General features: G+C 32.2%; 4 protein-coding genes across 7 annotated transcripts; 2 read left to right on the forward strand and 2 right to left on the reverse strand.

Annotated features, from left to right (window-relative positions):
- Positions 1 to 11,435: 11,435 nt before the first annotated feature.
- Positions 11,436 to 13,296, forward strand: LOC115703562 (uncharacterized). The gene is made up of 2 exons (XM_030630790.2): positions 11,436 to 12,439; positions 12,550 to 13,296. Exons 1-2 carry the CDS (start codon positions 11,514 to 11,516, stop codon positions 13,187 to 13,189), a joined length of 1,566 nt encoding a protein of 521 aa, XP_030486650.2. The 5' UTR covers positions 11,436 to 11,513; the 3' UTR covers positions 13,190 to 13,296.
- A 2,439-nt stretch (positions 13,297 to 15,735) lies between these two features.
- On the reverse strand, positions 15,736 to 16,719 carry LOC115704215 (uncharacterized mitochondrial protein AtMg00810-like). The gene has a single exon (XM_030631431.2). The coding sequence runs from the start codon at positions 16,717 to 16,719 to the stop codon at positions 15,736 to 15,738; it is 984 nt and encodes a 327-aa protein (XP_030487291.2).
- A 17,849-nt stretch (positions 16,720 to 34,568) lies between these two features.
- LOC115705379 (uncharacterized) lies at positions 34,569 to 38,346 on the forward strand. The gene is made up of 9 exons (XM_030632710.2): positions 34,569 to 34,748; positions 35,316 to 35,525; positions 35,922 to 35,986; positions 36,514 to 36,567; positions 36,884 to 37,144; positions 37,228 to 37,290; positions 37,510 to 37,578; positions 37,672 to 37,717; positions 37,998 to 38,346. The coding sequence occupies exons 1-9, from the start codon at positions 34,715 to 34,717 to the stop codon at positions 38,057 to 38,059; spliced, it is 864 nt and encodes a 287-aa protein (XP_030488570.2). The 5' UTR covers positions 34,569 to 34,714; the 3' UTR covers positions 38,060 to 38,346.
- Positions 38,092 to 44,304, reverse strand: LOC115705377 (uncharacterized). 4 transcript variants are annotated; one of them, XM_030632706.2, is made up of 14 exons: positions 44,067 to 44,301; positions 43,908 to 43,954; positions 43,202 to 43,380; positions 42,911 to 43,092; positions 41,971 to 42,784; positions 41,833 to 41,907; positions 41,335 to 41,390; positions 41,163 to 41,240; positions 40,486 to 40,810; positions 40,194 to 40,393; positions 39,729 to 39,805; positions 39,471 to 39,572; positions 39,142 to 39,328; positions 38,092 to 39,054 (listed from the first exon to the last, which is right to left on the reverse strand). In XM_030632706.2, the coding sequence occupies exons 3-14, from the start codon at positions 43,377 to 43,379 to the stop codon at positions 38,965 to 38,967; spliced, it is 2,364 nt and encodes a 787-aa protein (XP_030488566.2). In that variant the 5' UTR covers position 43,380; positions 43,908 to 43,954; positions 44,067 to 44,301; the 3' UTR covers positions 38,092 to 38,964. The 4 variants fall into 4 exon arrangements, with proteins under 4 accessions (XP_030488566.2, XP_030488569.2, XP_060964610.1 ...); XM_030632709.2 differs by lacking the exon at positions 41,833 to 41,907 and having other exon boundaries at positions 43,202 to 43,954; positions 44,067 to 44,300; XM_061108627.1 differs by lacking the exons at positions 43,908 to 43,954; positions 44,067 to 44,301 and having other exon boundaries at positions 42,911 to 43,060; positions 43,202 to 43,340.
- Positions 44,305 to 72,089: the final 27,785 nt, after the last annotated feature.

Genomic DNA, 72,089 nt, shown 5'->3' on the forward strand with positions numbered 1-72,089 from the left:
TTGTAGGCGTAAAATGGTGACTTTTCAGCCGGAAGGTGAAGATCCATTTGTTTATGTTGGATCGGTTCAGGGGTCTCGGATCCCGGTTATTTCTGTGTTGAGAGCTAGGGATTTACTATGCAATGGTTGTGTAGGATTTCTAGCGGTAGTATTTGACTCCAGCAGACCCGAAACATTTGGGCCTGAGGTAGTTCGGGTAGTGAAAGATTTTCTTGATGTGTTTCTCGAGGAGTTGCCGGGATTGCCGCCACAACGAGAGATTGATTTTGTTATTGATTTGGCACCTGGAGTCGAACCTGTTTCTAAAGCTCCATATAGGATGGCTCCAGCAGAACTCAAGGAGCTTAAGTTGCAACTTCAGGGGATGTTGGACATTGGGTTTATTCGACCCAGTGTATCGCCCTGGGGAGCTCCGGTTCTCTTTGTGAAAAAGAAAGATGGTTCCCTCAGAATGTGCATTGATTATCGGGAACTTAATAAGCTGACGATTAAGAATAAGTACCCGTTGCCCAGAATCGACGATTTGTTCGATCAGCTTCAGGGAAAGACTGTGTTTTCAAAGATTTATTTACGGTCGGGTTATCACCAACTCAGAATTCGGGAGGAGGACATACCGAAGACTGCTTTTAGAACCAGATATGGGCACTATGAGTTTCTGGTAATGTCATTCGGATTGACTAATGCTCCTGCGGCCTTTATGGATCTTATGAATAGAGTATTCAAGGATTTCCTCGATAACTGCGTTATAGTGTTTATCGATGACATTCTTGTATACTCTCGGTCAGATGAGGAGCACGAGCATCATCTTCGAATGGTGTTACAGCGACTTAGGGATCACAAGTTGTATGCCAAGTTCAAAAAGTGTGAATTCTGGTTGTCCGAGGTATCCTTTCTGGGTCATATTGTGGGAAAGAATGGAATTATGGTTGATCCAAACAAGGTGGAATCAGTGAAGAATTGGCCGAGGCCTAAGTCTGTGACAGAAATTCGAAGTTTTCTCGGGTTAGCAGGGTATTATCGACGTTTCGTCGAAGGATTTTCTAAACTTTCTATGCCCTTAACCGAATTGACTAAGAAAAATCAGAGATTCGTGTGGTCAGATAAGTGTGAATCAAGCTTTCAGGAGTTGAAGCAGCGTTTGATAACAGCTCCGGTGTTAGCTTTGCCATCAGATCAAGAGAAATTTGTTGTGTATTGTGATGCATCCAGACAGGGTCTGGGATGTGTTCTGATGCAAGCTGACAGAGTTATAGCCTATGCCTCTCGTCAACTGAAGGATTATGAGCAGCGTTATCCAACTCATGATTTAGAGCTCGCTGCTGTGGTTTTCGCTTTAAAGATATGGCGACATTATCTTTACGGTGAAAAGTGTGAAATTTATACTGATCATAAAAGTCTTAAATACTTTTTCACCCAAAAAGATTTGAATATGAGGCAGAGAAGATGGTTGGAGTTGGTTAAGGACTACGATTGTGAAATACTGTATCACCCCGGGAAAGCCAATGTCGTGGCCGATGCTCTAAGCAGAAAAGGTCCCGGTCAAGTGTGTACTACGGTTATGATAGCTCCTCAACTAGCCTCGGAAATGGTTAGTGCAGGAATTGAGTTCGTGGTCGGGAAATTACATAATTTAACACTCCAATCTGATCTGTTGGAGAGAATCAGAAAGGCACAATTGGAAGATCCCGAGCTAGTTAAAGTTCGAGATGAAGTGATAGCTGGTCGGCCTAAAGGTTTTACAGTCTCGAGCAGTGGAATGTTGCTATATAAAGCTCGAGTTTGTGTTCCTAGTGTGGATGAGCTTAAGAAAGAGATACTTAATGAAGCTCACACCACACCTTATTCGTTGCATCCGGGAACCACCAAGATGTATCAGGATTTGAAACCCTACTTCTGGTGGTATGGGATGAAAAGAGATGTGGTGGACTACGTGTCCAAGTGTTTAACTTGCCAGCAGATTAAGGCTGAACATCAGAGGCCGGCAGGGTTATTACAGCCTTTAGTCCTTCCAGAATGGAAGTGGGAGGACATCACAATGGACTTCGTTAATTGTTTGCCTAGAACTACAGGAATGTATGATTCTGTTTGGGTCATCGTGGACAGATTCACAAAGTCAGCTCACTTCTTACCAGTGAAAATTACATATTCAGTGGATCAATATGCTGAATTATATGTGAAGGAGATAGTTCGTCTCCATGGAGCCCCTAAATCTATTGTGTCAGACAGGGATCCAAAGTTCACATCGAAGTTTTGGGTGAGTCTCCAGAAGGCTATGGGTACCAAGTTAAAGTTTAGTACAGCCTTTCACCCTCGGTAGCGATGGTCAATCAGAAAGAACTATCCAGATTTTAGAAGACCTGTTGCGAGCCTGTGTCATGGACTTTGAGGGTTCATGGATTAAGTACTTGCCTCTAATTGAATTCTCCTACAACAACAGCTACCAAAGTACAATAGGGATGGCTCCCTATGAGATGTTATATGGTAGAAAATGTCGTTCTCCTATTCATTGGGACGAGACAGAGAAAGGAAGTACACAGGTCCAGAATTAGTACAGAGAACCAATGAAGCTATTGATAAGATCAAGGCTCGGATGCTTGCTTCTCAAAGCAGGCAGAAAAGTTATGCTGATCCGAAGCGCAGAGATGTTACATTTCAGGCAGGGGAACATGTTTTCCTGCGGGTTTCACCAATGAAGGGTATTAGACGCTTCGGGAAGAAGGGTAAGTTAAGCCCTAGGTTCATTGGGCCATTTCAGATACTTGAGAAGGTCGGGCAGGTAGCGTATCGGCTAGCCTTACCACCAGCATTGTCAGCTGTTCATGACGTATTTCACATTTCTATGTTAAGGAAATACGTGTCAGACCCGACTCATGTCTTGAGTTATGAAGCCCTTGAACTTCAACCAGATTTATCCTATGAAGAGCAACCTGTTCAGATTTTGGATAGAAAAGAAAAAGTTCTTCGGAACAAAACTATTGCTCTGGTTAAGGTTCTCTGGAGGAATAGTAAGGTGGAAGAAGCCACCTGGGAGTTGGAGTCAGATATGAGGACTCAACATCCAGAGCTATTCAGGTTAGATTTCGGGGACGAAATCCTATTAACGGGGGGATAATTGTAATGACCGCTCTAGTTTATGGATTAGTAAAGGCAATTAGCACTAATTTTTAGTACTTTATTATTATTTGTGAATTAAATTTAAATGTGGACCCCAATATTTAGAAATAAATATTAGAGTTATAATTTCTCAATTTCGGAGATTTTATTAAACTCTAGGGGTATTATCTAGCTTATATGTGCAATATGTTATTTTTGTAATTTTTGTTTGGCGACAACGGAAAATGCGATGGATGGCTAGATTGATCACATGGGTAAGTTTAGAACCTTATTTCATAGTGGGAAATATTTTAGAGAAAATATTTTATCGGGATTGAGCGGGGTTATGGAATTGACCATTTTACCCCTAGCTTTTGAAAATACCTAAGTTTGATTTAAAGGGCATTTTAGTCTTTTAAGGGGGGATTAGGTGGCTGATTGTGAGGATGACACCTAGTCATTATTTTGGCAGCAAAGATTGAATTAATCCTTTTCTAAGTTAGGAAAGTCAAAATAAAGGAAATTAGCAAAATTGGCAAAACTTGGTTGAGAAGCTTTTCTTCTCTCTCTCTCTTCGAAGGCAGCAAGAGCAAGGGGAAGGGCTGAGATTTCTTTGGATTTTTCAGCAAGGGTTCAATCTATTGGAAGTGAGGTAAAGCCCTAGCCTATTGGTTATTGTTTTTCAAGCTTTTAAAGTTAGGTTGAAATGGTGATTTTGAGTTTTAGGAGCTGTTAGGGTTAGGGTTATTTGGAGTTCGAATTTTATGATTAGTTTGAGTTGTTTTGCAATCCTAGCAGCTGGTTTTGAGGTTGGTTGTAAGTTTTGTGCAAATTCTAAGCTTTGAGTTCAAGCTTTAAGCTTTAATGGCAAGTTGATATTTATTGTGTTTTTCTGTGAAATACTGGCTGGGATTTATTGTGTATGCATTGTTTAGGAGCTCTGGAAAGTTTGGTATCATTTGGTGGAAAATTGAGCAAAAAGGAAGTGTTTTGGGATTATCGGTGCAAACCTGCAAACCGTTTGCCATGCCCCAAAAACCGGTTTGCGGTTTGGCGGTGATTCCCGAACACTTTGTTTTCTCAATTTTTGTCCATTTCAGTACCTCGGTTGGGTGTTTTCCCATTTCCAGAGTTAGAATAACCCCTTTAGAGTATTGCAGAACCTAGGGTTTTGGTTTTGGGTTTCCCGGGATTAGGGTTTTAATCATGTGACTTACCCGGTTTCAATATGTGATTAGGGCATCCATCTAGCACAGAAATTCCGTTCAGGTCGGCTAGCACACTTGAATTCGGAAAACAGGTAAGAACTGTGTATAATGTATGATGTGATTATCTGAATGTATGTATGTGTTAATATGTATACATGCTTATTTATTGCGATTCATACACTACCAACACTTGTACGGTTGTGGTACGGAGTGCATTGGTAAGGTGTGTGATGTTTGGTAGTACATCATAGTGTTACCAGCACTTGTACGGGAAGGTACAAGGTGTTTGTGGTACAACACTAGATAGTACTCAGGGTGCGGTCATACCTTACCTATACTAATACGAAGGTATAATGAGTGTATGTGGTACATGGTACATGGTCGTGTCCCAGTTAGAACGTTCATACTCATCTGTTAAGCTCTGTAAATAGGTGTATGGGCGCCTATTTACAGGTCGAAAATTATATGATATGTTATATGCATTTCTTACTGAGTCTGTTGACTCACAGTTTCTGCTTCCATGTGTAGGTAAAGGAAAGGCGAAGGCTGAACAGGAGTGATCCTGAGCTCGGGTGAGATTGTACATGTCAAGCAGCGCGACCTGGAGTGTTCGGTCTCGGGACATCTGGGAGTTGTATTTTGAAAGTCGCTGTGCGACCTGTAAATCTGTATATTTTGGAATGTATATTTAAAAAGTAAAGTTTGTAAAGTTTTAAAAATCGGGATCCCGACACTTGTAAATATTTCATTAAATTACAAAGTTTAATGTTTAATGCAAAAGTTTTAATTTGACACGTTTTTCGAGAAATTTCTTTGATTAGCAAAGATTGCACAATTATTGAAAAAGCACTGTAGCGTGCCTTAGCATTAGGGCGTTACAACGCATATGATTATATACCCGAAATTCTATCCCTAAATGATATAAATCCTCAATCTTAGATATCTCCTACTTGTATAGGCAAATCATAGAGTTAGATTAGTAGTGGTGGTCCAAGAAAGAATTATTAATTATACAGTTATACTTTCACAAGTGTTTAATAACCATTTTCTTTCAATGGATTCAAACTGTATGAGTTTAGTATTCTGTGACCAGAATCCACTTGCACTATTCTAAGAACTCTTTGATGTAACTAAACTTAAGTCATCAAAAGATACAACCACATATTTTATAAATCTATGGCATTTGTATCTTGTTCATAGTGGTTTTGACAAGATCATTCTCTGCAAAGAGTTAATATGCCTATATCCAATGAAAGTAAGTTCATCTCATTCGCAGATGGATGTACATTCAGGGGTGGATATAAGTTTTCGTTGTATTCTTAAAACGATCACTCTAGATTTTACCATATGCAAAAGAAATTTGAAATGTTTGAAAAATTTCATGAATTTCTAGCAATGGTAAGTGGTTAAAGATCTTGAGAACTGATAGGGGTGGAGAAAAAGTTAGTAGATATGCAGTTCAAAGATCATTAATTTGATTTTGAATAATATCCAAACTTACCTCCCTAGAAATTCGAGTTGCAAATTGATGATTAGTTACTAGTCGTTGCCTAAATCCTTCTATGGTAATAAAATTTCAGAATGATGTAATGGTTGTATACTTAAAGTAAATCATTACTAGATTCATGGATGACCTAATCGAAATCTTAAGAAAAGCTAGAACTGCTAACCCTGGTTTGCATGTTTGTTAGCTATTCTAAGTGATTAGGGGTGGAGCATCCCATAATCATTAGACAAGAAAGTGTTTGTTTAAACAAATACTGCTTTTCTAAGAAAATGACTAAGTCTGAAAATAAAGTAGCAAATAAAGGAGATATTTTTTCTTGATTCCATAAGTGTTCTATCAACTTATTAGTTACAAGATGATCCCACTACCTCTGTTGTCTTAACACAACTGAAGAGGTCTATACCATTTAGTTTTCTTTGACATAGTTCACGGTACCTTGTTGTAGTGGGAGAGTTTCTAGGAACTCACCTTGTTATAACTTGGAAGACACTAGTGATTAAAATCCATTGTGAGTTTAAACAAGTAATGGATTGTCAAGATAAGAAACTAAGAAGAAAGCCAATAGAACTATGGTTTGATCCATTCACATGGAGTAACCTAAAGTTTTCTATTACAAGGACATGATAGGAAATTTTCGTTCATAAGTCTATTCAATGGACTTAACAAAAATTCCTGTTCCTAGTATTATAGGTATGAGTTTATCTAAACCTATGGCTTGTGGTATACCTGGTAATTACTTACTCTAATGCAAGCATGAGATGCTGATGCATTTTCTTTCCAATGGCAATCTATAGAAGCTTCACAACTTCTTAGATATAGATTTTATTTATCTAAGGAAAAGTCTCAACTATTCCAGAGAAGATAAAGCCATGAAAGAATTTCTTAAATCAACAGTGAGAGGTCTCAGATATGCTTTAGTATGCCTTAGACCAGACACCTACTGTTGAGTGGGAGTAATGAGTAAGTATCAGATTAATCTAGGAGAGGAACATTGGAAGACAATCAAGTAAATTTTTAAGATTAAGAAGAGGAACTATATGTTAGTCAATAAGGGTGGTTTTGAAACTCTTAGACTACACCACATCAGATTTCAAGACTTGCCTTTGTGCTAGAAAGTCTGCTGATGAGATGGTGATTACTTTGGGGGTGGAGTAGTGATGTTGGAGAAGTGTAACAACCTATCTGAAATCACTTGGTCTACCAGAAAGAGACTGAATGTTAAAAGTTGCAGGAAAGATACTTTTCAGTCTAAGGAAAGTTCTATACATTTGTGGCAGTGTTCCAACTTGCCTTAACTACTAGGGTTACTTCCTGTGTAACAAAAGAGTAGTTGCCCAAAAGTATAGAATCCAGTATCCCAAACAAAAAAGTAGACATATAGAGAGGAATTTCACATTATCAAGGATTTTGTGATTAAGGAAGAGTAATGGTGGAGAAGAGGTTGTGTTTAATTCAACCTGTCAGATCCCATTACGAGGAGTATACTACTATTACACTTGATTGGTATATCAAGGTGTTAATGATTATTTGAAATGCACTTTTTGTTTTATATTAGTGCAAGTGGGAGTTTGTTGGGTTTTATGCCCTAAATAAAACTCATTTCATATAATCAGATTTACTTATTAATAAAGATCAGAAATAACATTTTATGTTGCATGGTTCACATGATTTATTTCATGATTATATGTGTATATAATGTATGAATTCTTTTTAAGTCCAGAACATATGAGTTTGTTAAAGATTATAGTGTTGTCAGCACAGTGGAATATAATCTTTATTATATGTTCAAAAGTTGATTCCCTGATTTGTCAGAACACTGGATTTAGACTGACATGGTATAATCAGCGATAGGTATTCTTACAGCTTGGAAAAGTGTTATGTCCTTTCCAGGACATTGGCAAAGTTTACCAGTATCGGATGTATGGAGTATACATTGGAATGGACCGATATTGAACTTTGAATTAGATTTTGAAACTTACCGTAAATATCTATTCAATTCAATATCACATGTTGATCCTAGATCACATGATCGAAATCCTGATATGGTTAGGCTCAATTTCAAGAGTGTTACTCGTGTTCTTTGATTTGTTAGTTAAGCCTAGTTTTGTATCAGGGTGATACGTACATTTTGGGAACACGGTAGTACAATTGAGTGGGGGAGCGCTAACATAAATATGGAATCTATAGCTTCTATTTGGCAAATAGAAGTAAAGGATGATTTCCTTCGAGCTTAACCAAACGAAGATAAATGGTGGAGATCTCATTTCACTTAGGTGAAATATCATTTATACAGGGTTAAGTGTTTTAAGGATAAAATACATTGTAGGGTGTTACGGTAATTTAATCCTGTACAGTGTAAATCATCTATATAGAGGATCATTGATCACATTAGGGTTATAACAATGGATAACTAATGACGGGTCTATATCGTGGAACATATAGAGCGTTTCTATATGACTGAGAGTGCAATTCCAAGTTCTAAGTGTGGATTCAATGAGGAATTAATAAGTTAGGGTATTTACTTGGTAAATTCGGTTCGACTTATTGGAAGCTCGGTTATATAGACCCATGGTCCCCATACTAGTTGAGGCCATACTGCTTGTAAGACTCAGTTAATTGATTTTAATTAATCAATTATAATTCTAAAAGTTAGACTATGTCTACTTTATGAATTCTCACAGTTTAAGGATGAAATCGTAAAGAAAAGGGTTTCTAGGTTTAATTATTAATTAAGAGACTTTGTATGTCTAATTAATAATTATTTTAAATGACAGTATTATTTAATAATCTATTTTAGTTATTAAATAATTAGTTTTGGCATTTAAATGATTAGAATTGGAAAAATGGCATTTTTTGGAGAAATTGAAATAAAATTGAGGAAACTGCAAAATCCAAGTGAGGCCCATATTCCCTCTATGGCCGAGCACTCCCTTTGTGTTTCCCAATTATTATTTTTATTTTTTAATTGTCATGTAATTGCTAATCAAAGCCTAGCTATAATAGGAAAGTGGCGGATCACACTAAATAAGGCAGTTGATTGATTACACAGTAATTAAGGAAACTGTTTTATTTGGAAAGTTGTGCTCTCCCTTCTCCCTATATAAAGCAACCTTGTTCTCTTCTCTTGTATGCATGAGAAGCCATAAGCCACGAAATTCAAGAGAGAAAAAGAGAGAAAAATTCGAAATCCTTGTGAGATGAGTAGTGCCCACACACATCAAGTGGTATCTCAATCATAGTATGGAAGACTATGGAATTTCTGCATCAAAGGAGGAGAAAAGAAGATCCAGGTTCAGATCTTGGTGATGCTCTGCTACAGAAAGGAATCAAGGGCTAGAGATCTGAACGGAAGGAGTCATATTATTCCGCTGCACCCACTGTAAGGTTTTCTAACTTTATATGTGTTTATTTTCATTGTTTTAGAATTGATATTAGGTTGTTAATCCAACATACTTGTTAGTAAATCTAGATCCTGGTAAAATAATTTCCAACAGATATGTAGGCAGCTCGATTAATTAAATGGACTGAGTTCAACTGCAATTCCAAATTCACTCCAAATTTTCCCTAATTATTTTAATTATTTAATGTCATTGTAATTGGAATCAAAGGGTATTTTCTTTAAATAAAAGGATTGTAATTAAGAGATTATTTTTATAATCTTGAATGGGTCGAATTTAAATTAATAAACTCTTATGCTATAATTTTGGCATAGGTGAAATTATGTTTTGCATTTATTTTTAACATTCTAAATGTGAAATTTTTGCTTAACAAGTACATTACAAGTATATATAGTGGTACTGGTAGAGGCAGTCACATATTTAAGTGAGGGCAAAAAAAAATTAGAATACTAATAATGAAAAATATAATTTTAATTGAGAAAAGTATAAATTTTAGTGGGATAAAATAAAAATATTTAAAAATAATATGAGAAATATAAATTTTATAAAGATAAAAATGAAAAATATAAAATTGATGGGGACAAAAAAAAAAAAAGATTTATACAATCGCAAGGAAAAAATTATATGTGACAAGCCAACATGCGGCCGGGAAGAATTTCCTACACCAAGGTATATTACAAAACATATGATGTTATTGAAATTAAGTTAAAATTAAAAAAGATAGCAACAATCTTATTATGCATTTTACAGTGTTATAGTATATATTGAACTTGATGACAATATAAAGAGCCTATCTGTTGACATGTTCGCAGATATTGTGGAAAAAATATTTTTCATGTAATGCTGCCCAACTAATAGAATACATGTATTGCAGAGGTGTAGTTTTAAAAAAATAATAAAGTTTTACATGTCTTTCATAAGTTGATTTTTTTAATTAAATAAGTTATGCACACCATATCTAATCATCTTAAATGAAAATACATCACAGGAACACCGCCGCTTTGTTGACACTACCATATTCAATTTATCACTGAAAAAATGGACAATCCAGTTATATGCGGACCCGGTTAGAATGAAAAGTGCAAAATATAAAAATTACACTATTGTCTCTATCGAAGCAAATGAAGTTTGAAATCCACCAATGAGTATCATAAGTTTTCATATCTACAATTTTTAGACAAATGCTATATTCAATTATCAACAATTTAGAGATTGATTTTTAATTTTATTTTTATTTTACACCCATTTAAGTAATGTTTCTTTAAGTATTGGAACATCAATTTTTAGTTTATTTTTGGATTAAACTATGAACATATTTAAATTATCAAGCTTTCTTAAACACTAATATATTGCATTCGATATTCACTTTTAATTGACAACATTGTAAACTATAATATTTTGATACACATAATAATAATCTCACATAATAATTAATAATATTCTTTCTTTAATTTTTAATTGTATCACTTTCAAATAACATATAAAAAAATTAACATAAAATTTAAAAGATATCACGTACTGCATGCGTAACTTTTTTGCTAATCTATATATATATATACTTAAATAGAGTTAATTCTATAGTATATTATTTTACAATACAATGTACTTAACACCATTAGCACGTAAAGCAATCAACATTCATATAAAGTTATTGCTTGATTAATTTTATTAAAATGCTATAACATCTATCAAGTTTCAAGTCTTCAATAATATGCATGCTATATATATTAATTTCGAATAAGATTGTACAAGTGTCGTGCAAATCTTCAGGTGGTCTCCAATTAATGATAGATTATTATTTCAAACTTGTAGATAACAATTCTAGAGAAGGAAAAAACAAATAATAAAGGATCACATATCATATAATCTAATGTAAGAAAAGAGTAATAATGAACATCTTTGGTGTTTCATGTTTGCAAGATTAGGAAATGTAAAATAGAGAGCCAAAGTCTATGAAGTTTCCTATTCAACAATTTTATTATCACACATTTAGGCTGATATTCCCCTCTTATTTTAATGTATGCTTCTCCAATGGAATAAATGGTCATTATCGAAATTCTTCAAAAAAGTATAAAGTTGGTTGGGAATCAATCATATCTCATTTTAGCTTTGAGCAAATATGCATTGATTTGTTTTCTTGTACAACTTTCCATCTACTTAAATTCTCCTCTCTCTCTCTCTCAACCCCAATCATATAAGTTATATAACGAATTTTTTGCTTTTTGACTTCTAAACTCATCTTTTCTTAGTAGCCAGAATCTAGGCTACACTCTTCCATCATGGAAAAGAAGAAAAAAGTCTTTAAATATGGCGATGCATTGCTTCAAAACTCAAGCCCTTTTACCAAGAAAAAACAGAGATATGGCTGTAGCTTCTGCCTTTCCCGATGTATTTTCCTGGATTCAGAACCTTCCACCAGTTAATCAATGGCGAACAACTTGTATTTCCTTATGTTTAAGTTCTTCATCAGCTTCAAATCAACCATCACTCAATCTCACCATATCAAAAACCAACCAAAACCCAACTCTTTGTTTCGCCATTGTTGCAAGTTTTAACCTTCCTATCTATCTTTGGACCTCAAAACCAGTTAACTTCAGCTCAAATAATTCACTTAAGTTGCTAAGTGAAGAGGCCATATTGTCTTTATTGGTTAATCTCATTGAAGAAGTCCTTCGCTATGGCTCAAACAACAACAACAACTCCATCAAGTTCCAAAGAGTAGATTCCATTCCCGAAGTTAGAGAAATCTTTAACCTTGCTTTTCAAACTCTCTTTTTCCTCATTTGCATCTATGAAACTCCAGTTGATCTCCGATCAGATTGTCTAAACACTCTAAGGAACACCTTGGCCAAATGCCAATCAAGAAGAGCAACCAAATTGCTCATGAAACTTCTGGGGTCCAACTTAGAAGAGAAGTGGATGCGCTCCATAAACCTTGCCATAACCAATTGGATATCGGAGGTGCAATCCACTCGCCGCGGCAGCTCCCTGAAAACACCCTCGCCACTCTTCTCTTATGCTATTTCAACATTGGGGTTATGGAAAGTTCAACTGTACTGTCCTCTCATAACCATGAATCTCGAGAGCTCGAGTAATAATAGTGCTCCTTCGGCTGATGAAAAGCTTCAATTCTCCCTCGATTACCACCAATTGGAAGGTGTGATTCAGTTCAACTACAGAGTCATACCTCAAGAAACCTGGGTCGGGATCATGGTTAATATTGACAACATAAGGTACCGTACATATATATAACAATACACGAGAATAAATCAATAATCTTCGCAACAAATTAATGGGCATTCGTTTCTTTCTTTTTTTTTTTTTTTCTTTCATTCCCTGACAGATGTGATGTGATCAAGCTTGTGAGCGATACACTAATGGCAGAACGAGGAGTTGGGTCAACAGAAAAGCACTTCCCATCTCGAATATCTTTACAGCTAACCCCAATTCAGCAAAACAACGTACTAAGCGTATCGGTGAGCAAATCCTCTGAAAACCCAGCAAGAGAAATCGGGGTAGAGAGAAGCATAGAAGCCGGATTCGAGCCCCCAAATCCTTACTTGGGTCTCAGGGTATCAGCCGGAGAGACAATGACGATGACCCTGAAGCCATGGAAGTTCGAGCAATCAGTGTACGGTAACAGTGGAAACTTGAACTGGTACCTCCATGATAGTGTGGACGGAAGAGAGGTATTTTCTTCGAAACCCTCCAAGTTTGCTTTGCTAAACCCGAAATCGTGGTTCAAACACAGATACTCAAGCGCCTACAGGCCATTTACGAGGCAAGGAGGAGTGGTTTTCGCGGGCGATGAGTATGGGGAGAGTGTGTTATGGAAGGTGGACAAGGCCGCCATGGGAAAAACTATGGAGTGGGAAATAAGAGGGTGGATTTGGTTAACTTATTGGCCTAATAAGTACAGAACGTTTTATAATGAGACTAGGAGATTGGAGTTTAGGGAAATTGTTGGTCTACCAATTTCTTAGAAATTACTGTTACTTTACTCATGTTTTGTTTGGATTGATCTTTTTGTAAAAGTTTTTTTTTTATTATTATTCTAATAAATAGTTAGAGCAATAGTTGCTTTGTTTGACATCATTGATATTTAAGTAATAGTGCTTGTTTGATCTCACTTATATTATAGCTTTCATAGACAAATATTAGTATGATACTTTGTTGTTGGTGTTGCTAGATGTGATATCGCCTGGCCAAAAGAGGGGTGGTGGTGGTGGTGAATATATTTATATAAAAGAATAATTTCCGTCATAAAATATTTAATTTAATTACTAGTTGCAAATAAATATTAAATTTTATTTTTTACGGTAATAATACATAAGTTAAATTTTTAGAATTTATTTACATAAGTCATTATCTATGTGTCATTATCTTCTTAGTATATTTAAATTATTTTTTTTAAAAAAAAATAAAAATTTAATGATTGGACCAATTAAGAATTATCAACACTTAACCCTCAGGTACCTACAAAAATTTTAAAAATATAACTTAGGTATTTATTTAAAACGGGAAGTCAAACTTAAATATTTATGTCATGAATTACTCATATAAAAAGTGTTTTTTTGTCTTAGGCAAACTATAAAAAAACTGTAAAATAAAGTAGCAAAAAGAATTTTCTTAATATTTCTCAATAATTTATGTATAGATTTTTATGGAATGACATACAATTACAAATAAAGTTTGTAAGGGGGTGTAAAAGATATTGAAAAGTTGAAAAACCCAACTGAAATTCACCTTTTATTGACATCACATTGTTTTTGTCAGCTTATTTGCTTATTTGTCAAGCTTATCTTTCTTTTCTCATGTTTTTCACAATTTTAGGCTAGCTTTCACCCTATTTACATTGGTTCCTTACCACGTTTTAATCTAATATGAATAGGTGCTCGTTGAGCTAATTTTGTAAGCAACAAATATTTTAAAAAGTCAAAAGTGTCGTAATATATTTAAAATGAGTTTTATTTTGTACATCTCTCACATAGATTTTAGTTGCATAAAGTTATGTTTGGAAATTAGATTTTGGTTAGAAAAAAAAAATATATAAAAAAAGAGAAATGTTAAAGCCTAACACTTATGTGATGTGTAAGATCGATATTGATGCAATTTAATATTGGATTTTGCTTATTTTATTTTAATAAATATTATAGAAAATCACACCAATTATAAAGCGACATTTTATCGTGGTGTTAAGCACCATAAGAGGATCTCCAATAGTAGCATCCTTTAAGGATGCTAAAAATTTACACATCATCTAAAAATATAATATTTATTTTATCTCTTTTTCACATTATTTTTGGTACTCTTACTTCTAAAAATACTCCAATGTATAACACTCTTTAAAAATAATATAATTATGATCTCACACATTATTATTATTATTATTATTATTGAATATATATCCTAATAAATTTTTTATTAAAAAATAATGAATAGCATCAATGCTACGACATAGCATCCATGTAAATTTTTAGAATGGCATTCTATTCTCTCCAATAGTATAGAATCTTAATATTTTGCCACATAATATGTCCATCTCACCAAGCATCTTCTAAAATTTTACCATTAAAATGCTCTATGTGTCTCATAGTAATGCTCATAAAGAAAATATAAGAAACAAAGTGTGGAAAACAATAAAAAATAAATTAATTTTTCATGTTTGATATGGAAAATTTTGTTAAATCAAGCGTTTTTCATACAATTTTTCTTTCCATATTAAATACAAGACTTCATTATTTTTGATGTTCTAATTTTTTTTTATATCTTTCTTACCTTTTTCTTTCCCACCAAAATACAATTTCTAAACATTTTTAGCCATCTTATTGATTATGACAATCATAGGGTTGAAATACTAAGAGCCTATTTGGTTGTGTTTTTCAGTTTTTAGAATTGTGTTTTTAAAAATGAGAATAAAAAAATTATCGCTTAAAAATTTAATGGTATTTTGCACAAATTTTTTAAAACTACTTTTATATTTTTTTTCTTACTAAAAAAATCAATATTTTGTTGCGATAAGAACAATAGAGAGAACTAAAATTGAGAGAAAGAAAAATTGAATTCATTAATTGAAAAGAATGGAAGATACATCAGTATATATACAGAGGGAAAGAGCAAATAAGAGAACTAAATTAACTAACTACTTGAACACAACTACCTAAACTACCAACCAAAAATAACGGATAAAACTAACTGACTACAGTACAAAAATGAGTAATCTGATATCCCCCCCTTAAGATGGACTGTAGATATCGTATACAGCCATCTTGCGAATGTGAGATGAAAGAGTAGTAGAAGAGAGAGGCTTAGTAAAAGCGTCTGCCAATTGTAATGTAGTGATCACTGGGATAAGTCAAATAGTTGAGGCTTTGATCTTTTCTCGAGTGAAATGGAAGTCGAGATCAATATGCTTGGTTCGTTCGTGAAAAGTTGGGTTATTTGCTATATATATGGCAGACTGGTTATCATAGTAGATGAAAGCAGGAGCATGTTGACTGATTTGGAAATCAGTCAAGAGATACTGGATCTAAGTTATCTCACTACTGGTGCTGGCAAGGGCTCTATATTTGGCCTCGGCAGAGCTTTTAGAAAAAGTAGTTTGTTTCTTTGTTTTCCATGAAATTAGACAGTCTCCTATGAAGATACAAAAACCAGTTATGGATCGTCTTGTTGTGGGGCAAGCAGCCCAGTCCGAGTTGGAGAAGCCTTTGAGGTGTAAAGACGAATTGGAACTGTAAAGGAGACCTTGTCCAGGGATACCTTTTAGATATTTGAGAAGATGATGCACAGCTTGCATGTGTGTAGTGTGTGGAGATGACATGAATTGACTCAAAGTGTTGACGGCGAATTTTATGTCAGGCCTTAAAAGAGTGAGGTAAAGAAGTCTGCCTATAAGCTGTTGGTATGAAGAGGGATCATCCAAAAGATTTCCTTGTTGGTCATCAAGCTTCGTTCTGGGATCCATTGGGGTTTTTGCAGGTTTACTTCTTGTGTAGTCAGTGTCTTCAAGGAGTTGTAGGGTGTATTTTTGTTGAGACAAAAATACACCTTCTACTGATCTAGCAATTTCGAAGCCCAAAAAATATTTAAGTGGTCCCAAGGCCTTGAGTTGAAACTGGGCATTAAGGGACTCTTGCAACTGGTGAAGAAGGTGAATGTTGGGACCTGTGATGATAATGTCGTCAACATAGACGAGGAGTGCAACGAACTGGTCATTAAATCCTCGTGTGAATAAAGTGTAGTTGGCTTGGGATTGGGAGAAGCCTATTGTGAGAAGAGCATCAGAGAGCTTCTTATACCATTGTCTTGAAGACTGTTTGAGGTCGTAGATAGATTTGTGTAGTTTGCAAACTAGGTTAGAATTGTCCTCTGTGTTGGGAGGGGTGAATCCAGGAGGCAATGCCATGTAGACTTTTTCTTGGAGATCTCCGTTGAGGAAGACATTGTTGATGTCGATTTGCAAAGTAGGCTTGATGGAGGAAATAGCCAGCAATAACTTGAAAGTAACCATTTTGGCAACTGGTGAAAAGGTATCAAAGAAGTCCAATCATTCTTGTTGACTGTAACCTTGAGCCACCAGTCGTGCCTTGCATCTTTCAACAAAGCCATCATTGTTGTATTTGATCTTGTAGACCCAACGACAGCCAATTGCTATTTTGTTGGGAGGAAGTTTAAACACAGTCCATGTTTTGTTTCAGAGGAGTTTATAGATTTCAGTGTCCATAGCATCATTCCACACCTTGAATTATCGAGCCAGGTTGTAATTCCTTGGTTCGAAAAGAGCTTTAACTGCAAGAATAAAAGCTTTGTGAGATTTTGATAGCTTGTCATAAGAAAGACATTTGTTAAGGGGGTGTGGTGTAGATGATTGATCTTGTATGGTAGAGTTGCTCTCATAATCTCTTAGATAGGCAAGTGGTCTTGTTGTTCTTGTTGTCCTTCTTGGTGGATCATGACTTGAGGCACTTTGAGTATTTGTTCTGTTGGACGAAGCTGGAATAGCTTTAGGAGCAGCAATTGATTCCTGAGATATGCTGGGATGCTGAGATGTTGGTTCCTGCATATTTAGGGGTATGGCAGCAGCAGTATTCTCAGGCAGAGCAGTATCTTTAGTGATATGAGTATAGTTTTCTGCAGGAAAATCACTCACATGTGTGTTAGATATATTAGAAGAGGGAAAAACCAAATGGGAGAAGGGATCAACACCAATATAGAGGTGTTAAGTGTCTGAAATGGAAAGATATGTTCATGGAAAATCACATTTCTTGAGGCAAAATTTGTTTGTCATTTAAGTCATAAAGTTTGTAACCTTTGATGCCTTGTGGATACCCTATAAAAACACAAGGTTTTGCTCTTGGGGCGAATTTGGTGCGATTTGCAGTAAGAGTACAAGCAAAAGCAAGGCATCTAAAGTTTCTTAGATTAGAATAGTCAGGTGCAGTGCCAAATAATAGCTCAAAAGGTGTCTTATTATGAAGTAGAGGAGTTGGGGTTCTATTTATTAGAACGGCAGTTGTCATTATACATTCAGACCAGAATTTTATTGGCATTTTTGCTTGAAAGAAAAAAGCACGAGCCACATTTAATAAGTGCTGATGTTTTCTTTCAGCAATAGCATTTTGTTCTGGTGTTTCCACACAAGTGAAGTCATGCATAATTCTAAGTTTTGCAAAAACATTTTTAAACACCAATTCAGGTGCATTGTTAGAACGAAATCTCTTAATTGTTCACTAAAATTGTGTCTAAACATAAGAGATAAATTGAGGTATTATTTCAACAACATCAGATTTATGTTTTAGTAGATAAATCCATGTGAATCTTGTGTGATCATCAACCAAAGTGAGCAAATACTTATAGTTAAAATGAGAGCTGATGTGATAAGGACCCCATGTATCACAATGAAGAATATCAAATTTATTGACAACAATAGAATTGTTATTAGGAAAGGTAAGCTTTCTTTGTTTAGCTAAAGGACAGACATAACAAGGTTTATTTTTCTGTAAAGAGCTAACAGTACAATTCAATTTGTCACTTAGAAGGGCAAGTCTCTTCTGAGATGGATGTCCCAATCTTGAATGCCAAAGTTCAACAGTTACAGAGAAGACATGCGCATTATGATTTGAAGCATCCATCACATAGAGGCCATTGATGGCCCTACCTCTGCCAATCTCCTTTGGTTGTGCTTGTCCTGGATAGAAAAACTGTTAGCATAGAATTTTACTAAAGTGGAACCATTGTTAGTCAAGCAGCTGACAGATATAATATTGTATTTAAAACTTGGAACAGAAAGCACATCAGTGAGAGTTAGAGATCTATTGACAGCTATGGAACCACTTTGGTGAACAAAAATAGAGTCAATGTTTGGAAGAAGTAACCTGGTTTTGAATATAGGAAAGACACATTGAAACATTTTTATATTGTTACATATATGTCAAGTTTCTCCTAAATCTATTATCCATGATTCATTATCAGGTGTAATGTAATAGTGAGATAGTATGATACCTGTTGTTCTTGAGGAAGAACTAGGATATGTATTGGGCATACCAGTTTGTTGCTTGGCAAGAAAGTTCAAGAGTTGCTGATACTGAAGTGCATTCAGTTGGGGTAAGAGAGTATGACCTTCATCATTGAAATTTTTAGAATCTGTGCTGGTTTGAACTTGGCTTGCTGAAGCATCTTTTGATTTGTTATTCTTGAATCCTGGAGGATATCCATGGATCTTGTAGCATTTCTCAATGGTATGGCCACACACATTACAGTGCGTACAAAAGGGTCTGTTCCTTGTGTGTCAGGTTTTAGGTTGGAATTCTTATCTGACTGAAAAGCAAAAGCCATGTTAGTGTTGGAATCATTTCTAGAAGAAAGATTACCTTTCTGGTTTTCTTCTTGAGTAACAAGATGGAAAACATGATTAGCTTCTGGTAATGGATCCATCAAGAGTATGTTGCTGCGTATATGAGAAAAATGGTCTGAAAGCCCCATTAAAAATGACATGATGTACTCCATGTGGTGGTGTTCTTGGAGCTTCTTCACACCACCACAAGTGCATCCATTGCAGGTAAAATTAGGCCTATAGTTGGACAATTCTTCCCATATCGTCTTCAATCGAGTATAGTACATGTTGATGGTCTGATTTTCTTGACGAAGATTCATCAAACTTTTCCTAAGATTGAATATGTGCGGCCCATTTTGCTGATGAAATCTGACTTTCAAATCTGTCCAAATAGCAGCCGCAGATTCATCGTAAAGCAAACTAGAAGAAATCCCTTTAGAAACTGAATTGAGAATCCAAGATATAACAATGTTATTATTTCTAATCCAAGCATTGTAAAGATTATATTGAGAATTATGAAGTTTAGGTATAGAACCATCCAAGAATTCTAATTTGTTTTTGACAGAGATTGCAAGCTGCATCGCATGACTCCATGATATGTAATTGTCTTGCCCTATTAGAGACTGAGAAACAAGAATGTTACCGAGATTGTCGCCATGGTGGAGGTAATACGGATCAGAAGGATCCTCAAGAGGATTTCTTGGGTTCATGACTTGGTTGTTTTGATTTGCAAAAATGGCAGAACTTGGAACTCCAGTTTCAACTCCAATTTCTTGATTGTCACTAGACATCATTGATTAGGGAAGAACACTGGAAAGGGTTTCCAAGAGAGAAAGATTTGATTCCACAGAGTAAATCTAGTGAAAGAGAACACAGATCAGTACACTACCATTGCCGGAAAAGAAGACGCGGCCTGGTAGGAGAGAGGCGGAAGCGTAGAAGATCAGTGGAGAAGTTGTTGGAAATTATTTTACCAGGATCTTAGATCTACTCACAAGTATGTTGATAAACACCCTAAATATGAACTTCTAAAACGATTATGAAATAAACACATATAAAGTATTAGAAACCTTACATTGGGTGCAGCGGAATAATATGACTCCTTCCGTTCAGATCTCTAAGCCTTGTATCCTTTCTATCGCAGAGTATTATCAAGATTTGAACCTGGATCTCTTTCTCTCCTTCTTTAGTGTTGAAACTCCTTCTTGTTGAAAGTCTTTCTTCACGATCTTCCTCACTATGATTGAGGTATCACTTGCTGTGTGTGGGCACTACTCTAATCACTAAGTGGTTCGAAATCTCAAGGAAGAAGAGAGAGTAAGAAGTGGCGGCTAGGGTTTAGAAAAGAGAAGGCTCAGGTTTTTCTCTGAATGAAAGTGTAATTTTCCTGAAGCCTTCACTATCTATTTATAGCATTCCACTAGGGTTAGGTTTGAATTATTTGGCATTAAAATAATGAAAATATCAGATGATAAAGCCTATTAAAGTGGCCGGCCATGGCTATATGGATTTGGGCCTCACTTTTTGCAATTTTGCAGTTTTATCATTTCTACATCTCATTTTCTCAAAAATGCCAATTTTCAAATTCAACCATTTAAATGCCAATTCTAACTATTTAATAACTATAAATAATTATTAAATAATATTGTCATTTATCATATTTATTAATTGAACCATACAAAGTATCATAATTAACAAATATGCCCCTAAAACTCTTTCTTTACAATTTCGCCCTTACTTAGTGAAAAATTCACAAATAGACATAGTCTAATTTGAGAATTATAATTGATTAATCAAAAACCAATTATATGAGTCTTACAAGCAATATTATCTCAACTAGTGGGGGGAACCATGGGTCTATATAACCGAGCTTCCAATAAGCAGATCAAGAATTTATAACCTAAATTCACTGACTTATTAATTCTTTTTTGAATCCACGCATAGAACTTAGAATTGCACTCTCAGTATATAGAATGCTCTATATGTTCCACCATATAGACACATCATTAGTTATCCATTGTTATAATCCTAATTTGATCAATGATCCTCTATATGAATGATCTACACTGTAAAGGGATTAGATTACTGTTACACCCTACAATGTATTTTATCCTTAAAACACTTAACCCCGTATAAATGATATTTCAGCTTATGTGAAATGAGTACTCCACCATTTATTTTCGTTTGGTCAAGCTCGAAGGAGATCATCCTTTACTTACTATTCGCCAGATAGAAGCTATAGATTCCATGTTTATGTTAGCGCTCCCACTCAATTGCACTACCGTGTTCCCAAAATGTACGTATCACCCTGACCTAAAAGTAGGCTTAACTAACAAATTAAAGAACACGAATAGCCTCTTGAGATTGAGCCTAATCATAACAGGATTAAGATCATTTGATCTAGGATCAACTAGGCGATATTGACTTGAATAGATATTACGGTAAGTTTAATAAATCTAAGTCAAAGTTCAATATCGGTCCCTTCCGATGCATCCTCCATGCATCTAACCTGAGCTTTACTTTAACCAATGCTCTAGAAAGAACATAGCGTTTCTCCAAATGCAAGTAAACTCTGTTGTAGATTATCATATCAGTAAAACCCTGTGTCTGATAAATCTAGGAAACTTTATTCACATAGTCATGTTTACTTTCCAAAGTGTTGACAACACAATAAACAGGATCAAGTATGTGAAAAGGGTTTCAGATGAATTTATAAATCAAATAGACAAGCAATTGATAAGGTGAACCAAAACATACACAAATGAATGAAAAATACTTCTGTTTCTTTATTGATGTTGAATAAAATGGATTACATTGAAATGGAGTTTTATTTAGGGCATAAAACCCAACAAACTCCCACTTGCACTAATATAAAACTAATCAGTACATATCAATTAATCCTAAATTCTGACGGTGCTTTTCAAATGTAGTCACGGGCAAGACTTTGGTGAATGGATCAGCTAAGTTGTCTTCTGTGTCCACTTTCTCAACTAGTACATCCCCTCTTGCCACATATTCTCTGATGATGTGATACTTTCTCTCTATGTGTTTGCTTCTCTTGTGGCTTCGAGGTTCCTTACTATTGGCTATTGCTCCATTATTATCACAAAGTAAGACCAGAGGGTTTTCCATTCCAGGCACGACACCGATACTGGTGAAGAATTTTCTTGGCCAAACAAGCTCTTTAGCAGCTTCTGCTGTAGCTATGTATTCGGCTTCCATCGTTGAGTCCGATATCGCGGTTTGTTTTGCACTTCTCCAAACCACTGCTCCACCCCCAAGAGTAAACACCATCCCAGATGTAGATTTTCTGTCTTCAAGACTTGCCTGGAAATCTGAATCAATATAGCCTATGGGATTTAAAGCACCACCCTTGTAGACTAACACAAGATTCCTTGTACTCTTTAAGTATTTCAGAATATACTTAACTGCATTCCAATGTTCCTGTCCTGGATTAGACTGATACCTGCTCACGATTCCAACTGCATAGCAGATGTCAGGTCTAGTGCATAACATTGCATACATTAGACTTCCAACTGCAGAAGCATAAGGAATTTTTGCCATGTCCTCTATCTCTTGAGGATCAGTAGGAGACTGTTCCTTAGATAGACGAATACCATATCTTGAAGGCATGTTTGCCCCATTGGTGTTGTTCATGGAGAATCTCTCTAAAACTTTGTCAATATAAGTTGTTTGAGAGAGAGCAACAGATCTGTTCTTCTAGTTTCTGATAATCTGAATACCAAGAACATAGGCTGCTTCACCCAAATCTTTCAAGTCTAATTGAGTGTTGAGTCATTCCTTGATGTGAGTCATTTTCTTGATATTGTTTCCAATAATCAAAATGTCATCAACATAAAGGACCAGGAATACTACTACTTGGTCTTCCTTGAGTTGGTAAACACAAGGTTCATCTTCATTCTGAAGAAAGCCGTAGGTCTTGATGATTTCATCAAACCTTTTATTCCATGAGCGAGAAGCTTGCTTAAGTCCATAGATAGACCTATTTAATTTGCAAACTTTCTTTTCCTGCCCTGGAAGAACATAGCCTTCTGGTTGCTCCATATAGATGGTTTCTTCAAGTACCCCATTAAGGAAGGCAGTCTTGACATCCATTTGCCAGATTTCATAATCGAAAGCAGCAGCTATGGAGAGAAGAATTCGGATGGATTTGAGCATGGCAACAGGACTAAAAGTTTCCTCATAGTCCACGCCTTCTCTTTGGGTATAACCCTTGGCTACAAGTCTAGCTTTAAAAGTTTCGACTTCGCCTCCAGCTCCTCTTTTCTTCTTGTAAACCCACTTGCATCCTATCGGATGATAGTCATCAGGTGCGTCTACATATTCCCAGACTTTGTTCTTTTTCATGGAATCCATTTCTGAATCCATGCCGGCTGACCATCGTTTCCGTTGCGGACTAGCCATTGCCTGTTTATAGGTTAATGGATCGTCTTCAATACCGTCACCAACGACCATATTGATTTCACCATCCAAGCCATAACGAGCTGGTTTTGTTGAAACCCTCCCACTACGACGAGGAGCGGTGATCTTCTGAACAGGAACTTTGGTAGTAGTTTTCTCAGTTGGTTCGACTGAGGGAGTGGGATTGTCCTCTTCTTGAGTGGAAGAGGACGGAACATTGGAAGGAGTCATATCTGAAAGCATTTCCTTTAAAACAACTTTACTTTTCGGTTTGTTGTCTTTAATATAGTTCTCTTCAAGAAAAGTAGCATTTGTAGAAACAAACACTTTGTTATCCTTGTGACTATAAAATAGTCCACCCCTAGTCTCTTTAGAATTTCCGACAAACATGCACACTTCAGTTCGTGATTCAAGTTTGCCTTCATTCTTTCTCAAGACATGAGCAGGGCACCCCCAAATTCTGTAGTGGCGTAAACTAGGTGTACGACCATTCCAAAATTCGACGGGTGTCTTAGGGACTGCTTTAGATGGAACAACATTTAAAATGTCATTAGCCATCTCTATAGCATATCCCCAGAAGGACGTAGACAGAGTTGAATAACTCAGCATAGACCTAACCATTTCCAAAAGAGTGCGATTTCTTCTTTCTGCAACTCCATTTTGTTGTGGAGTGCCTGGGGCAGTGTATTGGGATTCAATTCCAAGTTCAATTAAATGATCTTTGAACTGCATATCCATATATTCTCCACCCCTATCAGTTCGCAAGATCTTTAATGATTTACCTAATTGGTTTTGAGCCAAAGCATGAAACTCCTGAAACTTTTCAAACGTTTCAAATTTCTTTTGCATTAGGTAAAGAAAACTATATCTAGAGTAATCGTCAATGAAAGTGACAAAATACTCATAACCACCTCGGGCTTTTACATTCAAAGGTTCGCAGACATCGGAATGCACTAACCCGAGGGGTTGTTTGGCACGCTCTCCCTTTGCAGAGAAAGAACGTTTAGTCATTTTTCCTTCTAGGCAGGACTCGCATACTGGCAATTCACCTAAGACGATATTTTTCAATGGACCGCCTTTGGTTAGCCTATTGAGTCTATCAAAGCCTATATGACCTAAACGTAAATGCCATAGATAAGTTTGATCATCATTATCAATCTCTTTTCTTTTGAGGTTTCTAGGTTTAGCTACATTGAAAATTTCACTGTTTAGTGAGATTTGTGTATTTGGTCTTAAAACATAAAGCCCTTGTTCCATAGTAGCAACACATATTTGAAATCCATTACGAGAAATTGAACAATTAGAACTCGAAAAATTCAATATATAAGATCGTGTTTGCAAACATGAGACACTAATCAAGTTTCTACTAAAGTTTGGAATAAATAAAACATTTTCTAAAATTAAAAATCTTTGTTGAAACTTGATGCGGGCTTTTCCTCTAGCTTTGACCGACACTAACTCGCCATTACCAACTTTAAGCTTTAACTCTTCTGGAAGCAGATTTTCCCAAGTTTCAAGCAGCTGCAGTGAAGAACATACATGGTTAGTAGACCCAGAATCAACAATCCAAGCGGATTTGTCGTTCTCTAAAACACATGATTCAAAGACAAAAGCATTACCTTCGTTTGAATTGTTTAGAAGCCGGGGACATCGTTCTTCTTGATGTCCCTTTTCATTACAATTCGAACATAAAAGATTATGTCTGATAATTGTACTTGAGGAAGCAACTTTGCTAGAACCTTCATGCTTAATCCTTTTCCTCTGATTAAGATTTGCAAATCCAGGAGGACCCATTGCAATCAGATTCCGTTCATGGGCTCGTAATTCTGCTTCGAGCTTGTCCATGTCGAAGGAGTTGAAATTGTTGATCATGTAAGAAACAAAAAATTCATTGTACTCCGGAGGAAGACTATTAAGAATGAATTGGACCCATTGTTCTCTTGATAAATCAATCCCTAGTAGATTTGCCTTTTGGAACTTCAGATTCATCATCAACAGGTGCGAGTTTATGCAACTACCAGGATGCATTTTCACACTATAAAGTTCTTTTGCTAAGATATTAACTAGGAGAGGATCGGGGTGAGGGTTATTCATACTAGCACTACAACACATCAATAAAACAGAAGTAAGGTTTTGGTTCATAAATTCATACACATGTTCAGAAATTAACAAATAATCACATATGTTATAAAAATACTAAATCTAACATAGTTTATTTTCCAAGGTTTTCAACAAACTGATACAGTGTCCCGTTTAGGCGAGAGTCAAAGCATCATCCATTGAATAGAGTTGTCAACTCATCTAAAATGATAATCATTCTAGCAACCTTTTATTCGATCAAGATTGGAATTCAGCGTTGTCCCGTTTAAGCGAGAGTCAAGGCAATTCTATCTTATGAGCTTCTACCATTGTTTCATAATTTTGTAAGTCAAATATGGTCGCCACCATTAGGGTGATCCATACCATATAAAACACTTACAAAGCTACTTATCTTTCGAGATTAAACGGTGCGAACTTGCTAATGAACGTTCCTCCATTAGGGAGAATTACTCACTAAAACAAACGCTATGTAAAACCAACAATGGAGATTGAATGTCTCTTGATTAAAGCTTATTATTTTAAAATATGTATTTTGTATAATCATTTATTCCGTATTATAATAATGAAAAATTACAAATTAAAGTTGGTTTAAATAAAAAATCAACTTTAATTAAATTTCAATTATTATTTAAATTCGAAAAATAAATTCGAATAAAATGGAACAAATTTGAAAATATCTTGTTTAAGTTGTTTTTAGAAGAATCTAAAAAATCAACTTAAATATCTTTCAAATTAGATTTAATTAAATTAAAATTAAGTTGTAATCACTTAATTTGAAAATATTCCATTTTAAGTTAATATTTGAAAAAAAAAATAATCAACTTAAAAAATATCTAAAGAATCTTAATAACCAATTCCTAAAATTCCTCAACTTAATTTTGAAATTTTAAATCCAAAAGATATTCAGATTTAAGCTGATTAGTTATAGATAACTAAATATCAACTTAAATAGAAATATTTAATGAAAAATTTAAATTAAGCTTCAGAAAGAATCTAGATGGTTATAATTTTATATTTAATTAAATACAAGAAAATACATATAGTTTAGCTTAGAATAAAAATTCTTTAAACTATGGTTTTCTTAAATTAATTTCAAAATAAATGAAATTAATTATGTTGCTAATCAATTTTATTAGGTTAAACTAATTTAATTAACCTAGTACAGTTATTCAAATCAGGCAAATGGGCCTTCACAATTGGGGTGGTTCATGTGAGGGGGTGCTGGGTTCAGTATGTCGTACCCACTTCTATGGCTCCCAACTCTCACACAAGGCCCAAAAGAGAGGAATTTAACCTTAAAATGAACAATTGTTATTAATTGAATAGGCCCAAAAACTAAATGGGCCTAAATAAAATCTATCAATATTTTATTTAGCAACAACAACCTATATGCATCTATAACAAAATTAAACATATAGGCTCACACAGGCACACAATTTTGATGGATCCTATCATGTTGCTAGGTCATACACAGATGAAAGAAGATTGTGAAAATTACCTGTTACAAATTATTTACTTGACCAAGGGAGCCATGAGTTAAAATCAGATCATTGGATTTGTCAACAAGTTAACAATGGCTATTTGCAATCAAGTAATAATAGGTTTTAAAAAACTTACAAACAAGCTAAAACACATACTCCTGCAACAAGGTTAGCTGGATAGTTGGATGTAGGATTTATTTAATTTTAAATAATTAAATTTCGAAAACTAATTAAGTAAAATAAAAAAAAATTATTTTCGAAAAAAAATAATAATATAATAAAATATATATATATTTTTGAAATTAATAAAATAATATTTAAAATTAAACCTACAATTTTGAAAAATTAGGTTTCAACTAACCAAAATATCATTTCAAAATTTGCTAACTACTTTTAAAAATTTAATGTTATTCAATAAAAATAAAAAAGATAAATAAATATCTTTTTTAGATTTTATGATTTAATTTAAATAAATAAAATAACAAAATTTAAAAGTTAGCAAAATATCTTACTTCTATTTAAAATTACATGATTATAGTTATCTTATTTTAAATTTAAATAAGGTCAAATTATTTAGAAAAAAAATATTTAATTTAAAATTTAAAATCTGACCTTAAATTTAAAAATAAGATAAGATAAGATATAATCAAATTTAAAAATAAGATAGATAATTAAGCAAAAAAGATAGATATTTACTATTTTTCAAATTCAAATTACACTAATATCATGAATTAATTTTAAAAAAAAGTAATTAATTTAATTATGATATTTAGAATTGAATTAGGAATAGTAAATGTCTAAATACAAAACTACACAAAAAATCGGAACTTAAATCCATGAAATAGCATGAAAAATCGAAGAAAAACAAAAAAATTGCGAGCTGTACGGACAGTATGCATTGCATACTGTCCGCGCGCGCATGACAGGGTGCACGACTGAGGATCCTCGGCGCAGGAGGCTACATGCAGCCTCTCCGCGCGCGCGAGGCTCGGTTTCAGACAAGAAACCGTGTCTGGACGCGTGCTGTCCGAAGGTTGCCCTTTGTCCGCGCGCGTGTGTGTTCATGCACAATTCCTGATATTTTTCGAAACTTCAAAAAATCATAACTAATTCAAATTAAATCGAAATTGAGTTCTGTAAATTAGTAAATTGCTTAATTTTTTCCATACTATCCAATAAAAATAATTCCAGAAAGAGATATTCAATTATTTTTCATGAAAATTCACAAACATCAATCAATCATCAAACAACACTCAAAACAACATGATACCATCCAAACATCAAACAAATCGTTTTAAGTCCAAATTTCTTGCAAGTAAATAAATTACCATGGCTCTGATACCAGTTGTTGGAAATTATTTTACCAAGATCTTAGATCTACTCACAAGTATGTTGATTAACACCCTAAATATGAACTTCTAAAACGATTATGAAATAAACACATATAAAGTATTAGAAACCTTACATTGGGTGCAGCAGAATAATATGACTCCTTCCGTTCAGATCTCTAACCCTTGTATCCTTTCTGTCGCAGAGTATTATCAAGATCTGAACCTGGATCTCTTTCTCTCCTTCTTTAGTGTTGAAACTCCTTCTTGTTGAAAGTCTTTCTTCACGATCTTCCTTACTATGATTGAGGTATCACTTGCTGTGTGTGGGCACTACTCTAATCACTAAGTGGTTCGAAATCTCAAGGAAGAAGAGAGAGTAAGAAGTGGCGGCTAGGGTTTAGAAAAGAGAAGGCTCAGGTTTTTCTCTGAATGAAAAGTGTAATTTTCCTGAAGCCTTCACTATCTATTTATAGCATTCCACTAGGGTTAGATTTGAATTATTTGGCATTAAAATAATGAAAATATCAGATGATAAAGCCTATTATAGTGGCCGGTCATGGCTATATGGATTTGGGCCTCACTTTTTGCAATTTTACAGTTTTATCATTTCTACATCTCATTTTCTCAAAAACGCCAATTTTCAAATTCAACCATTTAAATGCCAATTCTAACTATTTAATAACTATAAATAATTATTAAATAATATTGTCATTTATCATATTTATTAATTGAACCATACAAAGTATCATAATTAACAAATATGCCCCTAAAACTCTTTCTTTACAATTTCGCCCTTACTTAGTGAAAAATTCACAAATAGACATAGTCTAATTTGAGAATTATAATTGATTAATCAAAAACCAATTATATGAGTCTTACAAGCAATATTATCTCAACTAGTGGGGGGAACCATGGGTCTATATAACCGAGCTTCCAATAAGCAGATCAAGAATTTACAACCTAAATTCACTGACTTATTAATTCTTTTTTGAATCCACGCATAGAACTTAGAATTGCACTCTCAGTATATAGAATGCTCTATATGTTCCACCATATAGACACATCATTAGTTATCCATTGTTATAATCCTAATTTGATCAATGATCCTCTATATGAATGATCTACACTGTAAAGGGATTAGATTGCCGTTACACCCTACAATGTATTTTATCCTTAAAACACTTAACCCCGTATAAATGATATTTCAACTTATGTGAAATGAGTACTCCACCATTTATTTTCGTTTGGTCAAGCTCGAAGGAGATCATCCTTTACTTACTATTCGCCAGATAGAAGCTATAGATTCCATGTTTATGTTAGCGCTCCCACTCAATTGCACTACCGTGTTCCCAAAATGTACGTATCACCCTGACCTAAAAGTAGGCTTAACTAACAAATCAAAGAACACGAATAGCCTCTTGAGATTGAGCCTAATCATAACAGGATTAAGATTATTTGATCTAGGATCAACTAGGCGATATTGACTTGAATAGATATCACGGTAAGTTTAATAAATCTAAGTCAAAGTTCAATATCGGTCCCTTTCGATGCATACTCCATGCATCCAACCTGAGCTATACTTTAACCAATGCTCTGGAAAGAACATAGCATTTCTCCAAATGCAAGTAAACTCTGTTGTAGATTATCATATCAGTAAAACCCTGTGTCTGATAAATCTAGGAAACTTTATTCACATAGTCATGTTTACTTTCCAAAGTGTTGACAACACAATAAACAAGATCAAGTATGTGAAAAGGGTTTCAGATGAATTTATAAATCAAATAGACAAGCAATTGATAAGGTGAACCAAAACATACACAAATGAATGAAAAATACTTCTGTTTCTTTATTGATGTTGAATAAAATGGATTACATTGAAATAGAGTTTTATTTAGGGCATAAAACCCAACAGAAGCTTGCTTCTCCGCTTTGATACCATGTTGCGATAAAAACAACAGAGAGAACTAAATTGAGAGAAAGAAGAATTGAATTCATTAATTGAAAAGAATGGAAGATACAACAGTATATATACAAAGGGGAAGAGCAAATAACAGAACTAAATTAACTAACTACTTGAACACAACTAACTTAACTGCGATCCGAAAATAACGGATAAAACTGACTACAATACAAAAATGAGTAATCTGATATATTTTAACACCATACCATGACATGAACTCATGCGGGTCCAGGTTCAGGTTTGGTTCCGGGTTTAGAATCCGAGTATGTGAGCAAAAATATAAAATATAATATGTTAGACAAAAAAAATATTTTTAAAAATTAAAAACAACATTTTGATGTTTTCTGTTTTTTAATTTTTTAAAACTCAATTTTTATAAAACTATTTTTAAAATTTTTTGCCAAGCAACCCTTATTGGTTTTTAAAACTGTTTACAGTTTTAAAAAAACAGAAAACAATTTTTAAGTTATGAAGCCAAACAACTTCTATATTACCCATTCATTTTGATTTGTTCTCCTTCCACCTTATAGTGCAAAGAATAAATACTCAAAAAAAAATATTGACAATATTTAGAATAAATAAGTTGGTGACTATGAGTAAATTTTTGTTAGCTATAGAGATCTTAGGGTCGGGATTCTGAGATAAGATAGATTAAGTCTACGCTTAGGCCCACTCAATCCAAGGGCCAAAAACTTATTTTTCTTTGGGCTATTTACAAAAATATGGGAAAATAAAGATAAGTTTTGATATATATGGCATAAAAACTTAATTACACTAAATATGTCATTTTTTAAAAAAAAACTTACAAATATGGGAAAAAGTCTTGAGGAATGCCATAAAAAACTTTAAATTTGTGTTTATTTTTATTTATTTTTTCTTTTTTTAAAAAAATAAAACACTAAAATAAATAAAAAAATGATCTCAACTATAGATGTTGTTTTTTTTTCAGAAATTAAACATATTTTTTTTTTATTTAAACTACTGTTTTTTTTCTTTGTTTTTTGTTAAAAACTAATTATTTCATTAAAAGTGAAAAAAAAAAAAAAAAAAAAAAAAAAAACCAGTTTCATCAACATCATCTTGAAAAAAAAACAATATTAAAAATTATAATCTGAAGATAATATAAACTTTAAAAATCAGTTTCATCAACATTGAAAGAAACTATTAATTTCATTAAAAGAATAAAAAAAAAATAGTTTCATTATGTTATTAGAATTTTTTTTCAAGTTACTTTTTTATTATTTTGTTTCTAGGTTGGAAACTTATACTTATATTTTGTTATTAAATTATTGGTAGGCATTATGTGTTGTTTTGATTATATTTGTGATTAGTATTTTTTTTTTTTTTGTATATTTGTGTGTGTGTATGTTTTTATTTGATTGTCTGATGAAATTGGTTTCAATTAACTTTATTATTAACATTTGTATTTTGTTATGATTTTTTATAACGTCAAAACTGGTTTCACATGTCGAAACTGGTTTCACAGGTTTTAACTGTTCTGTAATGGGATTGCTCAATTTTTATGATATTATTATATATTTTTTAGTTTGTATAAAACCAGTTTTATTATTGTATGATATTTGAACAACAATTTTTATTTTATTTTAATTAATCAGTTTCTGACACACATATTATTTTATTATTTTCATAACTGGTTTTTTTAAGTAACTAGTTTTTATAACTAGTTTTTTTTATTGTTGTTCATAATTGAGTTTTATTCAATTTTTTTATTAATTTATTTCAAGAAACTGGTTTTTATTTGTTTGTTTTTATTTTGGTTGTTTTACTAACTGGTTTCTCACATTCCACTGTTTTTTTTTTTTTGTTATTCTTTTATGGTTTTTATTGCACTTTTGTCTCTTTAATTTATTTTGTTTCTTTTTTTTCTCTTTGATTTTAATTTATGATTCTCTTTGTTATATTTGTTGCATATTGTATGTTTAAATTAACTCTAATTTTTGAGCAAGCAAATAAAAAATTAAATGCCAAAATAAAGAATGAAGTTAAAAGTTTGATTATTAGGTATTGATATAAAATTTATATGTTCGAAACTGGTTTTTAAATTTAGTATCGTTAATTTGTAAAAGTTTAGTTATTAGGCATTGTGTATTTTTTATTATGTTATTGATGAAACTTTTTTTTTTTTTGCCTCTTTTAATGAAATAATTCGTTTCTTTTAATATTGATGAAACTGGTTTTTAAAGTTAGTATCGTCTTTAGATTGTAATTTTTTTCATTATCTTGTTGATGAAACTATTTTTTGTATTCTTTAAATGAAATTATTAGTTTCTTTCAATGTTGATGAAACTAGTTTTTAAAGTTTGGATTCTTTTTAGATTATGATTTTTTATAATTTTTTTTTTCAGGATGATGTTGATGAAATTGGTTTTTTTTTTCTGCTGTTTTTAATGGAATAATTAGTTTTTAACAAAAAAAAAAACAAATAGTAGTTTAAATAAAAAAAAAACAAGTTTAATTTTTGTAAAAAAAAATGAAATATAAAAATGTACACTTATTATATATATTAAGAGAAAAAAAATTAGGTTGAGAAAAAAAATTAAAAAAAAAAAAGAGACACAAAGAGAAATTAGAAAAAAAAAATAGAGAGAGATAAGCGAAAGAAAGAAAAAAAAAAGTAGCAACTGACTTAAAAGTTGAAAAGAAAAAAGAGAGCCAAAATTGACTAAAAAATATATAAAAAAGACAAAAAAAAAAAAAAAACTTTTTGAAGTTTCAATAAGTAAAAAAGAAAAAAAAATTAATAAAAGTATAAAAGTAAAATGTTTTTGTCAAATTAAAAATGTAATGTTTGAAAAAAAAAATGTAGTATTTGGTGTAAATTTTTCAAATAAAAAGAAACTCTAAAATGTAAGTGTAAAATAAATTAAAAAAAAAATAAAACTAATTAAGCTAAAATCAAAAACATAAAATATGGGATTGGATAATAAGTTTATAAAAATATGACATATCAAATACCATAAAAAATCTTAAATGTAAAAAAATGCCATAGAAGAGTGGCAAACCTAAAAATGCCATATTTTTCTAACTTTGTTATGAAATCCCATATTTCAAGTAATTTTCACTTTTTCTTTTGTAGGAGTTTTTTAAAAATACTTATATCGTTTTAATAAAGATAAATATTTTTTTTTCTTAAATCCACCCCTTCTAAAGGCTAGCTCGAGGCTACCATTACACTATATTACTAAAATTTATGTGTAATAGATCCAATTATTTTAAGAGTTTATTTCGTAAATTTTTTTTTTATAAATAAAATAAAAAATCATTGACAATACTAAACTTAATTAAAAAGAAAAATTTATGCAAAATGTCATTTTTTTGTAAAATTTTAATATTTATACAGTTTAATAATTTTTTTTTTCATATTTTTACAATTTTTTTTTCAATTTTAAGATTTTTAATTATAATTTTATGGTGTTTTACAAAAATAATATAAAAATAGAATTAATAATCCGTATTTTTATATATATATAAAAAATTATAAACCGTGTTTAAGATTTTGTATAATAATAAATTTTTTTAATTTTTTTTTTATTTTTTGTTGGGTAAATACCATTTTAAACCCTGTGTTTTGCAAAAATTATCAATCGGACCATCAGTTTTGTTAAATGATAAAATGGACCCTGTATTTTCTAAAATGGTAAAAATAGGATCCTGAACTGATTTTTTATCAAAATAAAACTTAATAATCCGATCTAAAAGTACTATGATAAAACTGTTTATATTTTCTGTATCTGTTCGTGTTAGGAATTATCTTCAAGTTGGTTATATTAAAAAAAAAAAGTTGTCAAAAATTAAGCTCACGGTCTTGTTTTTTCCATTTTGAAAAATACAAGGTCCATTTTATCATTTAATAAAACAGAGGGTCTAATTAATAATTTTTGCAAAACACATGGTTTAAAATGTTATTTAACTTTTTCTTTTTTTTTTTGATTAAATATGAAATAATCCCATTAAAAGGAAATTACAAACTATCAACCAAGAGACCCGTTAACACACGAGTAATTATACGACGTCGTATCATCTTATTCTTAGCAACTCGATGTCGTATTATACATTATCGTAGATAGTAATAGTATTGTACAAAATCTTCTTCCGTGAATTTCAAAGGAGCGCCAGATAAGGGCCACGTAACGTAAGTGGACAAATACCCCTGGCGCACGTTAGCGAGGATGAGGGGATGAACTAAAACGGAGAAACTGATGTGATGAGGGGGGCGGACATAACAAAGACAACGCTTAAGTTAAACCAACCTCATACCCATAATATTATTTACAACGCTATTCCATTTCCTTAATTATTTTCTCCATCTCCATTTTCTTCCCAAACCAATTTCTCTTCTTTCTCTACACTCTCCTTCCATGGAGTCTGCTGCTGTTCTCCGATCCTTCAATTGTAAGTACATCTCTCTTTTTCTCACTTAATGTAGATATGTATCTCTACAAATGTATTGGTGCTATAGCACTGAAAGTAAATTTTGGAGTGAGGTTCGCTGGAAATGGATATATTTGAGCTTTGGTCTTATTTCGAGGAATAAAGGATCATTAAAAATCTAAGTTCTTTGAAATGTTTGAATGTCGGCATTAAGACGGTAAGATCTAGTTATCTCGAGCTGGAAGATGGCAATCGCGAATGGTGTTTTCATGAGCTCAGTGGATTTAATTTGACATTTGTGCTTAATTTCTTTTTTCTGCAGTAATGATGATGTTTCTGCCTACTCGATTGTTCTACTCTTTAGATTAAGTTGTTTAATGCTATTGTTTTGTTTTTTCCGAGTTCAAAACTATTCCATTTATAGATTTTTTTTTTTAAATAACAGTACGGTACTTTTAGGCATTCATTGATGCAATGGATATAAAATTTAAAGTTTATTTTGCAAAGTTCGAACTGGTATGTAGCAAGCAACCAGTAAAAGGCTTGATTTTGATCGTGTTATATTATATTGTGGTCTGAAAAATTCAGGTTCAGTGGGCATTAATTCACATACAAGGTCTTTCATTGAGAAGCCTGGTATGCTTTCGGCGTATAATGGCAGCCAATTGACCCCAAATAGATCTTGCATCCATAATTTGACTATTGGTGGGAAGTTAATGTACTCTTCTAAAAAGCACAAGGGAATGCTAGTATCATGTGTAAAGACATCAGATGCTAAGGATACAGCTAAGTCCAATGGTGAGGGTTTATGTAATTTCTTCTTAATTATTTTATATACATGTAACTGGAAACTTAAAGGGCAGTATAAGATACATTTTTTGAGAAAGGGTGGGAGCTGGGGTTGATTAAGAACTTGCAGTCTGGTTTCGATTATTACGTAGATGTAAATTGCTCTAACACCAACCTTTGCCATGTCTTATGCACCATTATGAACACACTCATTGGTTAAAAGCTCTGCCAGATTTTGCTGGTTGAATATGGCTCTGCACTGAAGAAGCACTATGAACTAAAATGTTTTAAAATGCTTCCACTGTAATCTTATGAACTAATATGGGCCAAGAATGAATTGTAATATCTTGTGTTTGTGTGAGCTAGTATGTTTTAAAATCAATACTCATTAAGCAGTTTCATCAGATTGCATTCCACAAGGTTCATTGGAGAAATCCCACCGAAGTCCAACTTTTCCTAATGGATTTGAGGTGAGCATATTTAAATGGTTGGCTAGCATTTTCTTTCATTTATGTAATTATTTTTCTTTGTTTGTCAGACAATTTAGTGGGTGCAAATTCTCCCAATTTATGGCCTACCATACGATCTGTTATATAAATGGGCAAATGTTGATTTGTCGAAAGTATTTTTCCTGACTAGTATGCATGTGTTACCTATGTATATCTGGTTCATTTACTCAATGCCTGGAATCTTTCATTTTAGGGATGATTGATTTCGGTTGTTATTGCATATGTTTTAATTAAAATAGTGTACATGTTTTCTGGAGCTTCAAATTTATGGTTTGATTTCCTGAAGTGAGCTCATTTAACACATTTTGTCATTCTCAACCCTTGTGTCTGTATAGCTCTAGAAATATGGTCGGCACACCATGTCATGTAATGATGTTAGTCATGAAACTTTGTTAATGGTTATGTTTTAACTATTTGCCTCGAATACCATTTAACGCACAAAGTTTGCTTAAACTGTTTTGTATTAACATAGTATTTTGAATTATTAGGCGTTGATGCTAGAGGTCTGTGATGAGACAGAGATTGCTGAGCTGAAACTAAAGGTGAACTTCAAGACCCTTAGTCTGGTTTATTTCAAAGTGCTTCATTGTTGCTTAGTGCATATGGAAAACACTTGTGGATATACGTATGTACGACTGTTAGAATTAAAATGGTCACAATAACTTTATTGAGACCGCTCATAATGTACACAGAGATGGTACTAAGAAAACCTTTAGATTGTCTATACCATTGATGAAATTTTAACTGATCATTTGGAGAATTTTGAAATATAGAACAGCCTGTCCTTGAATGATTGAAAATTGAAAATTATTGGTTTGTCCATTCTTTTATTTGACTAGCAGTTCTCTTCTGTGATAGGTTGGAGACTTTGAGATGCATTTGAAGCGAAACATTGGAGTCACCAAAGCTCCATTGTCCAACATCTCGCCAACATCAGCACCTCCTATTCCAACTAAACCAATGGTTGAATCTGAACCTGCTGCACCACCACCATCACCACCCAAAACCGCTCCTAAAAGTACCAGTCCATTTGCAAATGTCTCTTTGGTGAAATCACCGAAATTAGCAGCCTTGGAGGCCTCTGGATCTAATGCATATGTTCTTGTGTCTTCTCCCACGGTTTGTATTCTGCCTATGATGTTTATTCTGTTTCTTGTTCAAGAGAAGGGTCAATGTAAAATCTTCAATTATCTATTTTCCAGGTTGGTTCATTCCGAAAGGGAAGAACAGTTAAAGGAAAGAAGCAACCACCCATCTGTAAAGAGGTATCGTTCCGTCTAATTTATACACCAGTTATATGTGTAATTGACAACATATAGGAGCAAAATATATATATATATATATATATATATATATATATATATATAATACTTTGAATCTGTTTCTGTTGGTCTTTGTTTTTGCTTTTAAGTATCTCTATATTGAAGTGCTTGAAATCAGTCAATTGTTGTATTTTCTTACTTTGTTTATTGTCAAAAATACAGGGTGAGCTAATTAAAGAGGGACAAGTAATTGGATATGTGGATCAGTTTGGCACAGAGCTTCCAGTGAAGGTAAGATTCCTTTTTGAGATCATTCTTGGTAATCATACTTTCCCATGATGGACATATGTCGTAATGGTTTTGGCCTTTTGTTATGTTGAGCAGACAGACGTTGGTGGAGAAGTTTTGAAGGTCCTCTTCAATGAAGGAGGTAAAATTTAAATGCTTATGGTTGTATACGCTAATGGTTTTGGTTCATTAGAGTAACTTTATTACTTTGCCCAAAAAAAAGATAATATTTTTATATTTTAAATAAAAAAGCATTTTAGTTCATTAGATCTTTTATAACTAAAAAAGATTACAGACTTATACCTCTCGTCGATAATGTCTGTTACCTAGAGTTTTAGTGAAGTGTTATCTATCACTGAAGCATTATGGATTTTGATCTGGTTTTCATTCTAATATTTTATTCCAATGGTTTTGGTTTACAGAAGCAGTTGGTTACGGAGACCCACTTATTGCTGTCTTACCATCATTTCATGGTATCAGGTGAAGAGCCTCGCCTCTTTGCAAAGCAAATTCGGGTTAATTGCTTGTAGTTGGGGATCTTTGAGGCTTTTGCAAAACTTGAGTTTTTTTTTTTAGCTATGGCGTTACTAGATTCAATATTAAGTTGGTGACTTTTGTAATTGTAGTCCGTCAAAAATTTAAATGACATAATGTCAAGGAATAATTAATCAAGTCGTATACTGTTGAAAATAGATTTGAGTTAGATATAATTATGTTCATTGTTGCTTAATATGGATGATTGATGTGTAAGTGTATTTCTTCTGGACGATAGCTACCTCTCAAAAGGCACGATAGTGCACATGATCAATATTCATAATCATTGCATGTTGAAAGAAAAAAGTTATGCTATTGCATATGAGTTTTTTTTTTATGCACATAAAATAAATTATTTTAAATATAATTTATGTATTGTAAATTAATAAAATAACCACAATTAAAAAAACACGACGAGGACTTTTAGGGGTGCACCATAGAAAACACTCGTTATCTTTTACTGTGTAGAAATATATGTTATCTTCTGCAACGCCAAATTAAAAAGAGAAGGTAAAACATCATTTGCCAAAATTGTTCTACTTATGTCAACGCTGAATTTCCCTCCAGATTAAAATGAATTAACAGTAAGCGATTTGCTTATAACGATAACATACGGAAGCCCGTTGAGAATTCCAAATTTCCCTTTCTTTTTTGCAAAGTAACTCATGTTTGGACATAGCTATTTTTAAGTAATAATTATATAAACACCATATTTTTTAAAGTGTGGAAGTACGAGTGGATAGTATTTGTTTTCAGCTTTAGTATTTGTACTTGTTATAATACTATTTAAGATTATAATCAGCTGCTACCGGACATGTTAGTTTGTTAGACAACACCAGCTTTCAGTCTCCAACCTTACAAAACAATGGCAGAGAAGAAGCACCTTTTCCCAATGGCTTTGAGATTAGTCTTTTGCCATCCATGACCTTCTTTGTAGCATTCCACCTGTACATTCAAGCTTTTCTGTATCAAAACCTTGCTAAGACGAAAGGTGTCACTTATTTTCTGTAGAAATGAAAATATCAAACTTACGGTCTCTAAAATCTCATTGTCACCCTTTATGCCGCCAATGGCATAAATTGTATCTTCAATCACAGCAGTTGCAGAATAGCCCCGAGAGTCATTCATGGAGTCCCCCATCATCCAAGAGCCACGACGAGGGTCAAAAATCTCAACAGAAGACATTACGTTCTGACCATTGTAACCGCCCAAAACAAATCTGTAAATGGATCATCATCTTATTAGTTGTTAACGCAGTTCTGAACATAAAACTACATATGTTTGTGTTATATTGTCTTAAGGCTTCAAAATGAATTAGCAAGCTAATCTTAAATCTTAACATGCAGATGAGACCAACTCACAGTTTTTCATTAAGAACTGCAACTGTATGACCACCTCTCTTCGTTGACATGCTCTCAAGTCTTCTCCATGAACGTTCACGAGGATCAAATCTTTCTACTGATCTGAGAGGTTAGGGAAAAGATGTGTCAGATAATAAGGATCGAAATACCAATTTTTTATTTTTTTTACTATGCTCGTTCGTAGTACATGCTAGCTAATACCATTAATTTATATAGAAAATCAATACCAGTCACAGATATAATAAATTGGCATCATACTTTAAATAGTTCTTTCCATCATAGCCTCCCACGGCATAGATTGCACCATTGATTTCGGCAGCAGCTGAGGAAAGTCTCTGAACAAAGAAGGAAAAACCAGATATGATTATTAACTGAATTTGTAGTTGCCCTTTGGGTTTAATTTCATGTTTGTATTATAAATGGAAAACAGCATACACGTCACTGGTTGAACAGAGTGAAGTGAGAAATTTTCACAAGAGTTGCCTATGTATTGCCAAAATTTACTTTCCTAGTAGTAGTATCTACAATTTAAGGTGCAAAAATATGGAGCCAGATACTGGAAATCTATTTGGGGAAAAACAAACATTTGGCTGTGGACTAGCAATTCTCACTTCTCAGTAAGAATTAACCAATTTGCCAATAGTTGTGTCATTCATTATGCCATTTAATAGATGAAGCCGACAACTAGATGCATTAAGCAAGTGTGTGCCAAAGAAAATTTACCTTATGTAGCATGGGTTGAGCTGGGATCCACTTTCCATTGTTCACATCAAATATTTCCACCGTTGAGAAATATTCATTGCCGTTTCCACCACCAATTGCATAGATTTTATCATCAAAAGAAACTCCCGCAAAGTTTCCATTCTTTTGATTCAATGAAGGACATCTAGTCCACTGATTCGACACCGGGTTGTATGATTCGACTTCGTGAAAAAGAATTGGTGTTAATGCATTTTGATTGAATATCTACGTAGCTGCAGAAAATTTAATTCAAGAAAAAAAGTAAAACTAGTACCTTCATCATACCACACATTGTTGCATACACCGCCCAAAATATAGATTTCTCCATTTAGATTTGCAGCACAGGCATATGAACGTGCAAAACGCATGGAGCTACGGTGTTCCATATGATCTAAAGAAGGATGATAAAAATCTAAAGCTGGTAACCATGAAGAACCATCAAATCCTCCCACTAAAAGTACTAACTCATCAAGGTTTGGATGAAGATCATTGATGGACTCGGACTCCTCTTGTTCATCATTCCCACTTTGTTTAAATAGCTGATTTTCCAATGCATTGCATCTATCTTTTAAGAGTTGAATTACTAATCTTGATTTAACCTGTGAAAACTCAAATTATTTAGTTATAATGGAGAAAATTCAAAGAGCAAAACAGAGTGCCAAGCTGCCAATACCCTATTGATGACTATCATAATTAAACAAAAAATAGAGATTTTCTTATTATGTATGGGTTTAAGTCTTGAGTGAGTTCACTAAAGGACTGAATCAGGAATAAATTGCCCAAGGAATAAGAAAGTCAAATGGTGCAAGTTTTTCCTTTCCTTTTATTTGAATAGTCAAATGATGCAGGTTGGTTGGTATAGAATAATAAAGCAAATACCTGTTAACTTCGCTGAGAAACATGACAAATAAAATAAAGTGCAAAAATAATGAAATTTAGTAACAACCATACCATATCATGCTCCAAAAGATTGATTTTGCGATCTTCTTCTCCAAGAGATGATTTCAGCTCTTTGATTTCACGTAGTAACTATTACAACATTTCACAGGTACAATACAGAGTTATAAAAAGTAACTAATTATTGTAAATTCAAAGCTTCAATATGATCGGCAGATTTAATTACCATCGGAAAAATAGAGTTGAAATCAGAAGCATTCATTTCCATGATGTCCATTGTTTCTGGAAAGTAAACATAATTTAATAACTCATGGGATGAAGTGGTTGGGAAAATAAAATAAAGCTCAAGTGAAACCATGGTTAAACAAGAGAAACCCCCAAAAGAGAGCAAAAACTCTATTTCTATTTAAGATATTCACGTCTATCCCACTGTTCCAACATAAAATGATCCATCACTCTTAAGATCATATCCAAAACGATAACAAAAGGCATTCAACAAATAGCAGCAAACATCAAAATCAAAGCCAAAGCTAAAGTGACAAACAAAAATAAAAAGGTAAATAAATATAAAGAGTTAAAGACTAATGCAATAAGATAAAATCCCACACCAAAGACATTCCTGTGACACTTGTCTTCCCAACTATTATTGTTTCCTAAACTTATTTACTATCACTGCAGATAGTGAGGTACATTCAGCATTTGATAGAAAGTCTACTTGTCTCACCGATCATTCTGTCTGTATCCTCACCTACAGCAGCTTTCAAAGGTTGGATTCCAAATTCTAAATGAGGGGGAGGACCTGAAATTTTTAACAATGTTTTAAACTATTCAGATAAAAGGATTCAGCTGAAGCTACTGTTACCTTTATTTGTTGTTAGAGAAGTTGGTATAGTGTCATTTTGAGTGCAACTTGTAAAATAAGTATATCCTTCTTTCTTGACAGGGGAATTCAATAGTTCATTAATTAGTCCCAGGTTCATGTATTCCTCGTAGTTTTCTGAATCATCAACAACAACTTCTAAACATTTTCCCTTTTCATCCAAACTAGAATCATCAGATATAGAAAGGTTTGTTGAGCCTGAAGATGGTAACTTAATGTCTTGACTTTCCTCTCCAGCATCCTCAGCATTTGAACCTTTGAACAATTCGCTCCAAAATTTTCGTGGATGGGAAGTTCCCATGGTTTGTACAGCAGAAGAGTAAGAATAATCACAACTTTTTGTTTGGTTTATAACACCAGTTTTTAACGTTTGAGCTGATTTTTTATGATCTATAGCTTCCAAACATCGTTCTTCATCATCTAAGCCTCCATGAACCCAATTTCCACTTTCACAGTTAGAATTACCTAACTTGGGTGAACTCCATGTATTACGGTTTTCTCCATCTGTGTTAGTCTGATCAGGGTTAGCAACATTTAGGGACTTCACTATTTCTTCTCGCCTTCTATTAGGCACAGGGAATGCTGCATTGTAAACAGTGTTTGAAGTCTCAGTATTCGCTGAGATAGCAGCACGCACAGTTGTCAGAAATGATGAAAACAAAGAAATTAGTTTTTCTGTTTGATCCCGGTCAAGTTCAAACCAAAACAGTTTAGGTTCATAGTAGTTATCAGTAATTATTGGTCCAAACTGATCTTCAACCAAGGGCTGGCACTCCATCCGAACTCGAATCTTCACCTGCAAAAAAGAAAAAAAAACATATATACAATACTTTTCAGTGAAATTGACAAAAAGGAGACCAAAAAAAGAAAAAAGAAAACCAGAACCAAACTACATGACAAAGACTTTAAGATGATGTTATACTTGTGCAGGATAAAGGGTATAATCAGATTCATCTGCAGTCCAACCATGTGGATTTATATTCATTTGTCCAGCACTTGCAGCCTCAAAAATTCCATGAAGTTTCCTATCGCTATAGTTGAATAAGAACAGGGGCAAACCAGGCTTTATGTTCTGCACATACGAGAAATGTGGAGCTGGTAATCCTGTTCAAAATATTTAATTGGTATTTCAGAACTTTAGATTCAATTATTATGAAAAACTTTTACAAATATGTGTGTGTAGTACATAAACAGGAGGAACACAATATCTCACCAAACAACTGTTTCAAAATGCATTCTTTGAAAGTGCTATGCTTGCAACCAAATATGACTCCCCCAAGATCATTTTTTCTCAAATTTCTAGCAGTTGAGCTGAAGTTCGATGGCCACTGAGCCTGAGGTACAGATTTTTCTTTCAACCAATAAGTCTCAGTCTTCCTCCCTGCACCCATTCTGTGTTTTAAATAAATAAATCAGTGTCATAAAAAGGCAGTAATTTGAACCATATGAGAATAAGAGTACCATGCCAAGGAAAAACAAAATAGATATATTTCTTTCTTACTTAAATGCAATGTAAAGGGATACAGAGGTTACACTTGGGAAAAGAATAAAAAAGGAAAAGCCTATGTGGATTACAAAAATAAAGCACTAAATGCCATATGAAGCAGTACTGAAATATAGAACAAAAGGTTTGTTTCTTTTACTTTCTTTCTAGCTTAATCAAGGTCAGTTGACTCAGTTCCCATGATTAACAGAAGTTTGGCGTTTCTCTTTTTTGCTCAAAAGAAAGAAAATAATAAGAATAAAAAGAAAATTTGTTTATTCAATGCTGCATAGATAATAACACCTTTTCCAAACAAAAACAATAGTAGCAATAATAGAATTACAAATAAACCAGAGTCCAAAGAACAATGCAACATTTTTATATATGAGAAAATGATCCATAGAGAAAGATTCCATTTCAAGAGAGATGTAAATACTCCCAGTGTCCGCTACTTCCGAAGGAGAAAAAATGATCGCCCGAGTTCTGCATAAAGAGAAGAAAACACACGCATATAATAAATAATAAAAAAAAAAAGCTTGAATCAATGAAACTTTGAAAGATAAAATTAAAATGAAAGGAAATTGTAAGAACAAACCTTATACAAGAAGGAGAGGGGCTTCAAAAATCTTGAAATACGTTAGATGAATACAGAAGGACACTAATACTAACTACAGGAGGTCCGTACTTAAGCAATGAGGTTAGTTTCTCGAGAAAGTGAAGGAAAAGTTTGATATAGAAATGATTGTGGTGTGTTGGTGGGTATTTATAGTCATAATGGAGAAGAGACTGATTCGGCTAAAAATGCAGTGGCGAAGGCTATATGAAACGAAAGCTCATTCGGGAAAAAAAAAAAGTTTTAATCGCGCGCCACGAACGAACCGAAGCGTTCACTAACGTTTATTTTACTCACACGCTCCTGCCTCGCCATTGTTGTACACGGTTCGTTGATGTTTTCTCACGTTTACATCAGTGGTTCATAGCGCGAGTTTATGAATTTCGCCAAAAATTTACTACCAATAACCTTTCTTTTTCTTTTTTCTTTTTTCTTTTTTCTTTTTTTATCTAAAAAACTAAAATATTTTAGTTCATGATAAAAGTTAGGAGGAGTTCTTATATACTGTTTTTTATTTTATTTTTTAAAAAAAATTTACGGTTTGGGATTTCTAAAGTGGTTGCAGTGTAGTACGATTTTTTGTTGTAATTTAAGTTGCAGCTCTAGTTGCAATAAAAGTTTCTATGTAAAATTCCGTAAAAATGCACAAAAAATTGTTTTAAAGTATAAAAATGAAAAAACTCCTAAAAGTTAATAGACATAGTACAAAAGTTATATTATGATTTAATAAAAGAATAATTTTTGGAAAAAAAAAATTATAAAATTGCGATCCTTACGATTTTTTATATTTTATTTACAAAAAATTTAATTTTTTAGTATATTTTTATGTTATACTCATGTTATTTTGTTGTTGATTTTTTTTATTATCTGTATATTATTTTTTATGTTGTTTTGATATTGTTTTGTTATTTTTTTGTTACTTAAACTTTCATGTGGTTTTTTTGTTATTTTCTTATATTTCTATAAAATACTGTAAAAATATTAACAAAAACAAATGTAAAAAATTTACAAAAATTAATATTTTAGGTAATAAATAATATAGGAAAGGAGTGTTAAATGGCAATGTAAAAAATATGTATTAAAATTTAACAATATTTTTTCTTTCACACCAAATATATATTTATCTAATTATTAAAGTACTATGGATTATAACTTGGTAACTAAAAATATAATAATTGTGTTCCAATATATTAAATGTAAAATTAATTTAAAAAATTAACAAAAAGCTTTAAATTTTCTTTTTATTGAAATACATTAAAACTATATTACATATATCAAATAAGTAGTAGGAGCTTAAATAAAAAATATGATATTTATTATAATGTAAATTAAATCATATTATATTCTATATTAAATTCGGTACAATATTTAGTATGTGCCAAATTTGATTTACATTATACACTAGTATTAAAATCTAATTTAAAAAGTAGACTAAAAAATATATATACATCATCTTTATATTGTTATTGGGTACCAGTAGTACTATATCTAATACATTTTATAAGTGGTACTTTATAATTGGTTAGTGATATTCTCTAAAAGTAATATACTTAAAAGTAAACTAAAATATATATATATATACATTATCTTTATATTGCTATTGGAGACCAATAGTATTATACTCAACACTTTTCATAAGTGGCATCCTACAATTAGTTAGCGATATTTTTTAAAAATTATTTATTTATGTTATATAGAATTCGTTACTTAATTACACCATTAATAAAATCACATAAAGAAGGATGATAGGCACTAATAATACATTTTAGCAATTCTTATAAATACTCTCCAAAAATTCACATCATGCTAAATAAATGTTATTAATAATTTTGTTGAACAAATTAAAATATTGTTTTAAAATAACATAATTATAAATATAAGAGACTACACCCCATCAAAATGGGTGTACTTATGCAACTCCTAACTGTTTCAGTATTTATAAGAATTTTTTAGTCTAAATTTGTTCATAATCGCGTATATTATAGTTATTTAAGACAACCTGCAAAATTTTAAAATATTTAGAAAATTTATAATACAAGAATCAATATTTAAACTGTCTATTTCACACACGTATAAAATAAAAAAGCCACGTGTGCAACAAACTCTTTGAGCACTGTTTTTGACGTGTTAAATTTTTCTGAATTTCTCAAAATTTTGTCAGATGTCTTAACTAACTATAATTTATACGACTATAAAAAAATTGGACTGTGTAGTTTTTTGGGTAAATACCATTTTAGATCTTTTGTTTTGCAAAAGTTACAGATTGGATCCTCTATTTTGTTAAATAACAAAATGAGCCCTGTATTTTCTAAAATGGTACAAATAGGACCCTGAAATGATTTTTTGTGAAATAAAATTTAATAATAATCTAACCTAGAGGTGTTATGACAAAACTGGTTAAATTTTCTATATCTGTTCGTGTTAGGAATTATCTTCAAGATAATTATATTTAAAAAAAAAAAGTTGTCAAAAATTGATCTTAGAGTCCTATTTGTACCATTTTAAAAAATATAAGGTCTATTTTGTCATTTAACAAAATAGAAGGTCTAATTTGTAACGTTTGTAAAATACAGGGTCCAAAATAAAATTTAGCCTAATTTTTTAGATACTGAAATAGATATGAGTATATCAATATACTCATTTTTTTTTTTTTTTTAGAGAGTCAATACACTCATTTTAAATAAGTGTATTGTAGAATTTTCCTGCATCGAGTAATAATAATATTACGTTAAAATTAATAAAAAAAATAAAATAAAATTATAAGAATCTTAGTTAGAAAGATATGAGAATATGGCAATAAAACAAAAACTGTAAGGATTTAATTGTTACTGATTTAATTTTATCTCAAGAATTAGATTATGAAAGAAGAAACTAGAAAGATAGTTATATTTGATTTTCTTTTCACGTTTCAAAAAAAAAACATTAATTTTTCTTTTAAGAATTTTAATTCACAAGTACCAAACACAACCAAACGGTCCCATAGATTTTATTGGTTTATTGTTCTTCATGATTAATTTAATGAAATATAAAAATTCTTCTAATATATTCATGTCATAAGTGCTTGTTGAAAACATTCAATTATCCTTTATCATGGAAATATTATTTTATCGTGTAATGCATAAATTTATTTATTATGTTTTTCACATCCATTTTGTATGACTACTAATGATAATTATGACATGCTCACACAATTTGCACAACATTTAAGAGACATCTATGTGGTAAATTATTTAACATACCCAACGGTAAATATTACATTTAGGGCTCGTTTGGAACGCCGTATTAGATCGTATTGTATTGTATTGTATTGTATTATATTGAATTGTATTTTATGCAATAATTTTATGTAAAATTATATGTGGTATTGACTTTTATGGACACCTAACTATATAATATTTTAGTATAAATTAAAGTTTAATATAGTATTATATAAAAATATGATATATAATCAAATTTAATATAATACAATACAATACAATACGACCTAATACAACGTTCCAAACGAGCCCTTAGTATTAAACTAACACAAAAAAAAAAAATAATTAAAATTATATTTTAACACTTTTATATTTTAATTAAAATACTAAAAATTATATTAATTTTTTTATTGTGTTATAAATTGAATAAATAGGATTTGTCCAATCTAACTATAATCCTTATAAAATTTTACCCCTAAATTTTTCTATGTTACAAGAGTTCCTCTAAATTATAAAAATCATTTCAAATATCCTCCTTCAATACATTTTGCTCCTTCATTTAAGTAATTTGTTAATGTAGTACTAATATAACGTTAATTTAACCCAATTGAAGAATCCAAACAAAAAATAAATATTTAATAGCAATCTAATAATAAATTATAAAAATATGTATGTGCATTCTTAGAGCTAATGTTTGTATGTTTAAATTTTATATACTAGATTTTGAGAAGTTTAAAGTTGTTAAATAGACCCTTGTACTGGAACTATACATATAATCATTGTCACATAAGCAATTATTTTATAAAATGAGTAGCAAGTAACTAAAATGAGATATCTGCAATGATTTGTATATTTCTGGAAGAATTTTTGTAAAAAAAAAAAAAAAGAAACATTTTTACACCTAATGTAAATATGTTATCCATTGTTAAAACTATTACCGTCATTCAATTCTTAATATATGATCTACAAATGAGTTAGGTCAAAATTACTGTTTTACCCCTTAGTGTATTTTATCCTTAAAATAATTAGCTCTTTGTAAATGATATTTCTGTAAACTTTAATTATAGAAATGAGTGTTCAATCATTTAACTCCATGAACCAAACTCTAAAGAAATTATTGTTTCACTTCTTTTATTAAAAGTTATAAATTTTTCTATCTATGATTAATACAGCCACTCAATTATGCTACCAAGTCCCTAGTAGAAAGTATGAGCTAGACCGTAAAGAAAGCTATTAACGAACAAATTAAATGACTCAGATAACATAATCAGTTAGAGTACTAACCACTCATAATTGATATCGAATTAACCTATGGTCAACTATATGAGCGACTAGAGTAGATAATAATAGTACATTTATTCATCTATATCTAAAGTCAATATCGATCTAGTTCGATGTAATGAATATATTTGATCTTATCTACTTTGCCAATATCCTAAAAAGAACATAACACTTGCCTAGTGTAAGCAGATTGTATCATAGATTAGCAATTCATCATAAACCTCGTGCACTACCACTTGCATATATGAACATACAATCATAATTATATTCTACAGTGATTGTGTCACTATAATTATGATTTTCTTCATATGTTCCAAATTTAATAAACGTATATATTAAAGTAAATCGTCATGGGAATAAACATGTAACAATGCATCAATTAAATAAATTAATTTCTATTTATCATATTGATAAATAATAGTCTATAAAAAACATGGTATAACACCCCTACTGTTACGATGTTTTCTTAATTATATGTTGATCTTTCCTAATTAAAGGGTTTTAAGATAAAAATAGATTTAATAAAATTTGCGTAATGATTAAAACTTCACTAAACACAAAACACTTTTGTAAAAAAATTACAAACCGAAATCCCAAAATCTAGTTATAGAACATACATAGCATATAGTTGTTAGGTTTTATGCCCTAAATAAAACTCCATTTCAATGTAATCTATTTTATTCAACATCAATAAAGAAACAGAAGTATTTTTCATTCATTTGTGTATGTTTTGGTTCACTTTATCAATTGCTTGTCTAATTGATTTATAAATTCATCTTAAACCCTTTTCACATACTTGATCATGTTTATTGTGCTGTCATCACATTGGAAAGTAAACATGACTATGTGAATAAAGTTTCCTAGATTTATCAGACACAGGGTTTTACTGATATGATAATCTACAACAAGAGTTTACTTGTATTTGGAGAAATACTATGTTCTTTCCAGAACATTGGTTAAAGTAAAGCTCAGGTTGGATGCATGGAGTATGCATCGGAAGGGACCGATATTGAACTTTGAATTAGATTTAATTAAAGTTACCGTAAAATCTATTCAAGTCAATATCGCCAAGTTGATCCTAGATCAAATGATCTTAATCCTGTTATGATTAGGCTCAATCTTGAAAGGCTATTCGTGTTCTTTGATTTGTTAGTTAAGCCTACTTTTAGGTCAGGGTGATACGTACATTTTGGGAACACGGTAGTGCAATTGAGTGGGAGCGCTAGCATAAACATGGAATCTATAGCTTCTATCTGGCAAATAGTAAGCAAAGGATGATTTCCTTCGAGCTTGGCCAAACGAAAATAAATGGTGGAGATCTCATTTCACATAAGCTGAAATATCATTTATACGGGGTCAAGTGTTTTAAGGATAAAATACATGGTAGGGTGTTACGGTAATTTAATCCCTTTACTATGTAGATCATTCATATAGAGGATCATTGATCAAATTAGGATTATAACAATGGATAACTAATGATGTGTCTATATGGTGGAACATATAGAGCATTCTATATACTGAGAGTGCAATTCTAAGTTCTATGCGTGGATTCAACGAAGAATTAATAAGTTAGTGAATTTTAGTGCTAAATTCTTGATCTACTTATTGGAAGCTCAGTTATATAGACCCATGGTCCCCCCCACTAGTTGAGATAATATTGCTTGTAAGACTCATGTAATTGGTTTTGATTAATCAATTATAATTCACAAATTAGACTATGTCTATTTGTGAAATTTTCACTAAGTAAGGGCGAAATTGTAAAGAAAGAGTTAACAGGGGCATATTTGTTAATTGTGATACTTTGTATGGTGCAATTAATAAATATGATAAATGACAATATTATTTAATAATTATTTATAGTTATTAAATAGTTAGAATTGGCATTTAAATGATTGAATTAGGAAATTGGCATTTTTGAGAAAATCGTATACAAAAGTGGTAAAATTGCAAAATTGCAAAAATCAAGGCCCAGTCCACCTAGCCTAGGGCCGGCCACTTATGTTATCTTTTTTAAATGATTTTTTCATTATTTTAATGCCATATAATTCAAATCAAACCCTAGAAGGAATGCTATAAATAGATAGTGAAGGCTTCAGGAAAATTACACACTTTCTGAATCAGAAAAACCTGAGCCTCCACTCTCTTCTCTAGCCGTCACTCTCTCTCTCTCTTTTCTTCCTCAAAATTTCGAACCTCTCTTAGTGATTAGAGTAGTGCCCACACACATCAAGCAATACCTCAATCATAGTGAGGAAGATTGTGAAGAAAGATCAACAAAGAAAGGAGATTCGGCATCAAGGATTCGTAGAAGAAGATCCAGGGTTCGGATCTTGATAATACTCGCTGAGAAAGGAATCAAGGGTTAGAGATCTGAACGGAAGGAGTCATTATAATTCCGCTGCACCCAATGTAAGGTTTCTTAAACTTTATATGTGTTTAATTTATCGTTTTAGAAAGTTCATATTTAGGATGTTAATAAACATACTTGTGAGTAGATCTAAGATCCTGGTAAAATAATATCCAACAACTGGCCTCAGAGCCATGGTAATTGATTTACTTACATGAAATTTGGACTTTAAAACGATTGTTTGTATGTTCTTTGGATGGTATCATGTTGTATTGAGTGTTATTTGATGAATGATTGATGTTTGTTAAATTTTCGTGATAAATAATTGTGATTTCGATTCTATAATTATTTTTATTGGATAGTATGGAAAAAATTAAGCAAGTTAGCCTTTTACAGAACTCAATTTGGATTTTATTTGAATTAGTTATGATTTTTGAAGATTTGACAAAATCATTTTACTTGATATTTTCTCATGAACGCAGAACTGTCCGTACAGTTTCGGTTTTTTTCCTTTTTCTTCAATTTTTCATACTTTTTCATGGAATTAACTTCCAAATTTTTGTATGGTTTTGTATATATACTAATACTATTCCTAATTCAATTCTAATTATCATTTTGAATTAATTTTATTTTTTTAAATTAATTCAAGATATTAGTGTAATTTGAATTCGAATAGAATTAGTATTTATCTTTTTGCTTAAAAACCTATCTTATTTTTAAATTTGATTATATTTTTTTTAAATTTAAGGTCAGATTTTATAAATATTTTAAAAGATTTTTTGACCTTATTTAAAATAAGATATTTATAATCATGTAATTTTAAATAGATATAAGATAAAAAGTAGGTTTAATTTTTTAAATTTTCGAAATTTATTTTTTTTTAATTCCGAAATTATTTTTTTTTTCGAATATTAAATTTTTATTTAATTATTTATTTATTCGAAATTTATTATAAAAAAAAAAAAAAAAAAAAAAAAAAAAAAAAAATTAAATAAATCCTACTTCCAACTATCCAAACCTAACCCCGTTGCGGGAGTATGTGTTTTAACTTATGTGTAAGTTTTCAAAACCTATTATTACTTGATTGCAAATAGCCATGGTTACCTTTTGCCGTATCTAATGATCTCGATGGCTCCCTTGGTCAAGATAATAATTTGTAACAGTATAATTTACAATCTTCTTTCATCTGTGTATGACCTAGCAACATGATAGGACCCATCCAAAGTGTGCCTGTGTGAGCCTATGTGTTTAATTTTATTATAGATGCATATAGGTTAATGTTGCTAAAATAAATTATCATAATTATTGATAGGATTTATTTAGGCCCATTTAGCTTTTGGGCCTATTCAATTAATAACAGTTGTTCTTATTAAGGTTAAATTCCTCTCTTTTGGGCCTTGTGTGAGAGTTGGGAGCCATAGAAGTGGGTACGACATACTGAACCCAAAGACCCCCTCACACAAACTACCCCAATTGTGAAGGCCCATTTGCTCGATTTGAATGATCGTACTAGGGTTAATTACACTAGTTTAACCTAATTAAAATTGAATTAGCAACATAATTAATTTCATTTATTTTGAAATTAATTTAGAAAATCATAGTTTAAAGAATTTAATATTCTAAGCTAAACTATATGTATTTTCTTGTATTTAATTAAATATAGAATTATAACTATCTAGATTCTTTCTGGAACTTATTTTAAATTTTTCATTAAATATTCCTATTTAAGTTGATATTTAGTTATACATAACTAACCAACTTAAATCAATATCTTTTGAATTCAAAATTTTAAATTAAGTTGAGGAATTTTAGGAATTGGTTATTAAGATTCTTTAGATATTTTTTAAGTTGATATTTTTCAAATATTAACTTAAAATGGAATATCTTAGATATTTTTAGGTTAATATCTTTTTTGAATATTTAACTTAAAATATCTACAAAATTAAGTGGTTACAACTTAATTTTGAATTTAATTAAATCTGATTTGAAAGATATTTAAGTTGATTTTTTAGATTCTTTCTAAAACAACTTAAACAAGATATTTTCAAATTTGTTCCATTTTAAAATTCAAATTTTTGAATTTAATTAATAATTGAAAATTAATTAAAGTTGATTTTTTATTTAAATCAATTTTGATTTTTAATTTTTCATTATTATATTATGGAACTTATTCGATATTTATTTGAATTTATTTTTCAAATTTAAATAATAATTGAAAATTAATTAAAGTTGATTTTAATTAAACCAACTTTAATTTGTAATTTTTCATTATTATAATATCGAATATTATGATTATACAAAATACATATATATATTTTTTTTAAATAATGAGCTTTTAATCAAGAGACATTCGATCTCCATTGTGGGTTTTACACCGTGTTTGTTTTAGTGAGTAATCCTCCCTAATGGAGGAACGTTCATTAGCAATTTCGCACCGTTTAACCTCGCATGATAAGTAGTTTGTAAGTGTTTTGTATGGTATAGATCACCCTAATGGTGGCGACCATACTTGACTTGCAAGTTATGAAACAATGGTGGAAGCTCATAAGATAGAATTGCCTTGACTCTCGCCTAAACGGGACAACGCTGAATTCAAATCTTGATCGAATAAAAGGTTGCTAGAATGTTTATCATTTTAGATGAGCTGACAACTCTATTCAATGAATGATGCTTTGACTCTCGCCTAAACGGGACACTGTGTCAGTTTGTTGAAATACCTTGGAAAATAAACTATGTTAGATTTAGTATTTCTATAACATATGTAATTACTTGCTATTTTCTAAATTGTGTATGAATTTATGAGCCAAAACCTTACTTCTGTTTTATTGATGTGTTGTAGTGTCATTATGAATAACCCACACCCCGATCCTCTCTTAGTTACTATCTTAGCAAAAGAACTCTATAGTGTGAAAATGCATCCTGGTAGTTGCATTAACTCGCACTCGTTGATGATGAATCCGAAATTCCAAAAGGCAAATCTACGGGAATTGATTTATCAAGAGAACAATGGGTCCAACTTATCCTTAATAGTCTTCCTCCGAGTATAATGAATTTGTTATCTCTTATATGATCAACAATTCTAACTCCTCCGACATGGACAAGCTCGAAACGAATTACGAGCCCATGAACGGAACTTGATTGCAATGGGTCCCCCGGGTTTGCAATCAACAATCGAAGGAAAAGGACTAGGTATGAAGGATCTAGCAAACCGCTTCTTCAAGTACAATTATCGGACATAATCTTCTATGTTCGAATTGTAATGGAAAGGGTCATCATGAAGAACGATGTCCCGTGCTTCTAAACAATTCAAACGAAGGTAATGCTTTTGTCTTTGAATCATGTGTTTTAGAGAACGACAAATCCATCCGGATTGTTGATTCCGGGGTCTACTAACCATGTATGTTCTTCACTTCGCAGCTTGCTTGAAACCCGGGAAAATCTACTTCCGGGAGAGTTACGGCTTAAAGTTGGCAATGGCGAATTAGTATCGGTCAAAGCTAGAGGAAAAGCCCGCATCAAGTTTCAACAAAGATTTTTAATTTTAGAAAATGTTTTATTTATTCCAAACTTTAGTAGAAACTTGATTAGTGTCTCATGTTTGCAAACACAATCTTATATAATGAATTTTTTCGAGTACAAATTGTTCAATTTCTCGTAATGGATTTCAAATATGTGTTGCTATAATGGAACAAGGGCTTTATGTTTTAAGACCGAGTACTCAAATCTCACTAAATAGTGAACTTTTCAAAGGTAGCTAGACCTAGAAACCTAAAAAGAAAAGAGATTGATAATGATGATCAAACTTATCTATGGCATTTACGTTTAGGTCATATTGGCTTTGATAGACTCAATAGGCTCACCAAAGACGGTCCATTAAAAAATGTCGTCCTAGGTGAACCGCCGGTATGCGAGTCCCCGCCTAGAAGGAAAAATGACTAAACGTTCTTTCTCTCGCAAAGGGAGAGCGTGCCAAAATCCCTCTGTGGTTAGTGCATTCCGATGTACGCGGACCTTTGAATGTCAAAGCCCGAGGTGGTTATGAGTATTTTGTCACTTTCATTGACGATTTCTCTAGATATAGTTTTCTTTACCTAATGCAAAAGAAATCAAACGTTTGAAAAGTTTCAAGAATTTCATGCTTTGGCCCAAAACCAATTAGGTAAATCATTAAAGATCTTGCGAATCGATAGGGGTGGAGAATATATGGATATGCGGTTCAAAGATCATTTAATTGAACTTGGAATTGAATCCCAATACACCGCCCCGGCTACTCCACAACAAAATGGAGTTGCGTAAAGAAGAAATCGCACTCTTTTGGAAATGGTTAGGTCTATGCCGAGTTATTCAACTCGTCTACGTCCTTCCTGGGGATATGCTATACGGATGGCAAATGACATTTTAAATGTTGTTCCATCTAAAGCAGTCCCTAAGACACCCGTCGAACTTTGGAATGGTCGAACACCTAGTTTGCGCCATTACGGAATTTGGGGGTGCCACCCGCTCATGTCTTAAGAAAGAAAGAAGGCAAACTTGAATCACGTACCAAAGTATGCATGTTTGTCGGAAATTCTAAAGAGACTAGGGGTGGACTATTTTATAGTCACAAGGATAACAAAGTGTTTGTTTCTACAAATGCTACTTTCCTTGAAGAGAACTATATTAAAGACTACAAACCGAAAAGTAAAGTTGTTCTAGAGGAATTGCTATCGGATATAAGTCCTTCCAATGTTCCGTCCTCTTCCACTCGTGAAGAAGACGATCCCACTCCCTCGCCTGAACAAACCGAGAAATCTACTACTAAAGTTTCGTTCGAAGACAACCATACCTCGTCGTAGTGGGAGAGTTTCAACAAAACCTCGCTCGTTATGGCTTGGATGGTGAAATCAATATGGTCGTAGGTGACGGTATTGATGACGATCCATTAACCTATAAATGTGCAATGGCTAGTCCGCAACGGAAACGATGGTCACCGGAATGGATTCGAAATGGATTCCATGAAAAAGAACAAAGTCCGGGAATATGTAGACGCACTCGACGACTATCATCCGATAGGATGCAAGTGGGTTTACAAGAAGAAAAGAGGAGCCGGAGGCGAAGTCGAAACTTTCAAAGCTAGACTTGTAGCCAAGGGTTATACCCAAAGAGAAGGCGTGGACTATGAGGAAACTTTTAGTCCCGTTGCCATGCTCAAATCCATCCGAATTCTTCTCTCCATAGCCGTTGCTTTCGATTATGAAATCCGGCAAATGGATGTCAAGACCGCCTTCCTTAATGGGGTACTTGAAGAAACCATCTATATGGAGCAACCGTAAGGTTATGTTCTTCCCGGGCAAGAAAAGAAAGTTTGCAAGTTAAACGGGTCTATCTATGGACTCAAGCAAGCTTCTCGCTCATGGAACAAGAGGTTTGATGAAATCATCAAAACCTACGGCTTTCTTCGAATGAAGATGAACCTTGTGTTTACCAACTCAAGGAAGACCAAATAGTAGTATTCCAGGTCCTTTATGTTGATGACATTTTGAGCATTGGAAACAATGTCAAGAAAATGACTCACATTAAGGAATGGCTCAACACTCAATTCGATATGAAAGATTTGGGTGAAGCGGCCTATGTTCTTGGTATTCGGATTATAAGAAACCGAAGAACAGATCTCTTGCTCTCTCTCAAACGACCTACATAGACAAAGTCTTAGATAGATTCTCCATGAGCAACACCATTGGGGCAAACATGCCTTCTAGATATGGTATTCGTCTATCTAAGGAACGATCACCGATCGATCCTCAAGAGATAGAGGACATGGCGAAAATTCCCTATGCCTCTGCAGCTTGGAAGTCTAATGTATGCAATGTTATGCACTAGACACGACATCCGTTATGCTTTGTTGGAATCGTGAGCAGTATCGGTCTAATCCGGGGCAAAGAACATTGGAATGCGATTAAGTATATTCTGAAATACTTAAAGAGTACAAGGAATCTTGTGTTAGTCTACAAGGGTGGTGCTTTAAATCCCATAGGCTACACCGATTCGTATTTCCGAGTGCAAGTCTTGAAGACGGAAATCAACATCCGGGATGGTGTTTACTCTTGGGGGTGGAGCGAGTGGTTTGGAGAAGTGCTAAACAAACCGCAATATCGGACTCAACTATGGAAGCCGAATACATAGCGCAGCCGAAGCTGCAAAAGAACTTGTCTGGCTAAGAAAGTTCTTCACCAGCATAGGAGTTGTTCCTGGAATGGAAAAGCCTCTGGTACTACTCTGTGATAACAATGGAGCAATAGCAAACAGTAAAGAACCTCGAAGCCACAAGAGAAGCAAACACATTGAAAGGAAGTATCACATTATCAGAGAATACGTGGCAAGAGGGGACGTACTAGTTGAGAAAGTTGACACAGAGGACAACCTAGCTGATCCATTTACCAAAGTCTTGGCCGTGACAGCCTTTGAAAAGCACCGTCAGAATTTAGGATTAATTGATATGTACTAATTAGTTTTATATTAGTGCAAGTGGGAGTTTGTTAGGTTTTATGCCCTAAATAAAACTCCATTTCAATGTAATCTATTTTATTCAACATCATTAAAGAAACAGAAGTATTTTTCATTCATTTGTGTATGTTTTGGTTCACTTTATCAATTGCTTGTCTAATTGATTTATAAATTCATCTTAAACCCTTTTCACATACTTGATCATGTTTATTGTCCTGTCATCACATTGGAAAGTAAACATGACTATGTGAATAAAGTTTCCTAGATTTATCAGACACAGGGTTTTACTGATATGATAATCTACAACAAGAGTTTACTTGTATTTGGAGAAATACTATGTTCTTTCCAGAACATTGGTTAAAGTAAAGCTCAGGTTGGATGCATGGAGTATGCATCGGAAGGGACCGATATTGAACTTTGAATTAGATTTAATTAAAGTTACCGTAAAATCTATTCAAGTCAATATCGCCAAGTTGATCCTAGATCAAATGATCTTAATCTTGTTATGATTAGGCTCAATCTTGAAAGGCTATTCGTGTTCTTTGATTTGTTAGTTAAGCCTACTTTTAGGTCAGGGTGATACGTACATTTTGGGAACACGGTAGTGCAATTGAGTGGGAGCGCTAGCATAAACATGGAATCTATAGCTTCTATCTGGCAAATAGTAAGCAAAGGATGATTTCCTTCGAGCTTGGCCAAACGAAAATAAATGGTGGAGATCTCATTTCACATAAGCTGAAATATCATTTATACGGGGTCAAGTGTTTTAAGGATAAAATACATGGTAGGGTGTTACGGTAATTTAATCCCTTTACTATGTAGATCATTCATATAGAGGATCATTGATCAAATTAGGATTATAACAATGGATAACTAATGATGTGTCTATATGGTGGAACATATAGAGCATTCTATATACTGAGAGTGCAATTCTAAGTTCTATGCGTGGATTCAACGAAGAATTAATAAGTTAGTGAATTTTAGTGCTAAATTCTTGATCTACTTATTGGAAGCTCGCTATATAGACCCATGGTCCCCCCCACTAGTTGAGATAATATTGCTTGTAAGACTCATGTAATTGGTTTTGATTAATCAATTATAATTCACAAATTAGACTATGTCTATTTGTGAAATTTTCACTAAGTAAGGGCGAAATTGTAAAGAAAGAGTTAACAGGGGCATATTTGTTAATTGTGATACTTTGTATGGTGCAATTAATAAATATGATAAATGACAATATTATTTAATAATTATTTATAGTTATTAAATAGTTAGAATTGGCATTTAAATGATTGAATTAGGAAATTGGCATTTTTGAGAAAATCAGATACAAAAGTGGTAAAATTGCAAAATTGCAAAAATCAAGGCCCAGTCCACCTAGCCTAGGGCCGGCCACTTATGTTATCTTTTTTAAATGATTTTTTCATTATTTTAATGCCATATAATTCAAATCAAACCCTAGAAGGAATGCTATAAATAGATAGTGAAGGCTTCAGGAAAATTACACACTTTCTGAATCAGAAAAACCTGAGCCTCCACTCTCTTCTCTAGCCGTCACTCTCTCTCTCTCTTTTCTTCCTCAAAATTTCGAACCTCTCTTAGTGATTAGAGTAGTGCCCACACACATCAAGCAATACCTCAATCATAGTGAGGAAGATTGTGAAGAAAGATCAACAGCAAAGGAGATTCAGCATCAAGGATTCAGAGAAGAAGATCCGGTGTTCGGATCTTGATAATACTCTGCTACAGAAAGGAATCAAGGGTTAGAGATCTGAACGGAAGGAGTCATTATAATTCCGCTGCACCCAATGTAAGGTTTCTTAAACTTTATATGTGTTTAATTTATCGTTTTAGAAAGTTCATATTTAGGATGTTAATAAACATACTTGTGAGTAGATCTAAGATCCTGGTAAAATAATATCCAACAATAGTATCAAAAGTGTCGTTTAACGATATAGTCAAATAGGTATTAGCGGTGTCTCGAAGATCGCAACCCTTTAGGTTTAGATAGCTAGATATGTACAATCTTCACCAAGCTCATTACTCACGGTTGTTCAGCATTCGCTTTGCCTTACCTACACGTAAAAATATTGTTGGAATTTTATGCTTAAACAAAATCTAATTTCATTGTAATCTTATTTACTTTCAATAAAGATCAGAAATCATATATTTACCTTGTTGTTGGTACATATCAGAGTTAGAATAGTGAAAGCAAATGTAACACCCTACTAGTTTAGGTGTGTTATCATGATTTTATATAAATTGTACAGTTCGTTGCTAATCAACGGGCTTATTGAAAATCGTGAATAATTAAAAGTTTACTTAATTACTATTAATATTAAAAATAACTAATTTTATATAACCGAGATCCCAAGTTTAAAATATTTACAACTCATTCAAAATACTTGACACAAAATTTGTCTCTTAGCGACTATACAAAATACAACCAGCTGTCCCAAAGATTGTACGCTCCAGGTCTAACCACCCTGACATGTAAAGTCTTCATCCGCTCGCTCTCACGGCTGCTCAGCCTTAGCCTTGCCCTTACCTACACATGCAAACAATATCTGTGAGTCGACAGACTCAATAAGTAAAGCATAATCATAATCATAAATATAACCTGAATTATAATTAGGCGCCCATACACTCAACTATAATCTTATCCCCGCGTCCAATATGCTACTGAGTCTAGAATGTTCGTACGACAATACTACTGACCATAATATTAGCCTATACTCGGTACTCTAGTCATACTCCAAGCGTACCGATGTGATAGCATCGATCAGTATTTGAGCCAAACATACATCTATCTGTATCCAATACAACTTACGTGTATTGATACCGCTATCGATGTAATCTAATAGGCTTAATAAACATGTACACTAAACATGTAACACACATATGCATATCATTATACTAGTCATACCTAATTTCCGACAACCTGAGTGGAACAGCTGCTCGACGATTTACAGGCTCCTAAATCACAATATTTGTAAAACTAATGAGTGATGCGCTAAATTACTTTTTGGGGACTTAAAATCGAAACTATAAGTTTCCCTATCAATGGATAACATGGTAATACCCTAAATATTGTAAAAATGGGAAAAACTAGGGTACCCTAAAATGCCCAAATTGGTAGACTGGTGTTGGAAATATTTTACGAGGATCTAGATTTACTAACAAGTATGTTTCATTAACATCCTAATATGAATATCTAAAACAATGAAATAAACACATAAGGGTTTAAGAAAACCTTACATTGGGTGCAGCGGAATATAATGACTCCTTCCGTTCAGATCTCTAGCCCTTGATTCCTTTCTGTACCAGAGCATTATCAAGATCTGAACCTGGATCTCTTTCTCTCCTTCTTGAGCCCGATTCTCCTTCTTGTTGGTTGGATTCTTCACAATCTTACACACTATGATTGAGATACCACTTGATGTGTGTGGGCACTCACTCTATCACTCAAGGTTCGAAATTATGAAGAAGAAAAGAGAGGAAGTGGTTTCGGCTATTAATAGGAGGCTCAACTTTCTGAAGACAAGAAATTTCATGAGTCATCCATCTCTTAAGTGTGAGTCATCACTATCTATTTATACATAACCACCTAGGTTTAGGTTAGAATTATTTGGCATTAAAATAATAGAAAAATAAATGGTAAAATCCACTTGTGTGGCCGGCCATAGGATGTTATTGGGCCCCACTTTGCAATTTTTCCGTTTTGTCATTTTTCCATCCCATTTTCTCAAAAACGTCAATTTTCTAATTTAACCACTTAAATGCCAATTCCAATTATTTAATAACTAAAAATTAATTATTAAATAATATTGTCATTTACTATATTTATTAATTAGACATATAAAGTCTCTTAATTAATAAATAAAACCTAGAATCTCTTTTCTTCACAATTTTGCCCTTGCTTAGTGAAAATTCATAAACTAGACATAGTTTAATTTTAGAATTATAATTGATTAATTAAAATCAATTAACTGAGTCTTACAAGCAGTATGGTCTCAACTAGTATGGGGACCATGTGCCTATATAATCGAGCTTCCAATAAGCAGACCTAGAATTTACCAAGTAAATTCACCGACTTATTAATTCCTTGTTGCATCCACGCATAGAACTTGGAATTGCACTCTTAGTCATATAGAATGCTCTATATGTTCCACGATATAGATACGCTATAAATTATCCATTGTTATAATCCCAAGAATCAATGATCCTCTATAAATGATCTACATTGCATAGGGATAAAATTACCGTTACACCCTTTCAATGTATTTTATCCTTAAAACACTTGCCACCTATATATGATATTTTAGTGAAATAAAATAATCACTAAAATGAGATCTCAATCATTTATCTCTATTTAGCAAGCTCGAAGGAAATCATCGTTTCACTTCTAAATACCTATAAAAGTTATAGATTCCATAACTATGATTGGCACTCCCACTCAATTGTACTACCATGTTCCCAAAATGTACGTATCACCCTGACCAGAAAGTAGGCTTAACTAACAAATCAAAGAACATGTATAATACTCTTGACATCGAACCTAACCATATCAGGATTAAGATCATTTGATCTAGGATCAACTAGGTGATATTGAATTCAATAGATATTACGGTAAATTTAACATATCTAATCAAAGTTCAATATCGGTCACTTCTAATGTATACTCCATACATTCGATACTGGTAAACTTTGCCAATGCCCTGGAAAGGACATAACACTTATCCAAGGTGTAAGCATACCTATCGCTGATTATCATGCCAGTCTAAATCCAGTGAACTGACAACTCAGGGAATTAAACTTTTGAACATATAATCAAGATTATATTCCACTGTGCTGACAACACTATAATCATTAACAAATACATATGTTCTGGACTTAATAGAATTTATACAGTAAACAATCATGAAATAAATCATGTGAACCATGCAACATAAAATGTTATTTATGATCTTTATTAACTAGTAAATCTGATTATATTGAAATGGGTTATATTTAGGGCACAAAACCCAACAAACTCCCATTTGCACTAATATAAAACAAAAAGTGCATTTCAAATAATCTCAACACCTTGATATACAAATCAAGTGTAGTATGTAGTATACTCTCCGTAATAGGATCTGACAAGTTGTATTTAATACAACCTTTTCTCCACCATTACATTTCCTTAATCACAAAATCATTGATATTGTGAAATTCCTCTCTCTATATGTCTACTCTCTTGGGATACTGGATTCTTTACTTTTTGGCAACTACTTTTGTGTTAGTCAGGAAGTAACACTAGTAGTTAATAAATGTTGGAACAAATGCCAAAAATGTATAGAACTTTCCTCAGACTGAATAAGTATCTTTCTTGCAACTTTAACATTCAGTCTCTCTCTGGTAGACTTAGAGAATTCAGATAGGTTTTTACACTTCTCCAAAATCACTAGTACACCCCCAGAGTAATCACCATCTCATCAGCAGACTTTCTAGCACTAAGGCAAGTCTAGAAATCTGATTTGGTGTAGTCTAAGAGTATTAAATACACCCTTATCGACTAACATATAATTCCTCTTCTTGATCTTAAGATTTACTTGATTGTCTTCCAATGTTCCTTTCCTGGATTAATCTGATACCTACTCATTACTCCCACTCAACAGCAGGTGTCTGGTCTAATGCATAGGAAAGCATATTGAGACCTCTCACTGTTGATTCAAGGAATTCTTTCATTAGCCTTTATATTTTCTAGAATAGTTGAAACTTTTCCTTGGATAAATAAAATCTATATCTAGAAGTCGAGAAGCTTTTATAGATTGCCATTAGAAAAAATGCTCCAGCATCTTACTAAAGTAAGTTGCTTGCACTAGTGTAAGTAATTAACCAAGTATACCATAAGCCATAGGTTTAGATAATCTCAAACCTATAATATTAGGAATAGGAAGTTTTGTTAAGTCCATTGCATAGACTTACTAACGAAATTTCCTTTCTTGTCCTTGTAATAGAAAACTTTTGGTTGTTCCATATGAATGGTTTTAACCATAGTTCTCTTGGCTTTACTTCTTAGTTTCTTATTCTGACAATCCATTACTTGTTTAAACTAGCAATGGATTTTAATCACAAGTGTCTTCCAAGTAATAACAGGGTGAGTTCCTTGAAACCCTCCCACTACGACAAAGTACCGTGACTTTTGTCTAAGAATCTAAATGGTATTGTCCTCTTCGATTGTGTCAACAACAACAAAGGCAGTGGGATCATCATATTTCGAATAAGATGATAGAACACTTTTGGAATCAAGAAAAAAAATTATCTCCTTTATTTGCAACTTTGTTTTCAAACTTAGTCATTTTCTTAGAAAATTAGTATTTGTTTAAACAAACACTTTCTTATCTAATGACTATGGGATGTTCCACCCCTAATCACTTAGAATAGCTAACAAACATGCAAACCTAAGTTAACAGTTCTAGCTTTTCTTAAGATTTCGATTAGGTCATCCATGAATCTAGTAATGGTTTATACTAAGTACACAACCATTTCATCATTCTGAAATTTTCCTATCACTAGGGTATATCCCTAGAAGGACTTAGGCAACGACTAGTAACTAATCATCAATATGCAAATCAAATTTCTGGGGAGGTAAGTTTGGATATAATTCAAAAAAAAAAAAATCAACTTAATGATCTTTGAACTGCATATCAACCAAATATTTCTCCACCCCTATCAATTCGCAAGATCTTTAACCACTTACCTTAATGGTTTTCCCATTGCTAGAAATTCATGAAATTTTCATACATTTCAAATCTCTCTGCTTAAGGTAAAATCTAGAGTGATCGTCTTAAGAATATAAAGAAAATTCATATACACCCCTGAATGTACATCCATCTACGAATGAGATGATTATATGTTCAGTGGATATAGGCATATTGACTCTTTGCAGAGAAGGATCTTGTCAAAACCACTATGAACAAGATACAAATGCCATAGATACTGAAATGTGGTTGTGGTCTTTCGATGACTTAGGTTTAGTTACAATAAAGAGTTCTTAGAATAGTGTAAGTGGATCCTGGTCACAAAATACTAAACTCATATTCCATACTTTAACATACAGTTTGAATCCATTGATAGAAAATGGTTATTAAACACTTGTGAAAGTGTATCTGTATTGTATTCTGGAAATATAAAATTTCTATTTGGAATCTAAAATTTGAAGTCAAAGACTTAAATTTAACCAAATATACATGAGTAATTATTCTTTCTTGGACCACCACTACTAATCTAACTCTAAGTCTAATTTGCCTAAAGTAAGCATATATAAGTAGGAGATTCTAAGATTGAGGATTATTTCATTTCAGGATAGAATGTCGGGAATATAATCATGTGCACCATTCAATTTCTTAAGATAAAATAGAATGACATTTTAAGCAGATGATTTATAAACCATTCATCCAATGATATATTATTTTAAGCTAATTCGAAATGAATAAGCTAAGAGGAATAAAGGATAATTTCGAATTTAAAATAAGAATCCAACGATGTCCCGATTAGCGAGAGTCAAAGTTATTCTTATTTTTATAATCTTCTTGTTTCATATTGTAAATACTTGTCTAAGGTGTCATCTATTGATGAACAGCTAGATGTTGCATTTACAATATTTATCTATCGAGATCTAACACTATTATGTTTGTCTAATGGATGACAATCCATTAGGGATTTGTCCCATTAAAACAACAAGCCAAGTTAGACCAACAATGAAGATTCGAAATTAAACTACAATGAATAACAGAAAATAACATGGTTCAATATAAATTCACACACAATTCAGAATTTATTAAATATTTAGCAAATAGGAATGACAAGCGAAAATACTAAAACATACAATCCTAAATAATTTTCAAGGTCTTCAACAAACTGATATCAGTGTCCCGTTTAGGCGAGAGTCAAAGATACCATCCATTGAATAGAGTTGTCAGCTCATCTAAAATGATAAACATTCTAGCAACCTTTTATTCGATCAAGATCAGAATCCAGCGTTGTCACATTTAGGCGAGAGTCAACGCCATTCAATCTTATGAGCTTCCACCATTGTTTCATACTTTGGTAAGTGTTATTAATAGTCGCCACCATTAGGGTGATCCATACTAAAAATAAAACACTTACTAATCATACTTATCTTTCGAGATTCTACGGCGTTAAATTGCTAATGAACGAACCTCCATTAAGGAGGATTACTCACTAAAACAAGAACTATGTAGAACCAACAATAGAGATCAAATGTCTTAATAATAATAAAGCTCATTATTTAAAGTGTATTTTCTTCTAATATTTATTTTAATCAATTTATTTTAAATATATATTTATTTAATTAAAGTTTCCAATTTAGAATAAAAATCTAAATATAAATTTTAATTTAATATTTATAAAATTATACTTAGATGGAATTGAAAAATAAAATGAATTATTTTCCATCTTAGTAATAATTTTCAATATTTATTTAGAAAATTATTCAATTTAAGTTGTATCAAAATTAATTTAAATTAATTTACAACTCAAATTTAATTTTCTATAAATATATATTGCATTTCGAAAAATTAAAGTATATAAGAATACAATTTTTGAAAATGCTCTAAAATAAAATAAAATAAATCCTGAAAAAATTATTCTAATTTTATGTTGGTCCAAAATTAATTAATAAAGTTAATTTTCAACAAAAAAATATAATTTTCCTATTTAATTAAATATTAAGAAAATTTCAAATATTTAAGTATCATGATGAAAATTAACTTAAATATTAATTTTCTATTTCATTAAATTTCACTAGAAAAATACTTCAAGCAAAACAGATAATATCTATCTAGACTTTCATTGACTAATTAATTCATTTTCTAATTTATAATATATTTTAGTTCATTTATTTTAATTAATCATTTAAATGAAAAATATAATGATTTAAGTTGGTCCAAAATTAAAATAAATAATTTTCAACTTTAATCTATTTTTCATGAAAAATTCAAAAAATTTTGCATTTATTAAAAAAATGCAATTTCGAAAATTGAAAAAAATGCTTAATAAAATAAAATAAAATATATTTTTAAAATTATTCAAATTTAAGTTGTTCTGAAATTAAAATTTCCAACTTAAAATAATTTTGTATTTAATTAAATATCCTGAAAATAATAATATTTAAGTATCAAGAATGAAATCAACTTAAATATTTAATTTTCAATTTAATTAAATGTATTAAATACAAGAATTAACTAATCAAATATAAAAGAAACTTAATTATTAATTCTAATTTAATACTAGGAAAAATATTCTATAATTAAGTTGGTCCAAAATTAATTAAAATAATTAATTAATTTTCAACTTAAAATATTTTCCTAATTAAAATATTAGAAAATATAACTAGTACTAGAAATAACTATCTAGAATATATTTCAATTAACTAAGTGTTTTTCTAAAATTAACTTTAAATTATTAAATGAAAAAAATTTCATATATTTTAAAAGTTAATTATGTTGCTAATTCAATTTTAATTAGGTTAGACTAATATAATTAACCTAATACAATTATTTAAATAAGGCAAATGGGCCTTCACAATTGGGGTTGTTCATGTGAGGGAGGGTTGAGTTTAGTATATCGTACCCACTGCTATTGGCCCCCTAACTCTCACACAAGGCCCAAAGCAGAGGAATTTAACCATTAAATAAATAATTGTTATTAATTGAATAAGCCTTCTAATTGGGCCTAAATAAAATTACTTATGTCAAATTTTATTTTAGCAACCTAGTCCATTTACTTAGTAAGACTTAAATGGGCTTCCTATATGCATCTAAGCCCAATGGCAAACATATAGGCTCACACAGGTCAAATAATTTAGATGGGCCCTATTAGTTACTAGGTTTACACAGATGAAAGAAATTGCAAAATTTACCTGTTACAAATTATTTATAAGATCTATTGACAATTGGACTATGATTAAAATCAGATCATTGGATCTGTCAACAAGTTAATCATAGAAATTTAGATCAAATAAATAATAGGTTTGAATTTTTTTTTTTTGAATATATAATATAATAATCAAACAATACAAACCATAACAAGTAACTCATCTGGAATATCTGGAAAGTAAGCTAAAATATCTCAATTTTAAAATTGAAAAAAATTTAAATTTTAAAATAAATATCTTAACTAGAATTTAAATTTAGGTTGTTAGATAATATTTAAAAAAAAAAATTCAAAAATCTAACAAATCTCCTAAATATCCTAAATTCTAACAAAAAATCGAAAAATATCTAATCAATTTTTAAATTTCAAGTTTATTTAAAATTTCTAATAAGATAATATAATAAAATATGTTGAATTTAAATTTAGATATTTCAATATTATATTCTAAGTCTTATAATTTAATAAATTTAAATATTACAAAATAAACTATTTGAAAAATAAGATATTTTATATGGTTAGAATATTAAAAAAAAAAATAATAATAAGTTTGAAAAATTTATGGTTTGAAACCCTAAAATATCTATTCAAACTAAACTAACCAATTTTTCAAATTTCATGTTATTTGTGCCAAAATATAATTTTAATGAATAAAAATGTCTAATAAGATAAAATGTTAAACCTAACATATTCCTAATCTTATAATTTTAATTAATAAAATATATTTCAAAAATAAAAAATTTTAAAAAAATATGATATGATTAGCAAACTTTCAAATTTGAACAAGATTATTTTAAAAGATAATATTTTAATATCAAAGTAAGATCATTCAAATTTAATAAAAAAAATGTAATATCTAATCTTATAATTAAAATAAATAAAATAATCTAAAATTTCGAAATTAACCATAAGGCTCCTTTGTGAGAAATCAAATTTTCAAAATTCAAAGCCTACTAATATCTAAAACTAATTTTAATTAATTTAAAAAAAATTAATAAAAATTAATTTTATTCTGAAAATTAGATTTTTAATTGATCATTCAGATTCTACACAAAATTCTACCAAAAATTGGCTTTTGTTTCAATGAAAAACGATTTTTGAATCAAAAGTTATGAAGAAAACAAGTTCGGTGCACCGAGGTATGCATTTGCATACCCTTGCGCGCGCGGAAGGGAAGTTTTGGCCGAGACAGAGGCTGCAAGCAGCCTGATTTGACCGAGGAAAGTGGGCGCGAGCAGGCATTCAGACAAGGGTTGTGTCCGAGAATTCTCGGTCAGCTCCTTGTTTGAACGAGGGGCTGTCCGAGCGTCCCCAAGGCCCCGCGCAGGCATGTTGTGCATTCATATACTGATATTTTCGTTCAAATTCAAAAAATCATAACTAATTCATAAAAAATCCAAATTAGGTTTTGTAAAACATATATTGCGATTTCTAAACTATCACCAAATAAGCACTTAAACCACATGAAGCCATCCAAATCAACACACATCATCGTTTTAATTCATATTTCATGAAAGTAAATCATTAGCATGGCTTTGAGGCCAGTTGTTGGAAATATTTTACCAGGATCTAGAATTACTAACAAGTATGTTTCATTAACATCCTAATATGAATTTCTAAAACAATGAAATAAACACATAAGGGTTTAAGAAAACCTTACATTGGGTGCAGCGGAATATAATGACTTATTCCGTTCAGATCTCTAGCCCTTGATTCCTTTCTGTAGCAGAGCATTATCAAGATCTGAAACTGGATCTCTTTCTCTCCTTCTTGAGCGCGATTCTCCTTCTTGTTGGTTGGATTCTTCACAATCTTACACACTATGATTGAGATACCACTTGATGTGTGTGGGCACTCACTCTATCACTCAAGGTTCGAAATTCTGAAGAAGAAAAGAGAGGAAGTGGTTTCGGCTACAGATAGGAGGCTCAACTTTCTGAAGACAAGAAATTTCATCAGTCATCCATCTGTGTGAGCCATCAGTATCTATTTATAGGTAACCACCTAGGTTTAGGTTAGAATTAGTTAGCATTAAAATAATAGAAAAATAAATGGTAAAATCCACTAGTGTGGCCGGCCATAGGATGTTATTGGGCCCCACTTTGCAATTTTGCCATTTTGTCATTTTTCCATCCCATTTTCTCAAAAATGCCAATTTTCCAATTTAACCACTTAAATGCCAATTCCAATTATTTAATAACTAAAAATTAATTATTAAATAATATTGTCATTTAATATATTTATTAATTGGACATATAAAGTCCCTTAATTAATAAATAAAACCTAGAATCTCTTTTCTTCACAATTTTGCCATTGCTTAGTGAAAATTCATAAACTAGACATAGTCTAATTTTAGAATTATAATTGATTAATTAAAATCAATTAATTGAGTCTTACAAGCAGTATGGTCTCAACTAGTATGGGGACCATGGGCCTATATAACCGAGCTTCCAATAAGCAGACCTAGAATTTACCAAGTAAATTCACTGACTTATTAATTCCTTGTTGTATCCACGCATAGAACTTGGAATTGCACTCTCAGTCATATAGAACACTATATATGTTCCACGATATAGATACCCCTATAAATTATCCATTGTTATAATCCCAATAATCAATGATCCTCTATAGATGATCTACATTGCATAGGGATAAAATTACCGTTACACCATTTTAATGTATTTTATCCTTAAAACACTTGCCACCTATAAATGATATTTTAGTGAAATAAAATAATCACTAAAATGAGATCTCAATCATTTATCTCTATTTAGCAAGCTCGAAGGAAATCATCGTTTCACTTCTAAATACCTATAGAAGCTATAGATTCCATAACTATGATTAGCACTCCCACTCAATTGCACTACCATGTTCCCAAAATGTACGTATCACCCTAACCAGAAAGTAGGCTTAACTAACAAATCAAAGAACATGTATAATACTCTTGACATCGAACCTAACCATATCAGGATTAAGATCATTTGATCTAGGATCAACTAGGTGATATTGAATTCAATAGATATTACGGTAAATTTAACATATCTAATCAAAGTTCAATATCGGTCCATTCCAATGTATACTCCATACATTTGATACTGGTAAACTTTGCTAATGCCCTGGAAAGGATATAACACTTATCCAAGGTGTAAACATACCTATTGCTGATTATCATGCCAGTCTAAATCCAGTGAACTGACCAATTAGGGAATTCAACTTTTGAACATATAATCAAGATTATATTCCACTGTGTTGACAACACTATAATCATTAACAAATACATTTGTTCTGGACTTAATAGAATTTATACATTAAACAATCATGAAATAAATTATGTGAACCATGCAACATGAAATGTTATTTCTGATCATTATTAACTAGAAAATCTGATTATATTGAAATGAGTTTTATTTAGGGCACAAAACCCAACAACTGGTTCCCCAACCAGAAGACCAGTTCTGTGGGGTTTCTTGGGGAGCAACCGAAATTCTAGTTTCTACAGGTCCCACTGAACCGGTTGACCAATTCAGTACAGAAAACACCAAAAACATCACAAACACCACAATTCGACCCCAAATACTACCAAAACTTCCAGAGTACCTAATTACACTAAAATAAGTAGAAATCAAACAATAAAACCAACCAATAAACTCTGTAGCAAAAATCACCTTTAGAGAGCAAAGATTGAGTTCATAAACTCAAACTTTGCTCAATCACCATAACAATCAACCAACCCAACTTAAAAGAGCTTAAATAACTTTAACATAACATCATAACATAATTCAAACCAAATTAAACCTATATAACCCTAACTATAGAAAATTATGCATAAACTTAGCTTGAAACTTAAGGAATCACAAAGAGAGAAGCTTGAGTGTTTACCTTGGGTTGAAATCACAAAATACTTGCTAGAAAACCTTGAATTAAGCTGCAGAAAACCTCTAAATGTTGCTGGTTCTCAAGGGTGAGAGAGAGAGAGAGAGAGAGAGAGAGAGAGAGAGAGAGAGAGAGAGAGAGAGAGAGAGAGAGAGAGAGAGAGAGAGAGAGAGAGAGAGAGAGAGAGAGAGAGAGAGAGAGAGAGAGAGAGAGAGAGAGAGAGAGAGAGAGAGAGAGAGAGAGAGAGAGAGAGAGAGAGAGAGAGAGAGAGAGAGAGAGAGAGAGAGAGAGAGAGAGAGATGAAATTTTGTCTTATTTCCTTACTTGAAATAAAATGAATTAAACTAAAGTTTTATCTAAAAAATAAAAAATTAACTTCATATTTTCTAACATAAATAAAATCACTAAAGGACATAAAAACCCAAATGGCAAAATGACCATTTTGCCCTTACCTAAGCCAAAAGGCATACTTGTCACCTAGGGGTATTTTGGTCATTTCTGAAACCTCGAATATTATGACATTCCCAATGTCTATCTTGTTGGAATTAATTTTACCAGGATCTAGATTTACTAACAAGTATGTTTCATTAACATCCTAATATGAATTTCTAAAACAATGAAATAAACACTTATAGAGTTTAAGAAAACCTTACATTGGGTGCAGAGGAATATAATGACTCCTTCCGTTCAGATCTCTAGCCCTTGATTCTTTTGTGTAGCAGAGCATTATCAAGATCTGAACTTGGATCTCTTTCTCTCCTTCTTGAGCCCGATTCTCCTTCTTGTTGATTGGATTCTTCACAGTCTTCCACACTATGATTGAGATACCACTTGATGTGTGTGGGCAGTCACTCTATCACTCAAGGTTTGAAATTATGAAGAGAATAG

This window comes from Cannabis sativa, chromosome 1 (assembly GCF_029168945.1).
Source record: "Cannabis sativa cultivar Pink pepper isolate KNU-18-1 chromosome 1, ASM2916894v1, whole genome shotgun sequence".
In the NCBI taxonomy this organism is placed as follows: domain Eukaryota; kingdom Viridiplantae; phylum Streptophyta; class Magnoliopsida; order Rosales; family Cannabaceae; genus Cannabis; species Cannabis sativa.

What these genes read in the sequence shown, in the direction of transcription:
- LOC115705379 (XM_030632710.2), top strand. Translation starts at nt 34,715, where the DNA reads ATGGAGTCTGCTGCTGTTCTCCGATCCTTCAATT. An exon ending in AACCACCCATCTGTAAAGAG is followed by an intron (nt 37,291 to 37,509) that starts GTATCGTTCCGT and finishes TCAAAAATACAG; the next exon opens with GGTGAGCTAATTAAAGAGGG. An exon ending in GGTCCTCTTCAATGAAGGAG is followed by an intron (nt 37,718 to 37,997) that starts GTAAAATTTAAA and finishes TTTGGTTTACAG; the next exon opens with AAGCAGTTGGTTACGGAGAC.
- LOC115703562 (XM_030630790.2), top strand. Translation starts at nt 11,514, where the DNA reads ATGGCGATGCATTGCTTCAAAACTCAAGCCCTTTTACCAAGAAAAAAC. An exon ending in GTTAATATTGACAACATAAG is followed by an intron (nt 12,440 to 12,549) that starts GTACCGTACATA and finishes ATTCCCTGACAG; the next exon opens with ATGTGATGTGATCAAGCTTG.
- LOC115705377 (XM_030632706.2), bottom strand. Translation starts at nt 43,379, where the DNA reads ATGGGTGCAGGGAGGAAGACTGAGACTTATTGGTTGAAAGAAAAATCT. An exon ending in GGATACAGACAGAATGATCG is followed by an intron (nt 41,391 to 41,832) that starts GTGAGACAAGTA and finishes TTTACTTTCCAG; the next exon opens with AAACAATGGACATCATGGAA. An exon ending in CTCAACCCATGCTACATAAG is followed by an intron (nt 39,806 to 40,193) that starts GTAAATTTTCTT and finishes TTCTTTGTTCAG; the next exon opens with AGACTTTCCTCAGCTGCTGC.
- LOC115704215 (XM_030631431.2), bottom strand. Translation starts at nt 16,719, where the DNA reads ATGGTTACTTTCAAGTTATTGCTGGCTATTTCCTCCATCAAGCCTACT.